General features: G+C 44.3%; 3 protein-coding genes and 2 long non-coding RNA genes across 5 annotated transcripts in view; 2 read left to right on the top strand and 3 right to left on the bottom strand.

Moving 5' to 3' along the window:
- Positions 1–13765, top strand: part of ecpas (Ecm29 proteasome adaptor and scaffold) — a 20428-nt gene extending 6663 nt beyond the window's left edge. The window contains exons 19-49 of the mRNA XM_077018532.1: positions 56–147; positions 257–391; positions 569–734; positions 838–1010; positions 1192–1293; positions 1537–1660; positions 1828–1973; positions 2298–2352; positions 2602–2716; positions 2956–3024; positions 3134–3251; positions 3360–3527; positions 3648–3727; positions 3810–3915; positions 4066–4113; positions 4320–4438; positions 7271–7421; positions 8241–8306; positions 8603–8692; positions 9012–9078; positions 9190–9281; positions 9389–9455; positions 9562–9756; positions 9925–10136; positions 10372–10415; positions 10606–10798; positions 11067–11211; positions 11351–11456; positions 11699–11787; positions 11878–11949; positions 13447–13765. Of these exons, the coding sequence (XP_076874647.1) occupies positions 56–147; positions 257–391; positions 569–734; positions 838–1010; positions 1192–1293; positions 1537–1660; positions 1828–1973; positions 2298–2352; positions 2602–2716; positions 2956–3024; positions 3134–3251; positions 3360–3527; positions 3648–3727; positions 3810–3915; positions 4066–4113; positions 4320–4438; positions 7271–7421; positions 8241–8306; positions 8603–8692; positions 9012–9078; positions 9190–9281; positions 9389–9455; positions 9562–9756; positions 9925–10136; positions 10372–10415; positions 10606–10798; positions 11067–11211; positions 11351–11456; positions 11699–11787; positions 11878–11949; positions 13447–13586 (3545 nt within the window). The 3' untranslated portion in view covers positions 13587–13765. The remainder of the gene's footprint in view (positions 1–55; positions 148–256; positions 392–568; positions 735–837; positions 1011–1191; positions 1294–1536; positions 1661–1827; positions 1974–2297; positions 2353–2601; positions 2717–2955; positions 3025–3133; positions 3252–3359; positions 3528–3647; positions 3728–3809; positions 3916–4065; positions 4114–4319; positions 4439–7270; positions 7422–8240; positions 8307–8602; positions 8693–9011; positions 9079–9189; positions 9282–9388; positions 9456–9561; positions 9757–9924; positions 10137–10371; positions 10416–10605; positions 10799–11066; positions 11212–11350; positions 11457–11698; positions 11788–11877; positions 11950–13446) is intronic.
- A 762-nt stretch (positions 13766–14527) lies between these two features.
- On the bottom strand, positions 14528–24218 carry smc2 (structural maintenance of chromosomes 2). Its single transcript, XM_077018518.1, has 24 exons — positions 23884–24218; positions 23560–23709; positions 23357–23479; positions 23171–23209; positions 22890–23000; positions 22680–22724; positions 22305–22538; positions 21723–21872; positions 21313–21546; positions 21012–21171; positions 20774–20891; positions 20508–20646; positions 20188–20307; positions 19897–20101; positions 19671–19806; positions 19167–19291; positions 18868–19061; positions 18622–18765; positions 18267–18461; positions 17981–18181; positions 17712–17828; positions 17473–17633; positions 17237–17384; positions 14528–17108 (listed from the first exon to the last, which is right to left on the bottom strand). Exons 1-24 carry the CDS (start codon positions 24049–24051, stop codon positions 16923–16925), a joined length of 3603 nt encoding a protein of 1200 aa, XP_076874633.1. The 5' UTR covers positions 24052–24218; the 3' UTR covers positions 14528–16922.
- Positions 24219–24940: 722 nt separating this feature from the next.
- Positions 24941–35197, bottom strand: exoc1l (exocyst complex component 1 like). The gene is made up of 4 exons (XM_077018505.1): positions 35049–35197; positions 27297–27417; positions 26406–26569; positions 24941–25994 (listed from the first exon to the last, which is right to left on the bottom strand). Exons 2-4 carry the CDS (start codon positions 27415–27417, stop codon positions 25731–25733), a joined length of 549 nt encoding a protein of 182 aa, XP_076874620.1. The 5' UTR covers positions 35049–35197; the 3' UTR covers positions 24941–25730.
- Positions 35198–46179: 10982 nt separating this feature from the next.
- On the bottom strand, positions 46180–56055 carry LOC143525031 (uncharacterized). Its single transcript, XR_013133551.1, has 3 exons — positions 55882–56055; positions 49263–49322; positions 46180–48837 (listed from the first exon to the last, which is right to left on the bottom strand). It is a non-coding gene; the product is annotated as an uncharacterized LOC143525031 (long non-coding RNA).
- Positions 56056–60896: 4841 nt separating this feature from the next.
- Positions 60897–64541, top strand: LOC143527784 (uncharacterized). Its single transcript, XR_013134260.1, has 4 exons — positions 60897–61220; positions 63293–63435; positions 63509–63615; positions 63864–64541. It is a non-coding gene; the product is annotated as an uncharacterized LOC143527784 (long non-coding RNA).
- The last annotated feature ends 5680 nt before the right edge of the window (positions 64542–70221 follow it).

Raw genomic sequence — 70221 nt, 5'->3', positions numbered from 1 at the left:
TCTTAATTAATCTTAATTAATTTTAAATGTTATTCTGGGAATGCTTTGGCTGCAGCGGTTCCTGTGATGTACTGCCTGCTGGAGGTGGTGTCTGTTTCCCCTCACAAACTGGCTCCCAGATTTGCCACCAAAATCGACTGGATAAAAGTAAGTAGTCCTGTATTACGATTCACTATTTCCTCTGACGACTGAGTAGTTGATAATATTGAGAATGTTTTCGTGTGTGTGTGTGTGTGTGTGTGTGTGTGTGTGTCAGGGTCTTATGAACACCAGTAAAGAAGACATGCGAGAACTAGCAGCTCAGCTCTACGCTGTGGTGGTCTCCACCATGTCTGGCAATGAACTGAGGACTGCCGTACAAAACCTGATCAAGATTACCAAAGACAATCATGTATGTGTCAGAGTCGGCAGTCTGTCTTCATGAGCCTTTTACCCAAGTACTGTTGCGAGATGCTTTTTTAGCCTCATATGTTTGCTCATTTGACATGTCGGGAAGACGTGGTATTAAGTGTAGTGCTTCTACGGAAGAATGAAGAATGTGAAAACAGCTGTTCTCTCTGACACACAGAGTCCTGAGACCCAGCATGGCGCCATTTTGGCTCTAGGCTACATGGTGGGCAGGTACATGAGTCAGAGGCGGTGCTCGAGCTCTAGCCACACCCCCACCCTCCAGCCAATGAGTTCCATTCCCAAGGATGAGGAAGAGCTGATCACCGTGGCAACTAAAACGATCGGTAAGGCCACCGATGCTTTCTAGGCGTGGTAAATATGACATTCGTCCTCTCATTGGCCATCAAGTTTACCAAGGTCACTGAGAGTCACCCCGTCTCTCCGCAGGGTCGTTTTTGGAAAGCGGGACTCCGATGCTGTCGGTCGCCGCGGTGACCGCCCTGGGCGAGATCGGCCGCAACGGTAAGCTGCTGATGGAGGACGAGGGGGACGGCCTGACCAAACTCAGCCTGGTGGACAACCTGCTCGCCAGGATACCGTCAGGAAAAGAGACCAGCAAGGTAACACACGCACCATCATCACCAATGCAAATATTGTATCCTGGTACACATGCAGTGTGGTGAATAGTGTCCATTAAGCAGCAGAGCCCCATTGTGCCGTGTGTAAATAAAGTGTCTTCCTGTGGCTTTGCTGGTAGAAGTTCTTGAGGAGCTCACCAGGCTCTGATTTCTCCCTGCTCAGATGAAGGAACATGCCATTCAGACACTGGGATTCCTCCCCGTGGGAGACGAGGAGTTCCCACACCAGAAGAAACTCCTGCAAGGTCTCATGGATTCAGTAGAGGTAGAGTTCCAACTTCTTATTACTCTTAGATTACACGAGTAATAACACCATTACACACATAGTATAACACGATTAGATCATATGTACATGAATTATAGTGTCCTTTGTTTTATGTAATTCAGTATTATGTAATATGCTTTTCCTCATCCCTCCGTCTCTCTCTCTCTCTCTCTCTCTCTCTCTCTCTCTCTCTCTCTCTCTCTCTCTCTCTCTCTCTCTCTCTCTCTCTCTCTCCCCCCCCAGGCTAGGCAGGTGGAGTTGCAGTTTACAGTAGGAGAGGCCATAACTAGCGCCTCTGTGGGAACCTGCTCTGGAGCAGCCAGAGATGCCTGGACCTGCACTGAAGACCAATACTGCCCTCCCGAGAGTGAGTGTGTGTGTGAGAGTGTGAGAGACAGTGTGTGTGAGAGAGTGTGAGTGTGTAACATAAGTGCACACTTTCTAAATGGAGATGTTTTGCAGTTTCTTTAATGCATGATGTAATCACTATGCCCCCCCCCCCCCCCTTCCCCCCTCTCTCTCTTCCTCTCTTAGATGTGAAGAATAATGACGCAGTGCCCTGGACTCTGAACTCCATCTTGGCAAAGTACATCTGCAGTCCCAATCCTCATGTGCGTCAGGCTGCTTGTATTTGGCTGCTGTCGCTGGTGAAGAAACTGAGCCATCACAAAGAGATTCGGGTAAACGGCCATGCACACACACGCTTACACATGCACGCACCCCTATACACTGACACTCATGACACACCCATACACACACACGCCCACCGCACCACGATCTGCGTACTAGACTTCCAATTACAAATGAACTTTGATGTTATTAAAGACAAAAATGGTAAATGATCATATCCACATTTGTCTGTGCAATGTAATTGTGAGACTAACTGTCCTTACGTGATGTCTGACAGTATTGGGTCCATCTCAGATACACACATTGACCCTTGGCGTGTAGCACATGTGACACAGACATGTCCTTGTGTGTCCCTTTGTCTGTCTTTGCTGCAGTCCCATCTGAAGGAGATCCAGACAGCTTTCATTTCCATCCTGTCTGACCCAGATGGTGAGTCACTAATTCATCAGTGCTGCCGTTCCTCTTGTGGTAACCTCCGTCTGGCCCGCTGGAGATAAGACCTGACGTTCAATTGAAGCGATTCACCGAACACCTTTGGAGATGTGGGCTTGCTTCTTTTTGTTATGATAGTGTTGCTGTATGACTTGTAACCAAAAACTGGAATGATCATATTAGTTATTGTGTGTGTGTGTGTGTGTGTGTGTGTGTGTGTGTGTGTGTGTGTGTGTGTGTGTGTAGAGCTGAGTCAGGACGTGGCGTCTAAAGGCCTGGGTTTGGTGTATGAACTGGGAGGAGAGCAGGATCAGCAGGAACTGGTGTCAACTTTAGTGGAGACTCTTATGACTGGGAAAAGGTATTTAATAAGCGCATGTGTTCCTTCATGAATTATTCATGCGTGGTCATTACATATTCAGGATTATAGATCTAGTATGGTGAATGAGCATGTCCATCAGGTTAAATGTATGCATGATTTATTGATAATTCCATTAATACCGCTCTGCATTGCCATTTGGTAATGGGCAATATGAAACAGGATTAAATATTTAAAAGGATGGCTTTTAAATGTTGCGTGTGTGTGTGATTTGATTGTAGAATCAAACACACTGTATCAGAAGACACTGAGGTCTTTCAGGGTGAAACTCTTGGTAAAGCACCTGATGGGTAAGTCTTCACCAAGTTTAGCCCCTAATATGGCTTCAGTTTTTTGAGTTTTTAATGTGGAATTCATACCTTATCGCTTGCTAAGATTCACATTTGTCTGATTTTACAGACAGGGCCTTTCTACATACAAAGAGCTGTGCTCATTGGCTAGTGATCTGAACCAACCAGATCTTGTTTATAAATTTATGAACTTGGCCAACCACCATGCCATGTGGAACTCCAGGAAGGTAAGATCCACCAATCAGATCCTTGATCGATATAAGTGAATAGCGATTTCATATATTTTACTTCATAGATGTGTGATGCGGTATATTGAAACATCTCCTGTGCTGTAGGGGGCAGCGTTTGGCTTTAACATCATTGCAGCCAAGGCAGGAGAGCAACTGGCTCCATTTCTGCCCCAGCTGGTGCCTCGCCTGTACCGGTACCAGTTCGACCCAAACCTGGCCATCCGACAGGCCATGACCAGCATCTGGGACGCCCTCGTCACTGACAAAACCATTGTGAGATGTCACTAGATCCTGCCGATAGCCCTACACAGTGGCTTAGCTCGTAGAGCGTTTTTCTTTCGACTGCTTTGCTGCTATGACGATCACAGAACTTCATTTTGTGCCTTTATCTAGGTTGATAAATACTTGAAAGAGATTCTTCAGGATGTCATATCCAACCTGACCAGTAACATGTGGCGGGTACGAGAGTCCAGGTAAGCGATTCGGAGGATTAGTTAACTGATGGTGTTTTAGCTACTTCAGCCGATATCAGGTACTTTTATTTATTCTCTGTAGCTGTTTGGCGTTGAACGACCTGATTCGTGGAAAACAGGCTGATGATATCATTGACCATCTAACGGAAATGTGGGAGACGCTGTTCCGAGTTCTAGACGACATCAAGGTGAGTCGCTTGGCATTTATTAAAACGGATTGCAACGGTCCTGTGACGGGCCCATAATTAGCCCGTGTCTGGCTGTCTCTTTGTATCCGTGTAACATTCAGCTGTGATAATTAAGCACTTTTGTTGGTCTGTGGGACTTTTGTGCTTCAGGAATCTGTTCGGAAGGCAGCAGATTTAACGCTGAAGACCCTCAGCAAGGTAAAAGCCCTTACTGGTATTTCAGTTTTACCAGTAAATACTGCTGGAGCTACTGGTGAATGACAAAGCTGCTGTATACGAGTCATGGTCTGTGCGACCTTCTAGCGGTGTGTAGTAGTGCTGCTCCCCTTTCTCCGGGGTTCAGTGGAGCCTTCAGGTGTGTGTGTGTGTGTGTGTGTGTGTGCGCCTGCTGGCTTGTCCCGCAGGTCTGCGTGCGGATGTGCGAGTCGACGGGTGCGTCTGCTCAGAAGACTGTCGGGGTGCTTCTGCCCATCCTGCTGGACAAAGGCATCGTCAGTAATGTGGCAGAGGTGCGCTCTCTCAGGTATGTTGAGGATCAAGGATATTGAGTGTGTGGTGTGACTCAAGGATATTGAGTGTGTGGTTATATAATAAGGGTAATGATCATGTGGTATAATAAGGGTGTTGATCGGTGTGGTTGTATAATAAGGGTGTTGATTGGTGTGGTTGTATAATAAGCAGGGATGCACCGAAAATTCGGCCACCAAAATACTTTCATCACCGAAACAACACGGCCGAAACAATGTGTTGTGATGACGCAAGCAGAAATTGCCACCTGCACGCGCTTATTTGGATAAAGCTAGCAAAAAAGTTTTCCAGTGATGGCGCCAAGGCAAAGGACATGACACCAAAAATTATGGAACTCGTTGCCTTAGACGATCAGCCGTTCTCTGTCGTAGAGGATGTGGGATTTCGTAGGCTAATGGAGCACATTGAGCCCCGTTATGTTTTGCCAAGCAGACGACATTTCTCAGAAGTGTGTTTACCTGAGCTGTTTAATGTTGTTGCAACTCACGTCACGTTTTTATGAGAGAATTTATATTTATCTTTTAGGCCAGTCAGTTATAATTATATATTTATCCTCTCAGATAAAAACGGTCTGCAAGCGAGTTAAATTTAATTAGTGGTCGACCATTGTCAGCGTTATCACCGTTAACGGCCCACCACTAATTTTATTTTATAATATGCATTACTGTAATGTCATTGCTAAATAAATATTTTCAAATCAAATTTTGTAGTGCCTTTGCAATGCCTTGATTTTAGTGAGGTTAGCCATAAATCCAATGTTACTAATAATTGGCATAATGTAGGCTATTTCGGTGTTTCGGTTTTCGGCTTTCGACCTTGGTTTCCTCATTTTCGGTTTTTGGTTTCGGCTAAGAATTTTCATTTCGGTGCATCCCTAATAATAAGGGTGTGGATTGGTGTGGTTGTATAATAAGGGTATTAATTGGTGTGGTTGTATAAAAAGGGTATTGATCGTTGTGGTTGTGTAATAAGGGTATTGATCGGTGTGGTTGTGTAATAAGGGTATTGATCGGTGTGGTTGTGTAATAAGGGTATTGATCGGTGTTGTTGTGTAATAGGGTATTGATCGGTGTGGTTGTGTAATAAGGGTATTGATCGGTGTGGTTGTGTAATAAGGGTATTGATCGGTGTGGTTGTGTAATAAGGGTGTGGATTGGTGTGGTTGTGTAATAAGGGTGTGGATTGGTGTGGTTGTATAATAAGGGTGTTGATTGGTGTGGTTGTATAAAAAGGGTATTGATTGGTGTGGTTGTATAAAAAGGGTATTGATTGGTGTGGTTGTATAAAAAGGGTATTGATTGGTGTGGTTGTATAAAAAGGGTATTGATTGGTGTGGTTGTATAAAAAGGGTATTGATCGGTGTGGTTGTATAAAAAGGGTGTTGATCGGTGTGGTTGTATAATAAGGGTGTTGATCAGTGTGGTTGTATAATAAGGGTGTTGATCGTTGTGGTTGTGTAATAGGGTATTGATCGTGTGGTTGTATAATAAGGGTATTGATCGTGTGGTTGTATAATAAGGGTATTGATCGTTGTGGTTGTATAATAAGGGTGTTTATCGGTGTGGTTGTATAATAAGGGTGTTGATGTGGTTGTATAATAAGGGTGTTGATGTGGTTGTATAATAAGGGTATTGATCGTTGTGGTTATGTAATAGGGTATTGATCGCGTGGTTGTATAATAAGGGTGTTTATCGGTGTGGTTGTATAATAAGGGTGTTGATGTGGTTGTATAATAAGGGTGTTGATGTGGTTGTATAATAAGGGTGTTGATGTGGTTGTATAATAAGGGTATTGATGTGGTTGTATAATAAGGGTATTGATCGTTGTGGTTGTGTAATAGGGTATTGATCGTGTGGTTGTATAATAAGGGTGTTTATCGGTGTGGTTGTATAATAAGGGTATTGATTGGTGTGGTTGTATAATAAGGGTATTGATCGGTGTGGTTGTGTAATAGGGTATTGATCGGTGTGGTTGTGTAATAAGGGTATTGATCGGTGTGGTTGTGTAATAAGGGTATTGATCGGTGTGGTTGTGTAATAAGGGTATTGATCGGTGTGGTTGTGTAATAAGGGTATTGATCGGTGTGGTTGTGTAATAAGGGTATTGATCGGTGTGGTTGTGTAATAAGGGTGTTGATTGGTGTGGTTGTGTAATAAGGGTATTGATTGGTGTGGTTGTATAATAAGGGTATTGATTGGTGTGGTTGTATAAAAAGGGTATTGATCGTTGTGGTTGTATAATAAGGGTGTTGATCGGTGTGGTTGTATAATAAGGGTGTTGATCGGTGTGGTTGTGTAATAGGGTATTGATCGTGTGGTTGTATAATAAGGGTATTGATCGTGTGGTTGTATAATAAGGGTATTGATCGTTGTGGTTGTGTAATAGGGTATTGATCGCGTGGTTGTATAATAAGGGTATTGATCGGTGTGGTTGTATAATAAGGGTGTTTATCGGTGTGGTTGTATAATAAAGTTATTGATCGGTGTGGTTGTATAATAAGGGTATTGATCGGTGTGGTTGTATAATAAGGGTATTGATCGGTGTGGTTGTATAATAAGGGTGTTTATCGGTGTGGTTGTATAATAAGGGTATTGATCGGTGTGGTTGTATAATAAGGGTATTGATCGTGTGGTTGTGTAATAAGGGTATTGATCGTGTGGTTGTGTAATAAGGATATTAATCGTGTGGTTGTGTAATAAGGGTATTGATCGGTGTGGGTGTGTAATAAGGGTATTGATCGGTGTGGTTGTATAATAAGGGTATTGATTGGTGTGGTTGTGTAATAAGGATATTGATTGGTGTGGTTGTGTATCCTGGGCGGGAGCAGCATCGAGACACTGGTGAAGATCAGCAAGGCAGCAGGCAGCCGTCTGAAGAGCCACGCCCCTCGCCTCATTCCCGCACTGCTGGAGGCACTGAGCATGCTCGAACCGCCCGTGCGCAACTACCTCAGCCTGAGAGCCACGGAGCAGGAGAAGGTGAGTGGCGGCTCTGCTATCGGCTAGTCTTGCCTGACCCATGCGTCATACACAGAGAACACGGATTTTTTTACTTGTGTGTTATCTTGTTTATGGAGAGCAGTATGTTAAAGAGAACCAACATGGTCCTAACTTAAGGTAGCAAAGAGTTAAGCTAAGCAGACATGTAATGGGTTAGAAAACATCTAAATCAGGGGTCGGCAACCTATGGCACGCGTGCCACTGTTGGCACGCCGAGGCATAATCACTGGCATGCAGCACGCTGGACCAGCATCAGCAAAAAATAATAATAATAAAAAATCTCAGACAGAGAGCACGATCCTCCAATCGAAATCGCTTCGCAACGTTCTGCTCAGTGGAAGCGTTTATACTTGGCGATCGATCGCTATATAATATAATATAATTGTGTTCATTTACACCCCCGCTTACATCCCCCCCCCCCCCCCTGCTCAACAACTTACGTTCGCTACTCGGCACACTCATTGACTAGACATGTTAAAGTTGGCACTCCGTGTCTCAAAGGTTGCCGACCCCTGATCTAAATTATATTAAAATAAAATTAAATCAAACCAGTGCTCTTGTTAAGCAGTATACATAACCTTCCTACACGGCATGCCTTTACTTAAAAGCTAGTATTTCTAGATCATGGTTACTGTTGTAGCGTGCTGTAGTGTAATGGTATCCCAGATTTGATTAGAGCAACAGCTCAACAGATGTTTTTGACAAATAAGGCGAGAAGGGGTGAAATCTGAAATGCATCACTGCTGTGTGTAAACGAGGACCAGTAAGAACGCTCCTTCCTCCCCCGTCTGTTCCCAGAGTGCTTTGGACAGTGCCAGACTGAGCATGGTCAAGTCCTCACCCATGATGGAGACCATCAACATGGTAGGAGTCCTCACCTGCGTCCTGGAAACACCGCACACGGCTCGGTGCTGCTCAGTGACACCAGCTCCTCCGTCTTTTACCGTCCACATTTTATAAACGAATAAATTTTATGCATCACTAATGTAAGAGCAGCTGCAAAAAGGTCCTGGCGTTCCCTTTCATATCTGTACTGAGATTTGAATATACTGTCGCCTTTTCTTAGATGAGTGTTTTTATTGAGCTTCCACAGCTTCCTTTCCTACAGGAAATGTTAGGGTCATGATTGTGTGTGTGTGTGTGTGTGTGTGTGTGTGTAGTGTCTTCAGCATTTGGACGGGTCTGTGTTGGGAGAACTGGTGCCCAAACTCTGTGATCTGCTGAAAAGTGGAGTGGGTCTTGGAACCAAGGTAAACATCTAGATGCATGTTCTTCTGTTCCTGTGACATGTATTACTGTAGCTCAGTATGTTATGGTTTACTTTTGAACATTACTATAAGCTTCAGCTAAGTAATCAAAACTTTGTGTTTGGTTGAAAAACGTTTTTCAACCAGAAGCTTCAAAAGAGGCATTTTCTCCAGCAAAATGTCCTGAGTAGGTCTATTTTGTAATCTTTCCATCTCCTATGATTATTTGGTTTCTGCAATTAGCTAAAACAGCACCGTGCACACACACACACACACACACACACACACACACACACACGGGTAACTGCTATATGGTTTCCAGGGAGGCTGTGCCAGTGTGATCGTCTCCCTCACAGTGCATTGTCCTCAAGACCTCACACCTTACTCAGGTATTGCCCCTCCCCCACCCCCATCTGCATATTAACACGGACACACCCACAGTATGCAAGCAGCCCCTTCACTGGCCCACTCGTGCCTGTATGCTCCGCCTCCGTCCACAGGTAGACTCATGAGCGCCCTCCTCAGCGGGATACACGACCGCAGCGTTGTGGTCCAGAAGTCTTTCGCCTTCGCCATGGGTCACCTGGTCAGGGTGAGCGCACACCACGTCCCTGGACCATACCAATCAACGGGGCGCCCGAACCCCGGGCCATGTGATTAGAGCCGTGACTTAAACCGTGCTGCTCCTTTACCCTGCAGACAGCCAAGGACAGCAGCGTGGAGAAGCTTCTGCAGAAACTCAGCTCCTGGTACCTGGAGAAAGAAGGCAAGACGCAAAGGGGATGCTGTAGTGGTTTTTGCTCTTTGTCGCCCGCCCCAATCGTAACGATCCTTCTCTTTTCCCATGTCCTCCGCCTTCTCCCCCTGCACAGAGGCGGTGTACAAGTCGTCGTGCTGCCTCACCGTGCACGCCATCAGCCACTACAGCCCGGACGTGCTGAAGGCCCACGCCAGCTCCGCGCTTCCGCTGGCCTTCCTGGGCATGCACCAGCAGCCCGAGGGGCAGGAGCACGGAGACGCGGCCGACGCCAACCTGTGGGCCGAGGTGTGGCAGGAGCACGTTCCTGGTACGATGCACGCCGCCTTCATCTCCACCCCGGAGCAGACGCCGTTAAACGGTGTACAGCTTGGATTTAAGCAACTGAAAATCGTCCAAAGAAATCGTTTTATTAAAATGGAAAAAAGCCAAAGATTTCTGATCATTCTCTGCATGTCCCTTTTACTTGGGTCTTCAGGCAGTTTTGGCGGGATCAGGCTGTACATGACCGAGCTCATAGCTATTACCCAGAGGGCTTTGCAGTCTCAGTCATGGAAGATGAAGGCGCAGGGCGGGGCCGCCATGGCGACCATCGCTAAGCAGCAGACAGGCTCCCTGGTGGCCCCTCACCTGGGTATGGTGCTGAGTGCCCTGTTGCAGGGACTCGGAGGACGCACCTGGGCTGGGAAGGTGAGCACGCCCCAACGCAGGCACGCACCAATCAGCACGCACCAAATCAGCACGCACCAATCAGCACGCACGAAGACGCATGCACGAATATCTCCAATCAGCAGGCTGTGGGAATTTCGTCACACGTTGGGATTTATTTATTATTGTTTTTATTTATTAAAGTGGCATAGTCCGTCATCTTGGTGACCCCCTGGATTCTGTGGTCACTCATTGTAGTGCCTTCATCTGCTTTCAGGAGGAGCTCTTGAAGGCTGTTGGTTCTGTGGTGTCAAAATGCAGGTTGGATGCACCTTCATTCTCTTCTCCAGGTGTTTCTCATGTACATTCTGCACAAGACTAGAGAAGCTGTGTGTGTGTGTTTGTGTTTGTGTTTGTGTGTGTTTGTGTTTGTGTGTGTGTGTTTGTGTTTGTGTGTGTGTGTGTGTGTGTGTGTGTGTGTGTGTGTGTGTGTGTGTGTGTGTGTGTGTAGCGAGGAGCTAAAGAAGTCCGTTCCAGGCCAGCCCAGCGTGTCCCAGGTGTTGGACCTGGTGCTGAAGGAGTGTAGGAAGGACAACCTCGTCTACAAAATGGCCGCCCTGCGAAGTGCAGCAGACATCCTGGAGGCCACGCACGAGGACCGCTTTGAGGACATGGCAGACATCCTGTTCCCTCTCATCAGAAAGGTACAGTAGTGCTCCTGGCCCAGTGGGAGGCGGACCTCGTCCGCACGGGCCCGGTGCACCGGCAGGTTCCCGGCAGGAGCGACCCGTGGCACAACAAGGCCGAGATTTATTGCTTAAATACATTCAGTTGGGTCACAAACCATAGCTGCTCCGGGGCCTTTGCAGACGATGGCATTCCCCTCGATCGCATCCTGGGTCGTGCAGCCTGTGTGTTTATATAAGTGTATTCATCTCATTCATGACTTTTATTTTTGTGGCGGGGCATCAGTACGAACCTACGAGTGTCGCTTCGCCGAAGCGTGACGATGATGACGATGACGAAGACACGAAAGACCGGCAGCTGCGGGCCGAGGCTCTCCTGTGTGCGTTTGAGACTCTGGGGAAATCCTGGCCGTCAAACCCACAAACCCAAAGTACGACTGCTATAGGCATACAAAAATAATGCAAAAATACTCACTGAAGACATTGTAAAAATACATCCATCAACAATGTAGATTAATGTAGTTATTAATGGATGAGGTGTGTGTGTGTGTGTGTGTGTGTGTGTGGCAGGTCGTTATCAAGCAGAAGTGTGTGGGCTGATGTGTGACAGGCTTAAACTGAGCACATGGAGGGTTCAGCTGTGTGTTCTCCAGTGTATGAAGGCATTCTACCAGCGGTGAGACACACAACCAGTACAAGAACCAGACAACACACACAATCTGGACTACAAACCAAACATGCTTAATATGGACTATAATCAAATTTGTGATTTGTAAACATTTGACACTAGATTTCATTACAAAAGTATATTGTATATACTATGTACTGATTTAAACACTAAACATCTCCCTATATGAAGACTTGTATGAAGGCCAAAACGTTTTGGTGTTTTTTTTTTTTTTCGGTTTTGTGGTGTAGATTGTTGTTGTTGGAGAAGGACCATCAGAACGCCGCAATCCTGACCGACCTTCTAACTGAAACCTGCACCGGCCTTGCATCACCACTAGGTGGGGCGTGACATCTGTGTATGTAGTGGTCAGCCCAAAGGTCCTTTATTCAGAGGGAATGTTTACCGTTTTTCTCTTGCATATCTGCAGAAAACAGAAGTTATTCCTCTGTAAGAACAGAGGCCTTGTCCATCCTGGAACTCCTCTTGAAAAAGATCGAAGGTAATTGACCACGGTTAGCCAAGGGATATTGAAACGTAGGTAAAAAGGGCTGATGACCATGTTTATTCTGTTAGATCTAACGGCTGCGTTTGACATTGTCAATCATGGCCGGCTATTGTCCTGTCTCAGCAATTTGGTTGGCATCACTGGGACTGCTCTTGCTTGGTTTCAGTCCTATCTTGCTGACAGACAACAGTTTGTGTCCATGGGAGGCTTTAGCCATGTACCGTGACCAGTGGTGTCCCGCAGGGTTCCGCCCTTGGCCCCTTGCTGTTTATATTTTATTTACTTCCCCTTGGTGAAATCATTAGGATGCATGGATTGCAATTTCACTGTTATGCTGATGATGTTCAGATTTATTTATGTACTAAATCAACTCTTAGTCCCTCACCATCTATTTTGAGTGACTGCTTGACTGATGTTCAGGTATGGATGAAGGAGAATTTCCTTAGCGTGAACATGAGCAAGTCAGAGGTTATGTTAATATCTACACAAGCAATTATAAAAAAAAAATGCTGGTGCTGTCTTCTCTGTCCCAAATCTTTCTGTCTCGTTATCAAGTCAGATCAGAAACTTGGGTGTTATTTTTGACTCTGCCATGTCTTTTGAACCTCATATTAAATATCTATGCAAGACAGCTTTTTTTCCATCTAAGGGGCATTGCGAAGATTCACCCTTTCCTCTCTACTACAGCTGCTGAAAAAGTTATTTACTCCCCACCCTATAGGGAGTTTTTCCTTGCCACTGTCGCCATTGGCTTGCTCATTAGGGATCTGGACCCATACGATTGTAAAGCTGCTTTGTGACAACGTGTGTTGTGAAAAGCGCTATATAAATAAATTTGACTTTGACTTCATTTGTAACATCCAGAATTGATTATTGCAATGCTATTTTGTATGGTCTCTCAGCTCGAGTACTGAATCGCTTGCAAGCTGTGCAAAATTCAGCTGCGAGGGTCTTGACGCACTTGAAATCTTGGGCTCATATTACTCCTATATTGAAATACCTACACTGGCTTCCTGTGCGGTATCGAATACAGTACAAGTTGTTGATACTGGTATATAAATCCATACATGGCACTGCTCCTCTTTATTTAAGTAGTTTACTCCATGCTTACTCTCCAGTTCGTACTCTATGCTCCTCGGAAGACCTCCTCCCGTTTTCTAAGATGCGTACTGTTGGGGATGGGGCTTTCAGTGTTGCTGGTCCCAAGCTGTGGAATGGCCTTCCACCTGAGCTCCGTGCCTGCGCGTCGTTGTCCATGTTCAAAATTGGCCTTAAGACTCACTTATTTCAATTAGCATATCCTACTTGAGCTTCTGTACCATGATTTATTTTTGCTGATGTTTATTTAATTTTTTTGTATGGTTTTGTGTTCTTGCTTTATGTACAGTGACCTTGGGTGGCTTGAAAGGCACTTTTAAATAAAATCTTTATTATTTATTATTAAAAAGTTTGTTTACCATCAGTTTAACATTTTCTTCTGTGTGTACGCAGAGAGTGACCAGTGGGAGTCCCTGTCCGAGAAGTGTCGGCAACAGCTTCAGCGTTCTCTCGCTACCATGGAAACGGACAACCGTCCCGAGCTGAAGGCCAAGGCCCAGACGCTGAGGCGGAAAGTACAGGGTTTGCCTTAAGCAGGCCTGCCCACGCCACACTGCAGCCATTCCGCACCAAACGCACATCTCATCTATCAAACACAAAAAATAACACACCTGGACAGTCTCGCTTCAAATAAACCAATAAGGTGATTATTGCCAAGACAAACTAAAAAAAAAAAAAAGCTCCTCCGGGTGACTTGGTTGGTTTTTCCAAAGATTCTGTGCTTGAGCCGGAAGTGGCCTCCTGAGCGGACCATTTTCTGAGCGTCGCCCTGAGCGGGTTCTGTCGCTTTTCTCACGTCACTCTTTGCGCCTCATCTGTGCCGACTGGAGCGCCCCCTTCTGGTTGACATTCGTCTGCTTGCGGTGTGGCTCTGACCGAAGTCTAGCCATCTCACCTAGCCACGTGCGCCTGTGGTTAACGTGCTTTTGTTTAGTTTTAACCAAGCGGCCACTGCCACTTTTAAACCGGTTCGTCTATCCTCTTACTCAAGGGAGTGGTGTTACGATGTCTCCCCCCTCGGTTCTGATCTCCTGACGACTTTGAGTAAGACTTACGTGGCTGATTTTGGTTCCCTCTCCTTCCCTCTTTCTCCTTTTTGCTGTTCGTGTTCAGAGGCGACATGATGCCAAACAAGCGCCTGAACACAAAATTAGAAAAGGATCTGGCTAAAGGCTATACGTGTGTATTTATAAACATCATGTAAATCAGACTGAAATAATGCCTTTACCGTTTGCATGTTACAAGGTGTGGTGTGTTAAATAAAATATTTTCAGAAAACCCTAAGCCAAGGTCTTTTTTTTTTTTAATGAGTCATGTTCATTTGAATTCTACAGAAGCAATGCCTTAAAACCCTCAAATTATTTTTGGTAGGCTAATGTTCCACTGAAATGTGTTAAACATTTGCACACAAGTATTAAACCACCTCTGTAGTGTTAAGACTGCATTATCTCCCTTTGAGATACAGTTCAATCAATCAATCAATCAAAGTTTATTTGTATAGCGCTTTTCACAACACATGTTGTCACAAAGCGCCTTACAGGATTTAAAAGGTTAACAATACTACGGGTCCAGAACCCTAATGAGCAAGCCAAGGGCGACAGTGGCGAGGAAAAACTCCCTAAGATAGTGGGGAATAGGAAGAAACCTCGGGAGAACCAAGACTCAAAAGGGAACCCATCCTCCATTGGGCGGCCCGTTAACACACAGATTACACAAAATACAGACAAATACACAAGTCACACACAAATCACACAATCAGACTAAGTAAAGGTAAAAATGAAAGTTCTGGGTTATGATATTGTCACTGTAAATGTCTGTTGATGAACGCCAGGCTTTCATTCCGTGTCGGAGCAGCGATGCTGGTATTGTAGGCTCCGACTGCAATGTTACTCTCCAGGTGAACCTCGGAGAAAAGATACGAGATGTAGTAAATATGTAACAGATTAATCAAAGGCCAAACTAAACAGATGAGTCTTTAATCGAGTTTTAAACATTGAGACTGTGTCTGAGTCCCGAATAGAGGCAGGAAGATTATTCCACAATTGTGGAGCTTTAAAAGAAAAGGCTCTTCCACCTGCTGTGATCTTTTTGATCCTAGGAACAGTTAATAACCCTGCGTCCTGCGAGCGAAGTGAACGCGCTGGGTTATATTGTTCAATAAGTTCACTAAGATAGTCTGGAGCTAAGCCATGCAGCGTTTTATATGTTAATAAAAGTATTTTATAGTCAATACGGAATCTAATTGGCAGCCAGTGTAATGACGATAGTACGGGACTAATGTGATCAAACTTTTTAGTTTTTGTTAAAACTCGTGCTGCTGCGTTCTGAACCAGCTGGAGTTTGTTTATCGATTTACCAGAACATCCAGCTAGGAGACTGTTGCAATAATCTAAACGAGAGGATATGAATGCATGGATTAGTTTTTCTGCATCACTAATATTTAATATGTTTCTAATTTTGGCAATGTTGCGCAAGTGAAAGAACGCTACCCTAGTTATATTATTAATATGTGTATCGAACGAGAGATCTGGGTCTATTGTGACGCCCAAGTTCTTTACCTCTGCGCTGGGGGTTATAGTAAAAGAATGTAGATTCAATGCTGCATTATGTATCTTGTCTCTCGCAGCCCTAGACCCAACTATTATCAATTCTGTTTTATCGGCATTTAGTGCTAGAAAGTTACATGCCATCCAATGTTTTATCTCTTCTACACATTTCTCAATCTTACTGTTTGCGCCTAAATCATCGGGTTTTGCCGATAAATATAGCTGAGTGTCGTCTGCGTAGGAATGGAAACTGATGTCATGCTTATGCATAATTTCGCCTAAGGGTAACATGTACAGTGTGAATACAAGTGGTCCTAGGACTGTCCCTTGTGGGACACCATATTTAACCTGCACAGATTTAGAGGTTTTATTATTAACACTTACACATTGGAAGCGGTCAGTTAAATATGATCTAAACCAGGAGAGTGCGACTCCTTTAATACCTACTGTGTTTTCTAGTCTATCCAGCAAAATGTTGTGGTCTACAGTATCAAAAGCTGCACTAAGATCCAACAGTATAAGGAACGAGACGAGCCCATTATCGGCCGATATTAGTAGATCAGTTGCACATTGGGAATGCCAAGCACCTCTACAATTCCCATCCTGCAGACCTCCTCCAAGTGATTTATTAAAGTCACCTTCATTAGTCCCAATGAGAGTAGGATGGCTGGGAAAGCTTGAGGTTATTTAATGTAACTGGGACTCACCAGAAGGGGGTCTGGACAGCAAACCATAGCTTTACTTCCAGCTTTATCACAACTGATCAGAGATGCTACTGGAGTCCAGACCAGTTCACTGCAATTTTGTTGATCAGAAATGACAATATATTTTCCCCTAGAGCAGGCCTTAAGATCATATGAACAAAAAAAAATGCAACTTAAGCACAATTTCTAGTTAGAGGTTTATTGAAATTAGCTTGACACAAATAAAAGAAAAGGTTTCAGAGGAAATAATGGAAACAGAGCAGAAAGGTTGACGGGACAGAAAATATGAACATGTGCGGAACGGAGGCAGGATCTCAGCAGCGACCTCCCCAGACGCCCGTCTGCTCTTCTGTACTGGACAAATCACTCCGCTAGCGCATGATTATTTGCTATTGCTGCGATACGATAAACCTTCGGTTTCAATATACAAGGATATAACCACAGACATAAACCACAATAGTTCAGAAGCAAAAAGATGAAACCTTACAATAAAACCTTTATAGCAATACGTGTATATATGCATATTTGAATAAGGAAGCCATGTGGACTCACTTCATTGTGGGCAAGTGCATCGGTATGCTTTGTCAGCTTGTGTGTGTGTGTGTGTGTTTATGTGTGTTTATGTGGTGAGGATCTGCCGCTGTCGTTTCTCTTTCATCTTGGCTTTGTCCGGGCGCTGGGCCAGAACTTTGCCCTCGTGCATCTGCGCCATGCGCGTCACCGCGGAGATGCCGTCCACGAACTTGGTCTTGAAGAGCACGTTGGCGTTGGTGAACATGCCGTCCTTGAGCGACACCACCACAAACTGCAAAAGAGGAAGTGATGTCAAAACGACGTACAAAATGTCGTAGTACAAGGAAATTGAACCTTGTGCACTAAACGGTTCTGTACACCAGCACACACACACGTTAAATTTACGCTCGAGGTTCACACCTGGGAGTGTGTGAAGTGTGTGCGTAGCATCTGTCCGATGTTCTGTGTGTGTGAAAGGTCGAGCGCGGCATCCACCTCATCCAGGATGTAGATGGGAGCTGGTTTAAACAGCAACATGGCCAAGATCAACGAGAGTGCTACCAGAGACCTGAAACACACACACACTTGAATCACATCACCATGGCCACAGTGCACCCAGGACAACAGCAGGTGGTTTTCCAGATTTGCTGGCTGACCTTTGACCTCCGCTGAGTTCAGTCAGGTTCTCCTTCCAGGTGTTGCCAAGAGCCACCTTGAATTCCAGCCCATCGAGGACACCACACCCCTCGGGCGGGGCCAGTCGAGCATCCGCCCCCGGCAGTAAAGTGGAGAATATGGAACCAAAGTCCTTATTCACCTATACACACACATACACACGATCATTTGATTGTCCATGGCACAGTTTATGGCTGCATTATGATGGTCTAAGTTTTACCTTTTGCCAAGCCACATTGAGCGCCTCATTTTTTTTCTGATCCAACTCTTTGATGGTCTCCAGGATCTTAGCTTTATCATTCTCAACAATGCGCTTCTTCTTCTTGAGATCGTTGTACTGCAATAGATAAACCGGGTCAATAGAATAGAAGCTAAACAGAGGTCAGGTGTGAGCATTAACTCTGCTAAAGCATCAGTGAAAACTCTATTTGGATAAACGGGCCCCTGGGTTCGATCAGAGCGGGGAGCGGTGCAGGTAGGAGGCCGTACCCTCTCCTCAGCCTCACTCAGCATGTTCATGGCCCTGCGGTTGACGTTCCTCTCCAGCTTCTCCTTGCTCTCCTCCAGTCTCTTCAACCTCTGGCCAGCTTCCTTAGGGCTGTTCGCCTTGAAGTCGTAGGCGGAGTTGGGCTGCCCGAACAGGTGGCGCTCCGTCGAGATCCAGTCGTTCTCGGACAGCATACGCGTCACCTACGCACAAGGGCACGCGCGATCACTCAACCCACCCTCACGTGCACGCTCCTGCTCGTGCGCGCTCACGTGCACGCTCACCCACCCTGGCGGCGGCGTCTGCACTGTCCTTCTTGTGCTTGCTGATGTTGTGCTCCAGCTCCTTGATCTTGAGCTGGGCCTCGTTGTTCCGTTCCTGCAGACGATTGGTCTCTTCGCTCTTCCCTTTGATCTCCCTCTCCTGACCTAAAATCACCTCCTTCTGCTGCGTCAACTGCTCGTGGGCCCGCCGCACTGCATCCTGCACACACACACACACGATAACTACACCCTGATTAAATCCAACTTAGCGGACCTTCACGCCTTCTGAATTCCCTCTCTGGATCATGGTGCAAGCGCCGTGCACGTTTCGTCAACGAGCCTATTGGTTAAGCTCTGACTGATGATTTGCATACTCTCACCTTATTGGCCGCGACCTCGACAGACATGGCGGCGATCTGTTCCTGTATGGCCTTCGTGGCCTCGTCTACGGCCTCGATCTGCTGCTTGTAGCCGGCCTGCTCCCGCTTCAGCTCCTCCAGCTCCAGAGCCACGGCGTCAGCCTCCTGCGCACACACACAGATGGAGCTCGTGTGTGTGTGAGCTCGTGTGTGTGTGTGTGTGTGTGTGAGGGGCTGAAACACAGTCATTCCCACACGGCCGTGTACCTGCTGGGCCTCCTTCAGTCTCTTGTGGAAGGCGTCCGCCCTGCTCTTCGCCTCGTTGAGTCTGGACTGCGCTGCCTTCAGCTCCTTCTCTCGCTCCGCCGCCGCGTTCTTCATCTTGTTCTCCAGCACCTTGTACTTCTCCTCCGCCTTCTTCTGCACGTCCTTCGTGGTCTTCAGCGTCTCCTCGCTCTCCTCTAGACCCGGGTGCACGTACACACACACAAACACGCGACACTCAACAGACTGATGACGGCACGTGGGGAGGTGTTATGGTTACTGTATACGGTGTGTGTGTGTACCGATGGTCTTGCGGAGGTTTTCTAGCTCCTCCTGCTGTTTGTGGAAGGAGCTCTGCTGTAATTTGGTCTCCAGGATTTGAGCCTCCTCGGTCTTCAGGTCTAGTTGCTGCTTCAGCTGACGATACCTACAAGAGCCAAACGACAGTTAACTATAAACCCAGACACAGACACACAGATTTGTGTGCATGCAGTCACATGCTCTGTGGTTATATTGGCCTACTGGAGAGCTCAACATTAACCATGACTAGCATGAAAATCTATGTGGGGAAGTAGACTGGGGTTTCTCACGACAGACAAGAGAACAAAAGCTAAGAAGGCATCCAGAATCTGGGGCGCACACAGAATGTATTAGATTAACATCGGCTCTCTCTCGTCCATCTTTTCCACTGAGTGACTGCAAAGAACAGGAACTTCATCACATTCCTCTTCCATGTCCTGTCTCACTCCCACAGGGTCCTGCTCTCGCACTCTCAGGAGATTCTTTGCCTGTTTTTGGCCCCTTACTTTTCAGCGGTTCCCTTGAGGCCGCCCAGCTCCGTTTCGACGGCAACAAGCTCCGCCTCTTTGGCCCTCAGCTTGTCCTGAACGTCTTTCACCTCAGCCAGCTTGGAGAGCACAGAGGCTGTCTGAGCACGAGCCCCTATAAACAAACACACACACACACACACTCAAAGCGAGCCCTTCGTTTACATCAGCACATGTGCTCTGGCTCCTGCTGTCTCTCTCCTACCTCCGGTCAGTGTTCCCTGAGGATCAAACACGTCGCCTCCCAGTGTGACCGTTTTTGTGCTGACGCGTTTATCGAAAGCGACATGCTTGGCGTTGTCCAAAGTATCGCAGACCAGCGTGGTCCCGAACACGTACTCCATGGCCTTACGCAGCTCGGACTCGTATCCCACCAGCGATAGAGCCGTGTGCACGTTATCCTCACCTACCTGAAAATGCGAGCAGGAAACCAAACGTTCCATCAATGAATCAAACTCAACCTACGAAGCAACCTATGAACTTAATCACTCATTACCAGTTTTTTAGCCGCACACACTACTCCGTCGTTGAGGGTTCGAGCAGAGATCTTGTTCAGAGGGATGATTGTGTATCTTCGTTTCAGTTGACCTTTTTCTAGAATCTTTTTTCCAGTTACCTGGAAATAATTTAGAAGAAAAACACCAAAGTGCTGCATCAACATAAAACCCGAATCCAGTATGGCGACATTTGCAATAAAGTACACGAGGAAGGCAGGTTGAGATTTTTTCCCCCCCAAGAAAAATAAAGAGAATAAGCCAGAGTGATGAACTTTTGGTGCTGAGCTCTTTCAAACCCACACAGACTAGGAAACCTCACCTCTGTATCCACCACCACGTTGTAGAGTCGCCCGCCAGCCACCACTTCCAGGGCGGTGGCGTTGGATACGTCAGTCACCGTGAAGAGGTTTGCCACCAGGCCCTTCACTTTCGTACGGTCCCAGGCACGCTCAGGATCCCTGCAGGGGCACAGCACGTTAGCGCCCCCGTCTGGGTGTGTATGCCAGCACAGACAATCTTCTCCCCCAGGGGCGTGAACCCAAACCAACAACCATGGTGCTCAAGGGCGAGCGCAGACGCACTTACGTATATTCGAAGCGGAGATTGGGGAACTGGCCCATGAAGGTCTCGTATGTTTCTCTGAGCTGGTTGACCTCCTGAGACAGCTGCCTCCTCTGCTCAATCAGATGCTCCTCTCTGCCGTCTAAACGAACGAAGAGACAGACAAAAATCACCCGGAAAGCCGATGTTTTTCAGTCCGGCTCCGAGTCGTCTGCAAAGCATCGGGACACATGAGGCGTGGTGTCGATGGCGGGGGCAGGACCTTGGTAGTTGAGGTTCTGCAGCTGGTTCTGGAGCTTGGCTGCACACTGCTGCACGGCCTCCAGGGCGTCCTGGTCTCGCTTGTAGCCGCTGTCCATCTTCTTCACTTGGGCCTGTTTGGTCTTCAGCTCCTGCTGGGCGTGCTTGAGCTTCATCTGAGCCTGAGAGGGAGAGAGAGAGAGAGAGAGAGAGAGAGAGAGAGAGAGAGAGAGAGAGAGAGAGAGAGAGCACCATGTGAGAACCCATGCTCAGAACATTTCCGACACGCCTCCACCATTCCTCAGACGATGGCGTGGCTCCACCTGCTTGGCCTCAGTATCCGCCTTGCTCATGTCATTCTTGCAGGCCATCATCTGGCCGGCTAGCGTGGCCTCCTCTCCGTCCTCGTTGGCGGAGAGGCCGGCCGATATGGCCTCGAAGCACTTCCTGGCTGCATCCAGCCTCTCCGCGTCCTCACGCCCCTCCTCCTGCACGGTCTTCAACCGCACCGTCGCCTTGGACACCTCGCCTTCCTTCGCCGACATCATCTTCTTGTCCTATGAAAGAAAATTAAAAGCAAAACAAACAAATAAACAAACAAATGGTCTGGGTATTAACAACTTAAATGATAATTCTCTCTAAATCCAAATATTTTTATAAAATAAAGCACATACATCTAAACTCATGCATGTCTACAACAAAACAACACTGGTGTTTTCGCCGTTCTCCGCACCTCCTCCATGTTCTTAATAAGCTCTTTCCTTTTCTTGGTCTCATCTTTAAGGTTTTGTTTCTTCAAGTCAAGAGCACTCTGAGCTTTGGTGTCCACTCTCTGAGCCTCAGCCAGAGTCTCCTCGAGAGTCTTCAACACACCTGCCACCTCCTACACACACACACACACACAAAATAAAGTAACTTACTACCAATTCATTTCATATTGCTATCGATTAAGTTTCAAGTGTCGTGGTATTGATTAGGTGGAGGGAGATGTGCCCACACTGCAGTTCTGTAGCCGCATTCTCGGCCTTCCACTCACATCCCTTTGTGACACGCTCGCACAAGCTCACGTATAGCGCTCTCTTCTTTGTGACACGCTCGCACAAGCTCACGTATAGCGCTCTCTTCTTTGTGACACGCTCGCACAAGCTCACGTATAGCGCTCTCTTCTTTGTGACACGCTCGCACAAGCTCACGTATAGCGCTCTCTTCTTTGTGACACGCTCGCACAAGCTCTTCCCCTACACATCCACCAAAATGTACTACATCTCTCCGGGAAGCACGTGAGAGTTGGGGTGGGACGACGGGGGTGGCTCACCTCATCCCGGCTGTGCTCGAGCGCCTTGATCTCCTCGCCGAGCTGGCGCACGCGGGCTTCGTTCTGCCCCATGGCCTCCTGAAGCTGCCCCACCGAGCTCTGCATGCGCTCCAGGTCCTCCGAGGACTTCAGCTTGGTTTCCTCGGCGCACACAAACTGCCACGCCACGTACAGGCGGCTGAGGTGCTCGATCTCCCGCATCAGCTTCTGGTACTCCAGGTAGGACGAGCGCTCCTGCAGGAGGGCGTTGGCCAGACGCGGATTAAACTCAGGGCTGAGACACAAGTGTAGGCGTTGACTTTACAATTTAGACTAATCTGGGACTGGTAAGCCTGAATCAAGTCACTGCATAAGGAAGACATTGAGTTTATTGACCTCTTTGAGTTTTTCCATAGCAGGTGTGATCTCCTCATCCAGGATCTACGGTGAGAGAACAAATACACAACAGTGTAAACTGCAGGAAAGCAGAGAGACCGAGATGCGCACACACACACACGCAGAGAGAGAGAGAGAGAGAGAGACCGAGACGCACACATTCACACGCGTAGAGAGAGAGAGAGAGACCGAGAGAGAGAGAGAGAGTACCGTCTGAATCTCTTTCAGTTTAGCATCTTTCTTCTCAATGGTTTTCTGAGCGCTGATCTTCTTGCACTCGTACATCCTGGTACCCGCAGCCTCTTCTATCATGGCCAGAATCTGCAGCACAGTATGGGAATGGTGAGAAAAGTAAAGAAGCAATGGCAAGTTATGAATGACATTCAGAATACAAATGACAAGCTAGACTGTGTGTGTTAATGCAAATAAAATGAACACATGACAGCAATCATTAAGCATTTGAAGGACACGGTTAGTTATCATCACCCTACCTCAGGGGGTTTCATATTCAATACTTTGGTGATTCTTCCCTGAAAGTGAACACACAGTTACTGCAAAAAAACCAAAACAAAACAACTGAACACAAGCTCTTAACTCCACAAAAGAAAATCTTTTGTTGAGTTAAGAGCATGTGTTAAATTAATTTGTATAATTTTTGTGAATATTAGATATACAACCTGCATAATAAGAAAATGAGGGTTGTTGACGTTGAGCCCAACTGAGCAGAAGAGATCCTGGACCCGCATGTTATTCGCGTTGACTCCATTTATCAGGTACTTATTGCGGCCCCCAATAACAACCTGGACGGAAAAGAAAAACGTGTCTTCACGAAGACCCCGAAAGACACCGGACAAGAGGAGGCGGCTGCTGTCCGGCAAACCTGTCTGGTGACGGTGATCTCGTCGTGCGTCTCGAAGCCCAGCGGACTCTGTTTCTTGTTGGAGTTGTCGAAGGTGATGGACACCGTGGCTTTGGTGATGCCGGCGAGGCCGTTCTTGTACACCAGATCTTGGAGATTAGACGCTCGCACCTGCACCACAGCAATGTAGACGAGACAGGACACACAAACAAAACAGACTCGTTTAGAAATACAGGGTCATTTAGGCACATTACGACGGGTGGATTAGGGCTAAATATATATATATATATATATATATATATATATATATATATATATATATATCCAGGCGGCGGTGCTACTCACCTGTGATAAATTGGAAATGCCGAGCAGGAAGCAGATGGAGTCGAGTATGTTGGACTTGCCGCTGCCGTTCAGGCCGGTGATGGCGTTGAAGAGCGGGTCGAACCCGCTGATCTCGGTCCGCTCCGCGTACGACTTGAACCCCTCCAGCACCACCGACTTTATGTACATTTTTACAATAGATTCCTTGGGGAAAATGTAAAAAAAAACTTAGGGCGGTCCCAGTGAAACGCGCATGAAGCTTGTCAAGGTAAGGAAGCGGTAAACAAACGGGGACGTTTCTCCGGTGGAGACAGATCGGTTATCGACTCTGAGCGGAAACTGATGCGAAAGTTGAAATTTGGCGCCTGTTTCCGTCCCACGGTTCTTCTTCTTCTTCTACGGTAGTTTTAGGAGCATAGGTACATACTGCCACCTATCGATCGAATGGCGCATGTGGGAATTCCTCCTTTGAATACTACTACTACTACTACTACTACTACAATAATAATAATAATAATAATAATAATAATAATAATAATAATAATAATAATAATAATAATAAATATTATATACTAATAATAATAGCAAATAGAGTAAAGTTTAGTGTCAGTTAGGGGAACCACGGAAGTAAATGGTCAGCAGTAAATGGGTGCAGTCACGGTCCTGTGGTAGGGAACTGGTCTTGTGACAGGAGAGTCGTGGGTTCGATTCCCAGACCTGAAGCTATGACTGAAGTGCCCTTGAGCAAGGCACCTAACCCCAACTGCTCCCCGGGTGCTGGGCTAGGGCTGCCCACTGCTCTGGGCATGTGTGATCCACAGCCCCCTAGTAATCACTAGTGTGTGTGTGTGTGTGTGTGTGTGTGTGTGTGTGTGTGTGTGTGTGTGTGTGTGTGTGTGTGTGTGTGTGTGTGTTCTAACTGCACAGATGGGTTAAAAGCGGAGGACAAATTTCGATTGTGGTGTAAAAAATCACGATTGAAAAAATATGGCACATTTAAAGAACAGCATAAATTTCAGAGCAAAACGTTGACATTTATTTATATATAAGGAACACATATATATCATAGGTCATTCAATCTGTGCAGGACTGAGACGGATCAAACTGCTGCAACTTGTTTTTCATATGACTTTGTCACTATTTCAACAGCACTGAACACACTACAGTACAGGTGCAACACTCCATAGATGGCACCAGAAATGTAAATTCAGCGAGTGTACAGCATATAAACTAGGCTTCAGTTTGCAGAAGATGTTTATTTAGGCACAGGCAGCTTCATCCTCGAGTGCTACGACAGCATGGTTGTTTATCATTATAGCACTCCTGCTTCACATTATTATAGTTGGAGAAGAATCACACTTAAATGTTGCAGAGGGATACAGATACAGTGTTGGGACACAGAGACACATTCTCAGGAGCCCAAAGGTCTCCACCTAGCCAATGACATCATGGGAAGTGACATCACTGAACATGTCACCAGTGATGTAATTGATAATGCAGTTTTTCAATAATCAATCCAATGAGCAGAATTAGTGTGCATTATTAAAGAGGTTCTGTGAGACTTCTGTACTAGATACGAACTGTAACTGGGACATTCTAAAGAACCACATATAGTATCAGTCTCTTATAATAAATGTCAGCGTATTCACTTTACTGATCTCGACAGTGCTGTGAGAGTGTCTAGGTTGGTAGACTGTGTTTGCATGGGAATCTACACCAAAGTGAAGTTCTACTCTGAGTGAACATATGAAACAGATGGATGTGACATGACATGGGATGTCATGAATTATGTACCTGAGTTTTGAGATTTAACAGTGGGGAATGTGCCTATCAGGACAGATTCGACCCGTCCCAAAGTCTAACTCCCCTTACCTAGTCACAGGGCACAAGGACAGACATACTAGGTTGAAAGCATAGAAGCAGATTCGCATCAGGACCATGCAGTCGCCTCTGCTCGAGTATATGGACGTGGGCTGAACGTACGTCCAGTCAAAATTCTGGAGACGCAGCTCCGTGTGCTTATGTCTGTCGCCGAGGGCGACCAGGCAGCGGGCCATCGTGTACTTGGCGGCACAGCTCACGGCCGTCACGGGACGCACGGTGCCGAAGTGCATCACGAAACAGGGATCGTCCTGTTGGGGCAGAGACATTAAGGCAGGGTGGGTGATTGGTGAAGTATATCCCAAAACAACAGCAGTCAGCAATAAATAAAGAGCTTATCGCACATTCCAACACAGCAACAAAACGGACATTCCAAGCAGTTACAGGAATCTCCTACTATACATAAGTCATAAGTACAGTTTACTGTTGACAAAGGCCTCCATTTATTGATCACAGAGACACACAATCTGCATACACCTGCATATTTAATGGAAAGGTGCTTGGTGTGGGAGAACAATACCACTGTGAAGTTCAGCGTTTTCTCCTCTACAACATATGGAAGAACTGTGATGATGTAATAAGATGATGTAATAAAGTATGCTTCATAAAGTATGATGTAATAAAGTAACGCCTCGTGAGGTGAACGGGGAAGGACTGCTCACTGTGTCAGCGTCCCTCCCATCCAAAAGCATGAGCTCTTGCAGGGCCCAGACTTCTGTCTTCACATAACTGTCCTCCAGGCCAATACGCCGGGATTTCTTACAACCGCTATGTCGAGCTTTCTGGCACCGCACCACTGAGATCTGGACCTCTTTGCTCTTAGAAACTGCATGCGCACGAGCACACACACACACACACACACACACACACACACACACACACACACACACACACATAAGCGATGAGCAGTGTTAGGTAACAGTTGCACTGATGATGTCATTAGTGTTATAAGTACTGCAGTAGAAAGGTTTCCTTCTCTTTTTTGTATTTAATTGTCATTTTAAGTAAGTTGTATGATCAAGGTGTTTTATCCCCCACAAAATGAAAGTGTATTCTTACATGCAGATTCAAATTTTTTAAATTTTACTCCTAAAATCTTTAAGAAAGTACACTCAGATTTTACCAGTCATTTTTCTCTGATAAGAAAGTAACACTTCGCACCTTAATGGGTAAATACTATAGTGCTCAGACATATATATATATATACACACACCCACCCACACACACACACACACATATAAAACCCAAAAAACAAGATGTGCAATTTATGCTTAAAAAACTGCTGTAAAATAATATGCTGCATAAAATAAATAATATATAAAATGTTATATAAAAAATCTCTATTTCAGTAAAAATATCAACAAGTTTTAACACCCAAGCAGATACTGTTCTTATATGTCATTATCATGCTGTTTTGGTGGGTTGAGGACGCAGGACAGCAGGTCTAGCAGTGCAGCTGCATCATCACTAGTGTCGCAGTCCTGTAAAAGTCCCGAATGCAAGCATGCCCAGTTTAAGACAAACAGATTTTTGGTAGCGTACGCTCATCTTACCAGACACACAAAGGAAATGTCGTCCTCTTGCTTCTTCCTCAATTTCTATGAACTCCACCAGTCTGTGTTTCTCTGGCCTGAACAGAACTCTCTGCATCTCCTCCCTCAGCAGAGACGACATCTCACAGGGAGCAAAAACGCAAGAAAGGAGAAATGAAATAGATGTTTGTCAATCGGGAAATGGGACTCCCAGCTGCTTGCAATGATTGATCTCTATCTGGCCGTGCGTTTCTCTAATACATTTTCTTCTCTCCTCTTCTCTCCCTTTCTCTGAGCATTATTAGTTATCAAATTCCATTTTCCCTTTAAAATGCCTTTGTAAAAGCACCAATTAAAGACCAGTTGCTTTGAGACCACTCAGAATTTCTTGTGGACCTATCAACCATAAAGATTCAATCTGTATTCGTTTTAGAAATGAATAATTTATGTGCATGAAATTCATTCACACAAATGCACCACAGCCCCTCCTCTCCATCTCTTAGAAGCATAGACACACACACGCCCACAGACTGAGCCATTTATTGTTGTTGGGAAAAGATAATCGATATTTTCCTGTGTTCAGCTGTCATTAGATGAGAATGAACTGACGCCATATAACTGGGTTTCAGTTGGGAAAAAAAAAGACACTGTATTAGATTGGTTCTGTTTACACAAGGAAGGACTGATGCTAAAGTGCTGTGGGAAATCCTGTGAGATCTGGCTAAAGTGGTTTCAATTTATTTAAAATGGAAAGAGGCGAGCTTTCCTAAGCTCGCCACAAGCCCCCAAACAAAATTGCATAATCCAGACAGGAGTCACAAGTTTGCAACCTGTAAGATACAAAGCAATCTTGAATCTCTGGGGTGCAAATCTAAGTTAAGTCTTGAGTCTCTGGATGAGAGTCTGAGTCGAGCCTTGAGGCTCTGGATGAGAGTCTGAGTCGAGTCTTACGTGATTGTTACTGCTTAAAAATATTTGGCGATTACTAAAAATAAGTATTCATTATCTATTTCAATCTGACTTGATATTTACTAAGGTAGCGAATGTTTATATAGAGTTTATAAAAATATAAAAAATATAATATTTTAATTTCATTTCATTTTTTATTTAATTTTAATTTGGATGTAATTCTTTTTGAATGTAAATCTTTTTTCTTTTATTTTACAAGGTGATATTTATTTTTATTTACAATATTCATATTTTAAAATTCCCCAAACTGTCCACTTTAATCTGGCTGCAGCTGTTATAGAGAGCGCCACTGTTTCAGACAGATGTGTCTTATCAGTGATATTACGAGAGGATCTACCTATACAAAAGTAATATTCAAACATGTAAATACATTGTGCATTCTGTTATTTTATACAGTTGAACCATGACTTTGATACCAGATTGTTATATTCTACATTACAATATGTCAGCATGTGATTTGTCAGTCAAATAAAGCAGCTGTCAACATTATACTGATGAGAAGATTGAACTTCCATTATAACCTGAAGACATCCTGTAATATTAACATGCCATTTATTCTAAAACAACATTTAAATTAGTTTAAAACCAGGAAGCTATAAAAAATGTATTTAAAATAAAAGCAGCCTAACTCGATATTAGCAAACTACATTAAACATTAAAATGTTTGTAAAACTAAAATCTACCAATTGCTGACCTCTGCTGGAATCAATGGACTTTGCTAATGTTCTATTTCTACACTTACATGATTTAATGTGACAGAGTGTGGGCCTTAAAATTACATAGCAGTTCTTTTATAAAGGCTAAAATAAGACAGCAAATCCATTAGCACACAGAAATAGTAGCCTAGAGGTACAGATATCTAAGACAGAGCAAAGCGATCACATCAGGAATGAATGAACTCAGAGGTGCTCTTCTGTCTCAGAACTCCAAGGTAGAGATAAGGCAATGTGCAGGAACCAGGCACTATCTATCCAGACTGACACCTGATACCTGAACAAGAGAAACACAAACTGATGAATCTGAAGGAATTGAAGGACTTTGGCGTGCACACACACACACACACACACACACACACACACACACACACCCGCACGCACGCATGCACACACACACCAGCAATGGTAGGGTAACAAGGGAATATGGGGGGAAGCCTAATTAATCACTAATTCATTGATGTAACCCTCTTAAAAGAGTGGCTAGAGGTTTCTGAATACTCACTAAGCTTGCAATACTGGTGCCTCATCACAAAGATTATGTATATCACACCTCATATAGGGGCCTTGTGGGGGGGGGTCCAAGAATCCAAGAATGTTGTAACATTGCAGATTTCCAACCCTATTGAACTTTTTTCCCCAATTACATCTAAACAAATTCTAGTACCAACATTGAAAATGGTCCCATTTCAATTCAGCTGGTTTGACCTTTTTGTTTTTACTATTTAATGTCACCATAGTAGTGGTGGGCCGTTATCGCCGCTCGATAATTTGATACTCTTATCGGGCGATGTAAAAAATATCGCCATTAATCTATTCTTAAAGTTGGGTTGGGAACTATGATGACTTTCACCTTGATAGTTTAGCTCGGCTGTATTCCTAACCAAATTGCACAGTAGGGGCGAGAACAAGTTTTCAAACCTGTGAATTACCACCCACAACAAATTGCACGTGTGCTTACATGGATGCAGCCATGAAGCCGCCAGGTTTGCTTCATGGAAAATTCATTTTTAGGAAGCTTCCTAATGGAGACATTGACAAGACTAAAGTTGTTTGCACCTTATGCAACGTGGAATTAGTTTATTGTAGGAGTTCTACCAGTCTGAAGTACCATTTAAACACAAAGCACCCGTTTGCTAATGCTGCTGACGCTGGTCAAACACTGATGCAGCCCAGGGGAAGAGTCACCGCCGCCGAAAACAGGTTAAATGTACTAAATGTTGGCTTACATTTCAAATCTCATGTTTAGCTGAATAAACATGTTATCAACCCCTTTTAATGTACAGTATGTAGGCTTACAAATTCATGTTTGACTGAATATGCCTTCTTAAAGTATGTAAGCTTACAGTACTATTTTCATGTTTAACTGAATAAACCATTGAACACGAGTAGCCTACATTTTTATTGAGCATGTTTTTTTTCTTCAAGTATCAAAGTAGAACAGCTTTCTCAAGCAGATGCATTGATGCATTTTGGAAACAGGAGATGAACCCCTGGTCTAATGCACCCTCTGTATTTAGAAACCCTATCTCAAAGACTAACTTTTAGTCATTACTTGGGTAGCACGCATATTCTGAATGAGCCATTTTAATCTAGATTAATTTCAAGATTTCCGTGAGATTAATCTAGATAAAAATTAAAAAAATCTATGCCCACCCCTACACCATAGTAATTCTCTGATGTATTTCAGACACAACCATCTTATAAGGTTTATCAGGACAGAACACAACAATGAAATGTAACAATAGTTTATATACATCTGTAAGGTGGCATTTCCTGGAGAGACCACCAAAACGTAACTTCGTACCACAGCCGTTTTGACAACACCATGGTGACCTGTGTATAACTCTTCCAACACCCTTAGTCACAGTTTAGGTGATGCAACGTGGTTACCCCACATTAAACAACCTTGTAAGATAGTCAGCCCATCCCTTCTGGTTAGATTCCATGTCCAGGTACTGTCAGAGCCTTTTGTGATAGGAAAACATCCAGTTGACACCATTTCCATGACCTGAGAAAGAAAAAGATCAGGCCGAGTTTCCTACAGATGTCTGAGCTGCTGCACTCTGTACATCGTTTGCACATAATGTAGCCCTTGTAGCACTTGGTCCATCACTCTTTGGAAGAAGAAAGGTAACGATGTAATCCCAAAGGGTAGTCTGTTATAAACAAACAGGCCTTTATGAGTGCTAATTGTGAGGTATTTGTAGGACTTTTCACTGACTGGCACCTACAGGTAAGTGTACCAAAGATCCACTCTTCCTCAACTGGACTGGTGAAATCACTTCTTGCTTTTGTAGACGCACTAGCTCAGCATCCATTTGAGATCGGAGTACATATGGAACTATGCGGGCTTGAAGAAATTTAGGCTGGTGGTGTGGTTTCAGAGCCATTAAGTACCAAGGTACCAAGGTCTTCTCTAAAGACATTAGCATGTCTATTGAGCAGCATAGCCAATGTTTCCACATCAGACTGATGCACAGACCTTTCTGTTTAATGTCTCTCCAGTCAAGCCTTATTTTGCTGAGCCACTCTCGGCCCGAAAAGTGAAGGATAATTTCCCTTGACTGCAGAGAGAGAGATAGTCGTACGACACAAACGTGTTTGAGCTCATTTGTTTCTGTACAACTCCTCTGAGGTCAGACATGCTGCAGCACCTGTATGAAGTTCCATGTCCATTGGCCGTCCTTCCACGTCTGGCGTTATCATCATCACTGCTGACCTCGGGAGAGTGTCCTTTACTACTTTGACCCTTGTTGAGTCACCCTGGACAGCTGTTACTTTATGCAGTGCCAATTCTGAATCAATGTCTGTGGCTGAATACTTTTCATTTGTCTTAGTTGCATCCTTGTGTATTTGTCCTTTCTTAAGTTTGTCCTTTTTAGCATCCACTTTCTGGCTTCACTGATTATTACTTCTGCACATGCAGGCAATACAGCTTTTCTTGTTACAATTATGGCAATGCTGATCCTTATAAAAGCGCTCACTTTCATTATGGACATGGACAACTGTCTGTTGTTTTTTGCATTAAGTCATGTTTTTCAAAATGTGCTGTACGGATTGTCTGTTGAATTGTCTTACCCTCCAAAACATTTACTCTTTAGGTCATCGCCTAGGTCATTTTAGTAATTTATCCTAATTTGATAAAATTGTTTGCACATGAACATTCAGTTACAGTAAGAGAGGGAATTTGTGAAGGTTTAGATCACCCAGTGGTCTCAACCATAGGTCAGAGGTGCATCTCATGAACCTTTACTGTAATTGGCAAACATTTATAGACGCTAAACACTGCAGTATCACAAAGTCTCATAATGGAAAGACAAGGCCATGTATAGGGTGAACAGCCAATAAGAGGAGTAAAGGCTAAGATATACTTGCTGTTAACTACGCGTTCGCGTACGCATCATGGCTGCTTCGCGTATCCTGCGTCGGTTTGGCGCGTAGGTTTTGCACGTCCTCCAATAGTTAACGCGACGCGTACGCGAATGTTGTCTACGCGAACGCATGGGCAAACAGCAAGTATGTTTCCAGCCTAAGACTGTGTGGTGTAGAGGAGTAAGACTGTGTGGTGTAGAGAGGTAATACTGTGGTGTAGAGGAGTAAGACTGTGTGGTGTAGAGGAGTAAGACTGTGTGGTGTAGAGGAGTAAGACTGTGTGGTGTAGAGGGGTAATACTGTGGTGTAGAGGGGTGTGTGGTGTAAGGCTGAGGGGACAAAACAGTGAAATAAGGGCAACATTTGTGGACCATATTTTACATGTAAGTCATGGTCTTACAATGGCTGAAGCTGGTCGCTGGGTGCAGCTGAATATTGGAAGAACAACTATGTCTTCAGTCGTTTTCAACATTTCATAGAGAAAATATGTATTTAATTCAGAAATGTGCTCTCTGCTCTAATGCTGCACACTGACAAATTCTGACGTTATTAAATTTTTTGTTTTGTATTTTTGCATTCTTACACCATATAAGGCATGAAGACTAGCTCATAGGAGTAGCAGAGGTTCCATTTTCACACATCAACAAGAGAAGGCTGTGTCACAACCCGAGGGAGGAGGCACGACGAGCATTGATGGTGCAACACAGAACGTTTATTTGAACAGAACAGATGTGTAAGCTCAGAGCGGAGAGTGAGCACAACACACAGACACTCACACTGGCACGAAACTTTAGACAAAGACGAGCACAAGACACTGCGCGAACGCACATTAAATAGGTGATCAACACGTACCCTCATGATCTCGAGACAAGGCACAGGTGAGACTACGAACACGCTCACGGACAACCCACACCCACGGAAGTACATACATAGACATAACGACACGCAGACAATGTAGCTGCACGCTCACAGGGAAGGGTCCGGAGCTGTCACCGTAACAGGCTGTATGTGCTCAGGTTCTTTTGAATGTGTAGAGTAAGTTTCTAATTTTGCAGTTTGACTAAGTATTTTTGACAATATGACTAAGTATTCTGACTGCCTTGTTCATAGTCAATGGCACACAGACTAGATACTCTGATGGCACTGACAAATTGACTGACCTAAATATTTGCTTTTGAGGCAAAAACAAAAAATTTTGAGTGAAGTATGTGCTTTTGCAGGTATTTTGCTGTTTGTACTGTTTTGAGAAATGCACTTGTTGTGATGCCAATATAAACCATGATGTGAGAAATATACCAAATCGACTGAGAAAAACTGTAAAAAAAACAACAATAAAACCACCAGGCACCTCAAAATTGTTTTTCCCCATTATCATATATGATTCTTGTGAAATCATATATATATATATATATATATATATATATATATATATATATATATATATATATATATATATATATTAGGGATGCACCGAAATGAAAATTCTTAACCGAAACCGAAAACCGAAAATTAGGAAACCAAGGCCGAAAGCCGAAAACCGAAACACCGAAATAGCCTACATTATGCCAATTATTAGTAACATTGGATTTATGGCTAACCTCACTAAAATCAAGACATTGCTATTCAAAGAATAAATCAACTACAAAATTATTTATTTAGCACTGACATTACAGTAATGCATATTATAAAATAAAATTAGTGGTGGGCCGATAACGCTGACAACGGCCGACCACTAATTAAATTTAACTCGCTTGCAGACCGTTTTTATCTGAGAGGATAAATATATGTATTTTATACGAGTTAAATTGAATTATAACTGACTGGCCTGAAAGATAAATATAAATTCTCTCATAAAAACGTGACGTGAGTTGCAACAACATTAAACAGCTCAGGTAAACACGCTTCTGAGAAATGTCGTCTGCTCGGCAAAACATAACGGGGCTCAATGTGCTCTATTAGCCTACGAAATCCCTACGACGGAGAACGGCTGATCGTCTAAGGCAGCGAGTTCCATAATGTTTGGTGTAATGTCCTTTGCCTTGGCGCCATCACTGGAAAACTTTTTTGCTAGCTTTATCCAAATAAGCGCGTGCAGGTGGCGATTTTTGCTTGCGTCATCACAGCACATTGTTTCGGCCGTGTTGTTTCGGTGATGAAAGTATTTCGGCCGAAAACCGAAAATGCAAATTTAAGCCATTTCGGCCGAAAATTTTCGGTGGCCGAATTTTCGGTGCATCCCAAATATATATATATATATATATATATATATATATATATATATATATATATATATTATTTGCCATTTGCAGTTTCCATGTTTATCCCTAAAGTCCCAGACACATACACTGTGATTTACATTAGCATTCTCTATTCCAGATCTGATATTAATGTCAACAGCTATGTGTTCTTACTCGTGAGATACTCTGTTGTGCAGTTTCAAGCATGCCAAAGAAACTGATACTGAAGACCAATTGCAGAGTGAATCCTTCTCCTGCCTAGGTTGCATTGTTTTTTGATTATTGTTTTGTATATCTTATTGTTGATACGTGTCCCTTGACCTGCACTCTTGTAGCTTATCTTGTAGCTTATTACTGTCACCTGCTATATTGTGCTAAATGTTGCATCATGGTTCTTAAGAAACCATTTTATGTTATTGACTCAACATTTTGCATCAATGCGAATGGAAGATGATAAAGACGGACTTGCTTTGACATACCTTGAGATGCGCAGATGTAAGTCACCCTACACACCCACAGACTCCAGCAAGTTTGAGTGCGCAGCGACCTTTCTGTTCTGGTGGTTCACTTTGGTCAATGGGGCGAGCTCCGAGACATCAGAGCTCCGAGACACCTTCATCTGCTCAGGTCCGTGCTTCACTTGGCAAAGGCAGATGAGAAGGTAAGAGGCAGGGCAGAGAGAGAGAGAGAGAGAGAGAGAGAGAGAGAGAGAGAGAGAGTCAGTCAGACAGAGAGAGAGAGAGAGAGCCAGTCAGCCAGAGAGAGAGAGAGAGAGAGAGAGAGACAGACAGAGAAAGAGGGAGAGGGAGAGAGAGAGAGAGAGGGAGGGAGAGAGTCAGTCAGAGAGAGAGAGAGACACAGAGAGAGAGAGAGAGAGACAGAGAGACGAAGGAAAAGAAGACATGAGGACTGGCCAATGACCTTGGTGGTGCACCAGTAGAGACAGTCTACCACCTTCATGGATGCAAATGTACTTGACCTGACTTTACAGCTGAATGTGATTTCATTAAAGTATATGCACAAAAAAATAAACAGAACATTAAATGAAGAAAATCACAAACAGCATTAAATGGATGGGATTCTTAGTTTCTCTTCAGCAGTTGTCAGATGAAGTACTTGAAATGGCTTCAACGGCAGGTTGCCCTATCATGGCAGTATTAGAGTGTTCCAAACACTTGAGAAATATTATATGGATCACAGATAAGTAAATGTCAGCATCATTGTTGCCTCAGCATTGCCTGATTGATAATTTTACATGTGTATAAACTCTTAATAACTAAGAGATATTTGCAAGCTTCCTCTGACTCTCACACTACTCAACACAGTCTCTAGTTGTTTGTAGTAATAAAAAAGCTTTCTCACACATCACTTAACAGCCTGGGCAGGCTGCTACATGACCAAATTGACCTTATCTATTTATCTGCACATCTGTCTTTAAAATATATTGAAAGCGATACTGCATTATTATTACTGGCTGAAACACCCAGTCAACAGTATCGTCTCTCTACATAGCCTTCAGATAAAACAAAGTTCACTTCACATTGCAAGTAAATGTCTTTTTACATTACATCTTTTTACAACACTTCACTTCATTCGACACTCTGAAATAACAGAATCTAGCATTAAAAATATGTTTATTTATTTATTGGGAAAGTGTCAGAAAAATGCTAACATGGAAGAACTCGCTAACTATTGAACTGTAATTTTAATGATCGATTTAATGATTCATTTAAGCATTTCATGAAGTAGATTGTAGCACATTGTTACATCAAGCACTTAACATGTTCGCCAGTCCCAGATGCTTATTGCACACATAGTAAATAATTAAAGAACTAATGGAATCTGTGCTTGTGGTCTAGGGATGAGATGAGTGTGAAAGAATTCTTCGGCCATTTCAAAGATGTAGAGTAATATTTCCCCCAGACCACAAATGGGGGTAAAGATAATTCATACTTTCTCTCAGTATTCCCATGTGGGCAGTGCTGAACCACCACTTAACCCAGCCCACGTCCATATTTCCTGACACTGTTTCCAAAGATCAAAGAAAGCCATTCTTTCCCTAACTTCCTACACCACTGTGTGCACATGGTGTATGTGTGTGAGAATATAGTGGCTAGCATCACTAGAGACAGTATGGAGGATAGATAAGGCAGGTAGGGTGAGACTGGTTTTACCAAACTTTCCACAAAAAAAAAAAACAAAACCCAAACTTAAATGTTCAATGACTTTGATGAAGCTGCCATCGTAGAAGCAAGCTATAACTTTTTAATATTTTTTTTCCTGCTGAATTTATGTTCATGTATATATATTTCAAACAAAATTACAGAATTAACCATTCATTAATTATACATTCTCTTACTTCTTAGAAGACTTTGGTGCTACAAGGCAGAACCTGTCAGGGTTGGACCCAGGCACGTGCCTCCTGCCGCCACTAGGCGGAGCCCGCGAGCTGGTACCAGGGGTAATCGAGCCCGATAGATTACACCTGTTGGGCTGCCTATTTAAAGCAGGCGACTTCAGCAACGCATTGCTGAAGTTGTCTGTAGTCACGCACTCTCACAGCCTAAGCCAAGTTCTCTCTTCTTCTCACTACGATCTCGTTGCTCTCTTTCTCTCGTTTTCCCCCTGAGTGTTCTCAGGTTGGTTTTGTTTCTTTTTTGTCTTCTCCCTCTGTTTCTTCGTCGGTTGTCCTCCAGTGTTCTGGTTGACAGTCTGACAGGTAACCTGGTAAGAAGCCGCTGGTCTTGTACCAAAGCTTCGTCTTTTGTTTTGTATATTTTTCTCCTCTCCTTCTGACACGTTGAGGTTTCTCCGTGTGTTTTTCGTTTTCCTGTTTTTCCCTTATTAGACGCGTTGTATTTCTTTCCGCGTGTTTTTTGTTTGTTTACTTACCTGTACACGTCGAGTTCCTCCGTGTTATCCTTCTGTTGTTTCCCTTGAGTTTTATTTTCGTTTTTTCCCGCATCTGCGGAGGTTTCAGTTGGCTGTCTTTTTGCCGTTTTATTTTTTGGTTAGCGTTTGGGTTCTCACCACGTTTAAACCAACGCGTCACCGCCGTGATCGGCGGCAACGCGTTACAGAACAACTTCAGCGTATTATGGACCCAGCTAACCCTGACGCCGACGACATGCGAAACGCCCTTGCCATACAAGGGCAGACTATTGGCAGGCATGAGCAGGCGTTGCAGGAAATTCACACTCAGCTCCAGGCTATCGCTCTCGCTGTCCAAAAGCCTGATCCGCCTGCTGCGGCTCCCAGCCCTCTGGTTTCCCCCGGGGCTGTTGGGCTGCCTGCTGACTCTCGTGCTGAGCCCGCATTGCCCGCTCCGGCGCGTTATAACGGGGATCCCAACGAGTGTAGGGGGTTTATGTTACAGTGTTCTCTTATCTTTGAACAACAACCGTCCCGTTTTCCCACCGAACGTGCTAAAGTGGCTTATGTTATGGCGTTACTCTCGGGGAAAGCATTACGGTGGGCTACACCGGTATGGGAGAACCAGCCGGAGCTCTGTTCCTCATACGAACGGTTTTCTCGGGCTATGCGGCAGGCGTTTTTTCATCCTGCTTCAGGGGGTATGGTCGCTTCTAGGCTGTTACGTTTGCGACAGGGCAGATCTACCGTGGCGGAATACTCTCTGGACTTCCGCACACTGGCGGCAGAAAGTGATTGGGGTTCGGAGGCGCTGGGGGCCGTTTACATAGAAGGCTTGAGCGAAGAGATCAAGGACGAACTGTCCCTCAGGGAGCCTCCTAGCGGTCTGGACGACGCTATAGACCTCACCATTAGAATAGATAATCGGTTGAGGGACCGTAAACAACACCGCCGTTTGTTCACTTCGCCCAGTGTTAAGGCAGTATCCCCTGTGCGTAAGACCACACACGAGGAGGGCGCGTCATCAGAACAGCCCATGCAATTAGGGCACACTCGTCTCTCACGTCAGGAAAGACAAAGCCGCATACGAGAGGGCAAGTGTCTTTATTGCGGCAGGGCTAACCACCGTATCGCCGAGTGTCCTGAGTTACAGGGAAAAGGGCAGACCCGGCGGTGAACGGGGTTGCACCGACGGGTCATGGCACTTATTTCCCCGCATGTGGACTGATGCCTCATGTAGTGGTGTCATGGAGAGGTTCTGAGGAACATCGGGTCCTGGCTCTCGTTGACTCAGGGGCCTCTGGTAATTTCATAGACACCGCTCTCGTAGCCTCACTCTCCATACCTCTGGTTCCTCTAGAAAAGCCCATCTCTGTGTCCGCTGTGGACGGTAGGCTGCTCACTTCCGGGGACATAACCCACCAAACCGTTCCTCTGAACATTTCTATAGGGAACCACCACGAAACACTCACCCCCTATGTCATCGCTGCACCCAAACTACAGCTGATCCTAGGGTTTCCCTGGCTCCAACGCCACAACCCCGACGTAGATTGGCTTAATCTGTCCATTAACCGTTGGAGTAAGGTCTGTGAACAGTCGTGCTTGGCGCCCCACCGCAGCAAAACCGGGGAGAGCCAAGAAAAGATAGCGTTCATAGAAAAGGTTCCTGCTGTCTACCACGACCTCAAAGACGTTTTTAGCAAACGCAAAGCAGGCTTCCTACCCCCGCATAGAGCCTGCGATATCGCTATCAACCTCCTGCCCGGTACTACTCCCCCTAGGGGGCGTTTGTTTTCCCTAGCTTTGCCTGAACGCAAGGCTATGGAGACCTACATACAGGAGGCGCTCGCGGCTGGTACTATTCGTCCCTCTACCTCTCCCGCCGGGGCTGGATTTTTCTTTGTGGGGAAAAAAGATGGGGGTCTCCGCCCTTGCATCGATTACAGGGGGCTTAACAAGATCACTATCAAAGACCGCCACCCCTTGCCTCTCATGTCCTCTGCCTTCGAGGCCCTTCAACGGGCGACGGTCTTCACTAAGCTAGATCTGAGAAGTGCGTACAACCTGTTGCGTGTCAGGGAGGGCGACGAGTGGAAAACCGCCTTCAACACGCCCTCCGGGCATTACGAGTACTTAGTCATGCCGTTTGGTCTCATGAACGCACCCGCCGCTTTTCAGCGGTTTGTTAACGGCGTCCTTAGGGAGGCTTTGGATAACTACGCCTACGTCTACCTAGACGACATTTTAATATATAGCCGTACCGTCCAAGAGCATCAGCAACACGTACGCCGCGTGCTCCAATTGCTACTCGAGAATCACCTCTATGTAAAATTAGAGAAGTCCCTGTTCCACGTTGCCGAAGTAGCCTTCTTGGGGTTCATCATTGTCAACGGTAAACTGGCAATGGAACCCGCCAAGATTAAAGCTGTGTCTCAATGGCCCGTGCCCACGTCCGTGCGTTTGGTCCAACGCTTCCTGGGGTTTGCCAATTTCTACAGGCGCTTTATTAGAAATTTTGGCTCCCTCGCGGCTCCGCTCTCTGCTCTCACTAGCAAAAAACTGGGGAAGTTCACATGGACTCCAGAAGCCCAGAAAGCATTCGAGACCCTTAAGGGCCTTTTTACTAGTGCTCCTGTACTGCGGGTTCCTGACCCTGAGCTTCCCTTCGTTGTTGAGACTGACGCTTCTGATCTGGGTGTTGGGGCTGTTCTCTCGCAGCGGGTCGGGGTTCCTCCTAAGCTGCATCCCTGTGCTTACTTTTCACACCGGTTCACCCCCACGGAAAGACGGTACGACGTAGGGGACAAAGAACTCCTGGCCGTTAAGATGGCCTTAGAGGAGTGGCGACACTGGCTGGAGGGGGCTCGCCATCCTTTCCTGGTCTGGTCGGACCACAAAAACCTGACCTATCTCCAGCAGGCCAAGCGCCTCAATGCCAGACAGGCCAGATGGGCCCTGTTTTTCAGTCGTTTCGACTTCACTCTGTCGTATCGTCCTGGCTCAAAAAACACCAAGCCTGACGCTTTGTCCCGACAGTGGGAGCCACCTCTCGTCGACAGTCCCCCTGAGACCGTGCTTCCCCCGGGAGTCGTTGTCGCACCTATCCGGTGGGGTATTGAGAAAGCAGTACAGGATGAACTCGCTAACGAACCCGGCCCTAGCGGTGTTCCTCCTGGCTGTCTCTACGTGCCCTCGACCGTCCGGCGTAAGGTCCTCTTATGGGGACACACCGAACGGTATGCGGCGCACCCCGGTGCTAGGCGGACCGCCGAGCTCATAAAAAGGAGGTTTTGGTGGCCTGCGATGGATCAGGAGATCCGTGACTTCGTGGCTTCCTGCGAGGTGTGCACCAGGAGTAAGGCCCCTCGTAACAAGCCCAGGGGGCTGTTGCGCCCTTTGCCTATTCCCTCCAGACCATGGTCCCATATCTCCCTAGACTTCATCACCGGTCTTCCATCCTCCAAAGGGCTGACCACCATTCTCGTGATTGTAGACAGGTTCTCTAAGTACAGCAAATTCATCGGCCTGCCTAAGCTACCCTCCGCCCGAGAAACTGCGTCTCTATTACTGGTTCATGTAGTCCGTAACTACGGATTTCCTCAGGACGTGGTGTCCGACAGAGGACCTCAGTTCGCCAGCAGCTTCTGGAAGGCCTTTTTGACCCTCCTCGGTGCCTCCGCCAGCCTCTCATCGGGTTTCCACCCCCAGTCTAACGGTCAGACCGAGCGAGTCAACCAGGACCTGGAGCAGACGCTCAGGTGCCTGGCGTCCTCTAACCCCGCGTCCTGGGCCGACCACCTGTTGTGGGCCGAGTACGCCCACAACACGCTATGGCATTCCGCTCTGGGTATGTCGCCCTTTGAATGTTTGTTTGGGTATGCGCCTCCCCTGTTCGCTGATCACGAGCAGGCCGTAGCTGTGCCTTCTGCTGTGGCTCAGTTTCGGCGCTGTCGCAAGGCTTGGTCGCGTGCTCGCTCGGCCCTGTTGAAGGTCTCCTCCGCCTATTGCCGCAGCGCCGACAAGCATCGTCTCCCTGCGCTGTCCTTCCGTCCTGGTCAGCGGGTGTGGTTGGCGGCGGGTAACTTACCGGTGCGGGGCGGCACCAAGAAGCTGGCTCCTCGCTTCCTGGGCCCGTTCAAAGTCGACCGTCGCATCAACCCGGTCACCTACCGTTTGGTTCTCCCTCCGTCCATGCGTGTCCACCCGGTGTTTCACGTGTCCCATCTCCGGCCTTACTTATGTGGTTCTTCTCCCGCCCCGGCTCCTCCTGCGCCGCGTATGGTTGGTGGTGGTCCTGTTTACACGGTGCGGCGTCTTTTGGACGTCCGTCGGGTCCGGGGGCGGGATCAATTCCTGGTGGACTGGGAGGGTTACGGTCCTGAGGAGCGGTCTTGGGTTCCCAGGGCACGCATCCTGGATCCTTCCCTGATCGCGGCCTTCTACCGCGACAGGGCTGTTGCCCTGGGCCCGCGGGGTCTCGGGCCTAGAGGGGGGGGTTCTGTCAGGGTTGGACCCAGGCACGTGCCTCCTGCCGCCACTAGGCGGAGCCCGCGAGCTGGTACCAGGGGTAATCGAGCCCGATAGATTACACCTGTTGGGCTGCCTATTTAAAGCAGGCGACTTCAGCAACGCATTGCTGAAGTTGTCTGTAGTCACGCACTCTCACAGCCTAAGCCAAGTTCTCTCTTCTTCTCACTACGATCTCGTTGCTCTCTTTCTCTCGTTTTCCCCCTGAGTGTTCTCAGGTTGGTTTTGTTTCTTTTTTGTCTTCTCCCTCTGTTTCTTCGTCGGTTGTCCTCCAGTGTTCTGGTTGACAGTCTGACAGGTAACCTGGTAAGAAGCCGCTGGTCTTGTACCAAAGCTTCGTCTTTTGTTTTGTATATTTTTCTCCTCTCCTTCTGACACGTTGAGGTTTCTCCGTGTGTTTTTCGTTTTCCTGTTTTTCCCTTATTAGACGCGTTGTATTTCTTTCTGCGTGTTTTTTGTTTGTTTACTTACCTGTACACGTCGAGTTCCTCCGTGTTATCCTTCTGTTGTTTCCCTTGAGTTTTATTTTCGTTTTTTCCCGCATCTGCGGAGGTTTCAGTTGGCTGTCTTTTTGCCGTTTTATTTTTTGGTTAGCGTTTGGGTTCTCACCACGTTTAAACCAACGCGTCACCGCCGTGATCGGCGGCAACGCGTTACAGAACCGATGCCAGTTGTCTGTGTCCTCTGCTTTAGCTCACTACCAGTGACTTATCGTCACTCTGCTGCATCGTCAGCTTTTTGCTTTTGGTTTGTCTTAATGGAGAACAAAGACTTTAAACCAAAGCTCTCACCTCTTGCTCCCTCCGCACTGCCCTTTGTACAATAAACCTGTTAAAATGTGACTAACTGGTTTGATTGCATTACAGTATTAAATACCTTCAATCTAATCCACAAGTACTACATGAATCACTGTTATTACTGTAATTATGAAAAAGAGCGGAGGTAACCGTTCACACCAGAGTGCATTTTAATTCATCATAACATGCTTTTATCATATTTCTAAAATTACTTTGTAAATGAAGGAATATTATGTCTTTTTATACTCATAATTAACTCAAGACCTTGTGAACATTGTGTCCTTTCTTGTGTTCTCTGTGACCCTTGTCACCTTATTTTACCCCCCTGTCACATTGTATGTGAAAGGTCCCTTCTCCCTGTATGTGAAAGGTCTTAATATGTCAAAGCAGGCTTATCATTTCCTCTCAGGTATTGTGCTTCCTGTCCACTATGCGACATGCAGAAGAATTATGCTCAGTCTGCACAATATGCTTGCTTGTGAGAAGAAGGTGTTATTTCCATATAGGGTAGATTTATTACCTATGTTAGAATAGCAATATTGAGCCCACCCTGCTGCTTGCGTGCAAAGGGATGGTCTGTGTATGTATAAATGAGAGGAGCGCCCTCTCATCTTTGAACATTTGAGATACAGCCTGCCTGTGTGAATAAACTCCTCCTGTTTACAAGAGAGTTGTTTGTTCCTCAATTGTTCCGGGAACTCCCTGCCACACACTTCTCTGCAGTGTTACACTCAATTGAAGATTAGTTTCAGGTGATCCTCCGTGACCCTCCGCTCATTGCTGAACACAAGAAGGTGCTTTCTACTGAGAAAGAAACATACCTTTACAGTAAATATGAATGTTTATTACCATTTATGTAACAGGACATCTTTCATACTACATTGGGGTATGATGCAGTACAATGCAGTTATTAATCAACAGATACTATATCGTACAAAATTTTGTAAAGTTTAAGGTTAAAGCAGTAAAGATAAACCAAAATAAAATAAGATGATTCTTGCATAGTTTCTTATGGTACTTGAATCTGGTCTGCATAACATAACAAATAAAACATTATAACATGCATATGTTACTGCTCTGCGTTGTTGTGTTGGAAAGGATGAGGACGCTCAATTGGGTGAAGCCATTTATTCCCTGCACATCGGTTGATAAAATGACATTGAAAGTGGGATTAAATGTGGAGTCCGCCTGCAGCAATGGAATTCTCTTCCCGCTGCCTCTTGCACAAAACATTTCTTCATCTATATATATATATATATATATATATATATGAACGAAAAGTACACCCAGTGGCCACCACCGGTACTTCACGTGGAATGCAGCCATAACGTTCCAGGCTAGTCACGCTCTAGATCGCACATGCTAGCAGAATCACAAGGTGTACATAGAAAATAAATGCAAACAACAGAAAATACAAACATAATCAATTACCTGCACATGGGTTGATAAAATGACATTGAAATTGGGATTAAATGTGGAGTCCGCCTAAACAAAACAAATGCCGCACTATAATTTGGACTTTACAATAAGAATACATTAAGGCCAAAAAAATAAAAAATACAAAACGAGAAAACATCACATAAATGCGATTTATAGATCACCTTACATATTATGTTAAATTGATGTTGAATCTAAGACACACAAAATAGTTCAAATATGGATTTTAATAACTTATCTCAGACCCACGATTATCCCACCTACCTGCAGCAATGGAATTCTCTTCCCGCTGCAGATATCCCACAATGCAAAACAGTATAGTCCGATTACAAAATAAAAGTCTATCGATAGCTTTCTATCCTTATTCTGTAGCCAGCGAACAAGGTGTAAACAACCTCCAAACCTCCTACAGCGACATCTCCTACTAGCTAGCTAGTGTGTAGTGATCTACATAGCAGTGATGAAGGTGGGTTGAAATCCTGAAAGGTTTGATGAAGAAGTATAAAAGATTGATGGCTAAATGAATGTTATTTCACAATATCGCTCACTATAATAGCAGACATACACAGATAGGTTCACGATGTGTTCTAGTAACTAGCTAACTAGCTGGCTAGCTAGAAGCTGCTTCTGTGCAAAATTCATGTCATTTATTCTTCATAAAATTATTATTTATTATTTTTTTATGATTTCTTTTTTGACTTTTGCCTAAATGTTTGCTTTGTAGATTGCTGAGTGTGAAAGTATAGTATAGAATAATATAGATGAATGGATATGTTTTGGCTATGCTGGTCACGGGTCTGTACAGTTTTTGTTTGTTTGTCTGATTTTTATAGTTGCTGTAATTTTTTTCCAGTTGCACACATTAAGTTTGACATTTTGATACTCCATGAAGCTCGACATGTAATAAAAAAATCATTGATCAGTCACATTTTATCTCAGACCACACCTTTATGCAATAAGTGATCATAAAAATATGATTTGTACATTTTTTGTACACATTTCTTTATACTTCTGTACTACTATATATATTACATGTTTCACTATTTTTGTGAAGTAGATGGATCACTTGAGCACATTGTCACAGTGAGGGGGCCGGGTCGCCACAGGAGGGCGCATGTCCCGGCCAGCAGCCGATCCCAGCACACACCCCCGAGCACAAAACCACTCCCACCATCACATTCACCCGAATACTAACACCTGTTCACAATTACATTGCTCTTTTTAAGCCCGCAGGTCATCCAGTCCGGTGCTGCACATTCCCATTACGAGCCGTACTGACCGTCAAGCGCTGCCTAAAGAGTCTTACTGCCTTTTGCTCATCCTGAGTCATTTTGTTTGCTTGGCTTTCTTTTGGTTGTTGTATCATGGAGAATAAACCGCCGTTCATTCCACCTGCGTCTCCGGCTGCCTCTGTCCCGATGCCTTCGGCGTCACACACATGTATTTCAAGCATCAATATAATTAATCTCTTTCAGTAAAGGTGTGGTTTCATATGAAATATAAAAATATTTTGAAAGGATGAATTCATATTTTCAGGTTTAGGACCATTATATTTATTTATGCAATACTCTTAAGTCAAATGTAACCTCATTAGGATGAGAGCTGAGATTGTTCTGAACATTTTCATATGAGATATGTGGGGAAAATGCTATAATTAAGTATGTTTAGAGACAAATTTATGAAAACAAGCCTAAACAGAAAAAAGGTCCTCAACCCAGGGAGGGTTTAAGTTGGCATCGATGAGGAAACTGTTTATTAAACTGTTTATTAAATCTGTGAAATTCTGTGAAAATCTTTTTTGAAAAATTTTAACATATAAAGTATGTATATGGGTAGTTTTATCATCTTGTATAAATTCAAATCTGATGTTATTCTGAGAATAATGAGCATCCTGGGATTTTGTGGTAAAAGGCAGGAGGGGTGTCAGATGGCCACGGCTTTGCGGGGGTGAGGAAGAATGCCAAACCGAGGCGTTGCGTCACACAAACAACGTTTATTGAAATAGTGTGGTAGCACTTAATGACAAAGAACATTTACTGACGAAAGCAAGAGGGCAAAAAGTTATCATTTACTGTTATTTAAAGTTTGTCATTTCAGTGGAGTGTTCATTTTAATTTAAGTGAGGAAGTGTTCTCTAAAAGAAATTGTTCATGTATTTATATAATGATGACTGAGGAGAACCCGACAAGATTTCCTTTGTAGGTGCGCGTTTCCTAAATATAGCTACGTGTTGTCATTTTGATGAATTTGCTTTGCGTATTTGCAGTACGTTTTTCGTTTGCATTGTGATAGGCTTTCAGGGCCACCATACTAAATTTCTGCGGTTAATAGTATATTTGATGTGGTCTGTAGTATAATTAGTCATCACTTAATTCTTTTCGTTGTTTGGCATATTTAGCAATTCCATACCAACGATATGGATCTGTTGCTTCTTGCTCAAGTCCATGCTCACCTAGAAAAAACTGCCAATGACAGTTGTGTGCATAAAGATATCTGCCAGGGTTTACCAAGTACCCATGTGTCTCTAGCTTAATAGTCCAAAAGGGCTCATCAACAAACATGAGATATTTTTGAGGAGGCTCATTGTGAAGAACACAAACCATCAGTTGTTGAAAGTTCAGGTACACTCTTTTTTCCCCTGGATCCAGGAAGGCTTGACTTAGGTTGTTAATTTCATCATCACATGTCATCCTTACATCAGGATTTTCTGGCTTAAGCTTTTCACTTTGCTCACATTTGGGTAAATACCATATAATGGTTTTACCTCTGAAATTCACATTTTCAATTGAACATTTCAACATTTCCAAGCAAGGGTCACTATAATCCAAGAAGCTTTCAACATTCAGAAACCACCCATCAAAGTTTAGTTGCTGGGCAATATCAACAAGCCTCTCTAGGTTTTCTAGTTTTGATAATTCTTTAATGTCCTGCTCACTGCCCCCAAAGATCCGTGGGGGCAAAAAAACAGTACCAAATATGGCTACTCCATTTCTGTGTGCCTGGTCAATCCAAGCTGGATCTGGTGCAAGAACTGTTCCTTCGTAGTGTGAACCACCAAAGAAGATGAACTCTTTGATATACTGCCAATAATCAAATCTTATTCTTTCCTCCTCTGAAATGGTCTGAGGAACAGAGAATAAGGTTGGCCTTGCTCTGTATATTAATGTGAATTCATGGTGGGTACTTTCATGTTCTTTTCTGGACCACTCATAATTAAAACCTTCTGTTCGAAGGGGTTCCGTTGAAGGACGAAGGTAATCGACAGTGAAAGTCTGACCCTCAGAATAATCTTTAAGCTCAGGGAAATCATTAACTGCATTGATTGGTTTGTTCAAAAACCAGGTGTATGTCTTAAGGGTAGGATCAGCTTTTCTTTTGTCTTTTGTCAGAAAAGGCATCTCGGTAAAAACCCCTGTCAGTGCCTCTTTATCTGTAACCTCCTTTTTGTTCTGTACCGACAAGTAGTTTAACTTGTGTACAAAAAGAGGCCAGAAGATTTGAGCTACTACGAAATACGGACGTGCAGGAGGTTTGCCATCTCTACTCCAGAGATATTCGTTACATTGCTGGAACTCGGAATCAACCAGCCCGTTTTCTTTTCCTGCCTGAAATCGTTTCAGAATTTCCACAGGATCAGATTTGTTAACACTGATAACATCCTTTATAGCAGTCAAGGTACCCCATGTTGTAAGAGTCTTTGTAAATTTCATGGCATAAAATCCCTTCTTACTGTGTTCATCTTGAGCACAAAAAATGTACCAACGGCAGGATTTTTGTCCCTGCTCATACCCCCACTGTGCTAATATGTAGTCATCACTCCTGCCTTTAAATATGCTTTCTCTGTCTCTATAAAGAAGTGAATCAACTTCTGAAAGCTGAAAAACCTCCCAGTGATACACATCACCCTTGTTTGATTTTGGAAGCTCTGAGTCTGACTTTATATTAGCCATGACACGCTTAGCAACACTAAAGCCAATTATGTCTATGCTTTCTTCTATGAAGTGCAGGTTCACACATTTGATAATTTCTGTAAGCTCCTTTTCCTTGCACTTTATGAACTCTGTTGATGTACGGAGCTCCCCTTTTTGGTACTGAAGGGCTTTCTGGAAGGACTGGACCACCCGCTCATCAGAAAAACCATAATGTCTGTTACGATACAGGAAGGTCTGAGCTGCTAGTACTTCCGCATCAGGAGGTAATGTTGAAACTTCAAAGTCATCACTTAACTCAGCAGCTTGTACAAAATCTATATTTCCTTCTAAAACTGCTTGTAACTCTTTTATGATTCTATTTGGGGATGTAGAAATAGGGTTTAAAAGGATTTTATATTTGTCCCTCATTGGTAGTGAGGAATGACTTTTCTGGTAGTCCACAACAGCCTGAATTTTGTCCTTTGCTGTGCCATGAGAACACAAACCATGATGAATTGCCTCCTCAGAGAACTGTAGCAGATTAACAGTTGTATGAGTCCACTCTATACTCGAACAGTCTATCACATGTTTAAGTTCTGAAGCCAGGATTTGAGCTTCTGCTAATTTAATGTCTGGGTGTCCATATTTTATGACAGTAGCCAAGCATCTGAAACTCACTGGTTCATTGTTGGCTGCCATTGTGTCTTCTTAAATGCAGCCTGTACCTAAAAACACAACAGAAAACATGCATTTTTAATTCGATATAGGGCATGCAGAATGATGTCCTAGAATATGATACAGAATAGTGCTAGGCGGTATACCGGTTCACACTGAAAACTGGTGTTTATATTTGTTATCATAAGAAATTTTCATATACCAGCCACACCGGTTTAAATCAAGTACCTGTCGCTGCAGAAGCAAAAGTCCAGGGGGTGGAGCTGGATCTAGATCCAACTCCTCCCATCGTCCATAGTTTCTTTTGGTCGGTCTAGGGGGTGGAACTGCATCTAATTCAACTCCTCCTACCATCCATATCTTCTTTTCATTGGTTTAAATTCATCACATTTCAATTGGTCGTTAAGCTAACACGTGTCGCTTACATTTTCTGACCAGGAAATATAAATCCAATAAATTCACCCTTAAGACTTACCGTTTAAAGATCAAAATGTTCTTTAAGCATCTGTCCTTTTTTCAAAACAGTGATATGCATCTATAGATGGATGTAAAAATATAAATAGCATTATATTAGTTGTTGTGAAGTTTTTCAGTGAACTGGTTAATGAGGATCATGGCTGTTACATGCACGCACTACTGAATAACAATACCCCTCGAAGTGTCCATGCGGTACCGAACAGCACAACCATTACAAATTATAAGTAACTACAGCAAACACTAATTAATTTAACAGTTCATGTCCAATATGAAGAACACAACATGCATAAGTATTTAATACATCTGTATTTTGTTTAGCTAACCGCTCGTCTTCTAACATCAGTTTTTACCGTCACTTACTTAGACACCTAGATTAGATCAACTTAACAGTGGTTGTTCGTGCAAACAGAAACAGTCACATAATCACCAAAGGAAATTAGTTACTTGCATTAGCAAGATGAAAATTGGTTTATTATGAACTTTCACATTTGTGATTGTTCACAAATGAACGGAAAGTGAGTAAATAAGAATAGCAATTTAGGACGGCAACAGTGATTTGGAATGGCTGATCTGATACAACTCCTCCTGCATAGTGGAATTAATTCAGACCAATGACCAATGCAACAGAACACAAATCTAGCTCGCTGAAAACGAGGGACATTCTGAACCACAAATTCTACCAAACATTGAAGTAAAAGATGATGCCCCAAAGGAACTTTTACCAAAGAAAGGAGCCGTGTCTGTTGTCAGGAAGTACATAGGGACATGGACAAAACAGCAAATGCTGTCAAGCAAAAGTTGTCGCGGCTGGTGGTAACAGGAGCAATCTGCTGCACCACCCATAAAGCTCGCTTATACTTGACGCATCAAGTCCACGCGACAAAAATGCAATCACCGTGTCACGAGGTCGTGCACCTCTGGATTTTTGTAACTTTGCGCGTTCCGCTCTTAAGTGCTGTGTTTTGCACTAAGTTATGTTTGCAGGGTTTATACACCTGAACAAGATGGAATTCAAGCACTTGCTCCATAAAATATAGTAAAATCCATAAAAAAATGGATTGACTGTCTTGTCAATGGATTCAATGTATGGAGCCAGATCCGTAAACGCTAGAAGCCGCTTTCGCCATTCCAGATGACTCAATCAAAACCATTACGTGTTAATGAACCAATAAATCCATCAGCGGCGAAAATGAGTGTAAAAAATACCAGGATTCACGTGTTTTTATTTTCTAACATGGGCTAAAGCACAGGGTAGACTCAAATGACAAGAGTTTACAACTTCACCTTCAACTTTTTCAGCCCTGGTGCGATTGTTATCATCACACATCCCTGGATTCACCAGTTACAACTACAGACACACTAGGAAAAATCTTGTTTCTTATTTGATGTCACCGTTAACTACACGGGGTTGACGCGAACTTAATAGGCTTATCTATCTACCTATTTATCACAAGAGCTTGTGGCTCTGACCGTGTTCAACGCTGTAGCGAACGGCAGTAACTTTGTTTTACCGCAAAATATGAAAACGATTGAAACCATTAATAACCCAGTTAAAATCCACTGGGAAATGTACGATCTGGTAAATGTACGCTCTGGTAAATGTACACTCTGGTAAATGTACGATCTGGTAAATGTAGTGGTAAATGTACGCTCTGGTAAATGTACGCTCTGGTAAATGTATGATCTGGTAAATGTACGCTCTGGTAAATGTACGATCTGGTAAATGTAGTGGTAAATGTACGCTCTGGTAAATGTACGCTCTGGTAAATGTACGATCTGGTAAATGTAGTGGTAAATGTACGCTCTGGTAAATGTATGATCTGGTAAATGTACGATCTGGTAAATGTATGACCTGGTAAATGTAGTGGTAAATGTACGACCTGGTAAATGTAGTGGTAAATGTATGACCTGGTAAATGTAGTGGTAAATGTACGATCTGGTAAATGTAGTGGTAAATGTACGATCTGGTAAATGTAGTGGTAAATGTACGATCTGGTAAATGTAGTGGTAAATGTACGATCTGGTAAATGTAGTGGTAAATGTACGATCTGGTAAATGTAGTGGTAAATGTACGCTCTTCTGCCTTGTCCCCGATGTAGCACTAGGTCCTGCTTCTCGTCCTGCTTAGCAGTAAATGAATAACATGAATGAAGAACGTTCGTATGATTGAAACGCTATTTGGCCTCTATGAAGGTTCTGGGCGGAAACTGCTGGCCACTGTGTCATTGAAATTGCCGATTTCGGAAGTGCTCTGTTTGCTTATTAAGTCAATATGATAATTAAAATATATACATATAATCTCTCCCCACCCCCAACAAAAAACTCTTCGGATCTACACGATTCACGTAGGTCACCCTTTTCAACTTCAAAACGGCGAATTTCGCCGAAAGGTGACAGATTATCATGTCTGCCTACAGTTTTGATGCTATCTGAAAAATGTTTTAAAGAAAAGGTTTTGCATTTTTACTGCAATTGTCATGCTATATGATTCATTCACTACTTTAGTGGTACCATTTGAAAACTGATCATGTGGGCAGGGGTGTAGCAGCAAATCTGTATTACATGTAATACAGTGTAATAGGATACTCAACCACTCTACTGCAGTAATTCTTTTCACAATTAATGCAGTTAACACATCATGCATGGGGGGAAAAACCATCAAATACTGTGAAACTGATATAATTTTGAAATATACCGTGATATAGAATTTTGGTCATACCGCCCAGCACTAATACAGAAGCCTCTACACTACACCAGGGTTGCCAACTCTCACGCATTGAGCGTGAGTGTAACGTTTGTGATGGGCAGGCATGACGCAAGTGCAGAAGATTCGGATATTTTAATAAGAGGGGTTAACAGGCACGATAAAGACACAGAAGACAGAGGGAGCTATGCAAACTACCGGGGAGAGGAACATTAACTTAAAGGGTACGCTACACAACTAGGAACATGCATACATGAGAATACACAACTAACAAACCATAAACACACAAGCAGTAAAGAGTATTGGGGCAACGAGACACAAGAAAACCTAAAGCACAACAGTACAACTTTAACTGAGTAACCAATGAAACATAAAACTACTAAAGATTACAAAAGACTAGGGATACATACAAGGAAGACATAGGCGCTAACATGGAATATCAAAACAAGCAAGGCTAAAACAAAACAGAGAGGGAGCAAGAACCATAACACGAACAGACCATCAGGCAAAACAGAGGAACAGCAAGGGACTCACGTACAGGGAATGACCGACAACGGAGAACAACACTAGGGGGTTTTTATATACAGAGACGTCGGAGCCGGAGGAGTGCCCAGGGAGCCGGAGGAGTGCCCAGGGGAGCCGGGGAAGGGTCCAGGGGTACCGGCAGGTCCGGCTGAGGAACAGCGGAGGCCGGCGGAGGGGCCGCAGGGACCGGTCGACAGGCAGCAGGAACAGGCGGGGCCGGTCGACAGGCAGCGGGAACAGGCGGGGCCCGCTGGCGGGCAGCGGAGACAGGCGGGGGCCGCTGGCGGGCAGCGGAGACAGGCGGGGGCCGCTGGCGGGGAGCGGAGACAGGCGGGGGCCGCTGGCGGGGAGCGGAGACAGGCGGGGGCCGCTGGCGGGGAGCGGGAAAAGGCGGAGCCCGCTGGCGGGGAGCGGGAAAAGGCGGAGCCCGCTGGCGGGGAGCGGGAAAAGGCGGAGCCCGCTGGCGGGGAGCGGGAACAGGCGGCGTCGCCGTGAAGACGTCATCGGAGGGCGAGGTCGCCGTGCAGTCGTCATCGGAGGGCGTGTCCACCGAGCCGACGTCATCGAGGGGCGTGTCCACCGAGCCGACGTCATCGGGGGGCATGTCCATCGAGCCGATGTCATCGGGGGGCGTGGCGGCCGGAGCGACGTCATCGGGGGGCGTGGCGGCCGGAGCGACGTCACCGGGGGGCGTGGCGGCTGGAGCGACGTCACCTGGGGGCGTGACCGCCGGGCCGACGTCACCTGGGGGCGTGACCGCCGGGAGGACGTCATCGGGGGGCGTGACCGCCGGGCCGACGTCATCGGGGGGCGTGACCGCCGGGCCGACGTCATCTGGGGGCGTGACCGCCGGGCCGACGTCATCTGGGGGCGTGACCGCCGGGCCGACGTCATCTGGGGGCGTGACCGCCGGGCTGACGTCATCACGGGCCCGAGCTGGCCACTCCTGGGGTGAGTGGCCACTGCGTCCCCCCAAAAAATTCTTGGGGGGCCGTTGGGGAGTGGCTTCCAGGGTGCGGTCATCGTAGGCTGGGAAGGCCGTGGCAGCGTCATCGTGAGGCCGGGCGGCTGTGCAGGCGTCGTCGGGAGGCCGGGCGGCTGTGCAGGCGTGGTCGGGAGGTGTGGAGGTCTCGATCCCACTACTGACCAACAGGTCAGCAGGTATCTCCCGTCGACACTGAGGGGCAGACTCATATACACCTCCACCAAACCTTTCACATAATGTCCGGCAAAATCCCTTCACAGTCCATGCATCCGTAACCCGGTGCGTTAGGACAATGTTAGCCCACTCTAGGGCTTTTCCCTTTAATAGTGACCGCATGAATACGACCTGTATGCTCTCGGGTGGTGTGGGTACTGTGAGGAATCGCATGTAACCCTCACATTGGAGGAGAAAGCTCCTGATTAATCCTTTCTCCCCGTCGTACACCTCAGGGACGAGACAGAGTGAGGGTAGCGCCACCGGTTTCCCCTCAGCGTCTTTTCCAAGCATAGCTTGGATAGAATCCAACCGCTCGTTGAAAGCGTCTCGGTCGAACGGTTGTGTTGACAGAACCACCGTGTTGTCGTTCTGCTGCGTCGCGTTAAACTGGTCGGTCATGACGCAAGTGCAGAAGATTCGGATATTTTAATAAGAGGGGTTAACAGACACGATAAAGACACAGAAGACAGAGGGAGCTATGCAAACTACCGGGGAGAGGAACATTAACTTAAAGGGTACGCTACACAACTAGGAACATGCATACATGAGAATACACAACTAACAAACCATAAACACACAAGCAGAAAAGAGTATTGGGGCAACGAGACACAAGAAAACCTAAAGCACAACAGTACAACTTTAACTGAGTAACCAATGAGACATAAAACTACTAAAGATTACAAAAGACTAGGGATACATACAAGGAAGACATAGGCGCTGAACATGGAATATCAAAACAAGCAAGGCTAAAACAAAACAGAGAGGGAGCAAGAACCATAACACGAACAGACCATCAGGCAGAACAGAGGAACAGCAAGGGACTCACGTACAGGGAATGACCGACAACGGAGAACAACACTAGGGGGGTTTTATATACAGAGACAAGACGGTGAAACAAGACTCAGGTGTGCAAGACTAACGACGAGGGCGTGACAGACAGACGGAGGGACGAATGGGAGCGGGAGCTAGGCGGGACCAGGGAGGAGGGAGGGGCTGGACGTGACAGTGAGACACACGCATTTGACTGTTTTCACACGCTCTCACGCCACACTTCCCCCCCCTCAACAACTTTCGTTCGCCACCCCCCCCGCTCAACAAAATACACTCGCCACCGGCTCCAGGTTAAAATCTCACTCCAAGCGAACGTCAAAAGTTGGCAACCCTGCTACACTCATGATTGCTCATTCTGCATTATACATTGTAACAGAAAACAAACCTCAGTTTTCTACTACTTTGTGCACCTTATTTACATTCCACAGCCACAGGCCTGTCTCAGCCACAGGTCCAGGACTCCTGTGCTGTGTGTTCCTCAGCTGCACTGAGCAGAGACGCCTGTGCCGGTGCTACTCCAGCCACGCCTACACCAAGCTGCTGTCTCAGCACTCTGAGCTGTGGTTTCTGCTTCGTCAGCTCTTTTCTTTTGATCTGCTAAACTTTCCTTTGCCTCTCGCTTCCTCTTTTCTTTTGAAGCTCGCGTCTTAAAATTTTTAATCCTAAAGGTATTGCTTTCACATTTAAAGCTAATAATATGTGAAAGGTGTTCAATTAGTAGTGCAATTTCTCACTGTTCCTTCAGTTCACGAGACACTGCTATCCTGCTGGTTAGGCAGGATTTCAAACTGGACATCTGAAGGACTTCTAAGTCTGTAAAGTTTAAAAAACAAATCAGAAATAAATAATTGACACTACTTATTTTGCTCTTTATCATGTTCATCTGCGCTCAACGGGCAATTCATTGAGCAATTTCATCTGTATAATACTCATTACTGATATTGTCTAAATAAGCCAGTTATGTTGCAGCATGACCTTGCAGAAAACCATGCATTTATGGTTCAGGTGCTTTGGTAGTTACTGAAAAGTAACTATATGCATGTCTATATTTGCCACAGAACATTTTTCAAAAGCCAACATTTTTTTCATTTTATGTTGAGCTTGTAAAAAATGTTATTTAGCTGCCTAAAAAAAATTCTGTACAGTAATAAGTGCCTGATAATTCTGCACACAAATTCTCCTGAGAAAATCTTAATTAAATTTCACTTTGTCTAACATTCAGGTTTGAGGTTCAATAACATATGGGCTTGACATGGAGCATTGTATTTTTTAACCAGTAAAGATTATTTCTGAGGAATATGGTTTGTATAATACTGCATACAGAGTAATTATAGAACTGGATAGTACAATACTTACCCAATAGTAGACTTTGCTGGTATATAAGGGGAATATATATACTTAAATATAATAATATGTATCACTGACAGTCAAACATTACAGTCTGTTCATGGAGCTCAGGAAAAAAGAAAACCCAAAACAAAGGGAAAGAGCTTTGTTATTTGACTCTAGCAAGAGATTAGTGGATGTGAGGGGGTGGTACTGGTTTCTTCCCTATCAACACATTCCTTCTCTTTATCTGCTTGCTTTGCAGTTTTGTTGCCAACCAAATTACTTTTTGCTTAATACCAGAAAATATGTTTCTCATAACATCCAAGGAGCATGTTAGCTTAAGCATAATATCAAGAATCAAAGGCTTTGTTGTAAGCAATGATACGCATGTTGACTTCTCTTTTTTGCAGTGAATGCTGGGATTAACATTAGATTTGTCCTGAAAATAAATTTGCATAGATTGAGATACAGTAGTGAATAAAATGTGGGAATTTGTTTTGATTGCTCAGCAACAACAGCAAAACAGATCACTTCATCTGTAGAATTGATTTGGAACACTGCAGAACCTCAGAAGAACAGAAAGAACAGTAAATGCCCGCCAATGTCCTTGTTTTTGGATCTCTGGTTTTCAGCTACCTTCGATAGCTCAGTTGGTAGAGCGGAGGACTGTAGGTCTTAAAGCAGCAATCCTTAGGTCAGTCGGTAGAGCATCAGGCTTTTAATCTGAGGGTCCAGGGTTCAAGTCCCTGTTCAGGCATAGAACTTTAGAACACAGTACTGTGTTCCTGTCACGTATGACCGTGTCCCCCTCCGTTAGCTGTCACTCCGAACCCCTTGTGTCTGTGTTCCGTACCTGTTTACCCCGCCCCGCTCGTTTGTCTCTGTGATTACCTCGTTTGTTCCCACGCCCCTTGTCATTACCGTCACCTGCCCCTTGTTTAATGTCATTGTATTTAAGCCCCTGAGTCTCCCTTGTCCTTTGTCTGGTATTTTGATTGATTTGGATGTTTGACTGTTTGCTGTTTCATCGTTATACCTGGCCGTAGTGTGTTCTTGTTTTTGATTCTTTTCTGTACTCGTGTTCCCCTGTCGCTGTTATGCCCGTGTTTGCGTGTTATACGGACTGCCCTCCTGTTATTGACCCTGCCTGGCTAAGCGACGACGATGATGGTAACTCCTTTAATAAATCTCGCTCTTCTCAGCGATTGTGTCCGTCTCCTCGCTCCGTGGCGCGAGCCACGTTACAGTTCCAGCTCTTGCAAACCCTTACCTGACCAGCTTTTATGCTTTTGGATTAAGCTGACCTTCTAGCTTTGCGTGTGACTGACTGACTTATCAATTCTTTGACAATGTCCTTGTCGTTAATGAGAAAAAAACACCAACAGTTCTAAACCAATCTACTCAGAGGTACTGAACTGGACCCTTCTGCCAGCAAGGTTGGTACAACAGGAGTACTTGTCGTGCTGTGTCAAAGGTTCATTTCTCTCTCTATGTGACACCACAATTGATTTAATCTAAAAGCACTGAATTTTCTTGTAACCATTTGTGGAACAATCCATGGCCTTTCTCCAGCAATGTGTGCAAAGCATAGTACGCATGCCAGTGTTGTGAAAAGACGTACGTGAGACTGGCAGATGGAGGTGGATTCTTCTCTGGGGGAGTGGGGGTGAAGTCCCACCAGTCCTGGACCACAGTGTGTGAGGCTGACTTTGACTGGCAGGATGCAGAGGTAGTCTGTAGGGAACTGGACTGCGGGACTCCAATAACTGTACAGGGCACGCTCATTGGAGAAGGGAAACATGCATTTGGGAGCAAAAAGTCCATTGAAATGGGACAGAGACCCACCTCCTTAACTGTAGCATGTTAGCCAGAGAAGAACAGACCTATAAACATGGCAGTGCTGAGGGACACACCTTTTCAGGTTAGAATGACAGGTAATTGTTACGTAGGAAGGACACAGAGAGGGATCCTTGTGCGAAAGCTCATGACTTTTATTTTGAAAGATCGGTACAAACGTAGCATACAAGAAAGCAATGGTGGTATGTTGGTTAGCTCATGCGGCTACGCAGAAGTGGTCAATCTGGTCTGAAGTCATGACGGGGAGGCAGAGTCCGAGAGGTACCAGCAGAGGTGCCAATTCCAGGTTCAGAAAGTAAAAGTCCTCACCATGATATTGCTCAGGCTTCCTGGATTGTGTTGATTCCACTAATTTTACCTGGATTGCACTAATTAGAAAATCTAGCAAACTTAAACAAAATCCTGGTGAGGACTTTTACTTTCTGAACCTGGAATTGACACATCTGGGTACCAGAGGGCTAGGCAGGAGACGAGGTCTAGGGAACAAGCAGAGGTCGGTACACAGGAATATCAACAATAGGGTATAACGCTCGGTACGCAATATTGTTGGCAATACTTCGCAACCAGGAAGTGAAGCGCAGGTGTGTAAGTATTACAGGGATTAGGGTGTGATAGGTAGAAGCAGGTGAATCCACTCAGACTATCAGGTGCTATTTCTGACAATAATCTTCTTGTAAGTGAGAAAGAAGAGATTTCACGAATGTCTTGTAAAATATTAATCAGTCTCATTAACAAAGGGTTAAGTTCTGATTCCGCGCAGTGACCTAATACCATCAATCAAAATATGTATTTACCACCGTGACCAGATTAATGAACAAATATCAAAATTTATTAAATGGTTAATATGACAATTGATATAAAGGATAGCATATGGAATGATTTGGCTCAAAGTGAAACTAAACCTATACGTGAATCTACTAAATCTAACCAGATATATAATGGCAAACAACAAAGAATAGAACATTAAACAACAACAGCAAATAATCAGCAATTATTGACGGTCATGGAACTTAAATGGATTATAGATGTTTTGGAAAGAAAGTAGGATAGTATGAAGAGAAGATCCGGGCATAGATTACTATAGTAACAGCTATTGCTAAATCGGACTGGCAGGTAGAGATATAATTGGTCGCTAACAGACGAACTGGCAACCCCAAACAGCACGTGAACTCTGGGTCTTACTGTGACGTAGCCCGGCACGTCCGTGCGTGAGTCCGGGGGGAGGAAGGCGTGTCGACCGTGTTCAATGTTCGTTCACTCCTGAGGTGGCTAGGTCAGCTGAGTCTGTCTTTCAAGACGGCTCGAATCGCTAAGACCTGGCGATGACGTCACAGTCGTGGCTGGAGGGTAGCAGTTCACTTGATGAGATGGACTTCGAAGTTAAACTAATGTTAATTTCTATCGGCCAAACAGAAATAACTCGAATTTAACTAAGAAAGGAAGATGAGGTTGACTTTAAAACAATGAAAACAAAAGTAAGTTTGACGAAGACACAGACTAAATAAAACACTTTCTCGAGAAATAAATTATAACGAAGATCTTCTAGAAGTTGGATAAAGTTCGAACTTAATTGCGGTCTCTTGGCATCACTCCAACTCTTCTGATTCACTTCTCGAAGGACACCTTTTAAGCAACATTTAGGGGCGTGACTGTAGTTCCCCATGAGTTGCTATTCTGGTGATCATTGGACTCTGATTCCTGAATATGCATAATCTCTGCCCGGACAGGAGGTAATCCGAGAAAGGAGAGATAGGGGAGAAGGGAGAGAAGGGGGGGGGGGGGGGGGTTTGTGACCCTGCCCGTCTCTCAGAGATTTAGTTAATGGGAGACAAAAGCAGACTATTACTATTTCAAGACAATTGGAATTCTCTGATTCCTAAATAAATTGATTTGTATGCTCTGCCTGAATAAGTATTAATTTGACTCTATCAGCCTATACCTTGAGCCATTCTTAATTTCCACTTCTGGACACTGAATGACACATAATGCACAGACAGGTATGAATATGAGGTCACAAAAGCACATATGAACATGGTTACATTTGGTAAGTGACACAACTTAATACATGTATATGTATATGCCTACTATAGCACATTACATGTTGATACTCGGATATATACATATAAATCTTAATTAGACATTACACTGGACTACAAGTGTATTGATAGATCTCAAATAATGTAGCACATGGATATGAGAATATGTAGGTCTCTGACCTTAACACACAGAACTTAATGAGCATGCATATCTAAACAGCAGAACACACAAAAATATGTATATGCATGCATGCCTTTAGGATACAATTCAAAGCTACAAAGATAGGTGTATCTAACCACTGAAATTATAGTAATACATGGATATGCATCAATGTGGTGTGATTATATAACCACAGAGATTCTGATAACATTACTTAATGCTGAATGCATGAAAGATCACGATTGGTTTCTTTATATCAACCACAGATCACATAATGTTCAATTCAGAGGTACTCTGTCCTGCTGCCTGAAGGCTGGGAAGCTGGATATTGGTTCCATGCATAATTGTCCTTTCCTTGGGTGAAAGATAGTCATGTTTGGTGTCTCTAGACTGCATCCGCCGAGCTGGTTCCTGTAGGCTGAATTCCAATTCCGTGTACAGTTCAGATTTGGAGTTACAAGGATTTCTAAAATATTGCACCTTTAGTTCTGGGTCTTAACACAAGAATTCAAGGTGTTATAAAATGGGGTCAAACCTTGGAGAATCAGATAGGCCTGTGATTTAGGTTTATGAGTGTAGACCCTTCCTGCTCTCTGTGCTCTGTGTCCTCCTGAGAAGGGTTGATCCTGGCCAGAGCACGTTAAAGATCTTTGTTTTACTCTCAGACAATCAGATAAGTTAAGTCTTCCTAAGCTTTTTGGAGAGGAGAGCCATTAGGAGTAGGGATTCCTTGGTGATTGTTACCGAGCGAAGGACCAGTGTTTATGTTTACATACACTTAAAGAGCTGTGGATGGGTTAGTCTCTTGCCTTCCAAGGTGAAAGTAATCCACTTTGTGATTTTGCAATGTCTTTGGCTGTCTCCGTTACAACACTGTTTGTGGTCTGAGATCCATGTGAAGTCTTGACCACTCCTACCAGTTCAACATGTGCAACACTGCAATGTGTTTATTAATAATAATAATGTATTAATGTATTAATGTATTAATAATGTATTTATCCAATATGTCTCATTGTGTACAGAAACCATCACTGCATGGAGCAGATGTTCCAGACTGACTGCAGTGTGTCTGGGGCTGCTGTGTGTTCTCCTGCTGACTGCCATCACAGTGATGTGGGTCAAGTTCACTGCAGAGAGAGACCAGTTACAGACCAGTAACCACAACCTGACTATAGAGAGGGACCAGATACAGATCAGTAACTATAACCTGTCATTGGAGAGAGACCAGTTACAGACCAGTAACAACAACCTAACATTAGAGAGAGACCAGCTAAAGAATGAGAGTGGCCTCCAAAGAAAGCTTTGTGAACTGGGTGAGTGAACATCCAGATTTAAATCATTATCGTGCTGAATGATAATAGTGTTTTCTCCCACAGTCCTTCTGCCATTACATCTGTTCCCTCTAGCTAAATCATTCATGAATTGATTCAGGAGAGGATTCATTAGACCAGGGGTGGGCAATTAATTTTTACAAGGGGCCACATGAGAAACCTGAATTGTGTCAGAGGGCCACACAAACGAAAATGACGTCATTACGGTGGCTCCGCTCACCTCGCACGAACTTCCGCAAACGGTGGAGGCGTTTATACTTGCCGCATCACATTCTGTGTAGTGTTCTCCGAAACAATGTTTGTTAGTATAAAGAAACACCCCTCAAAAACAATGGAAGGAACATTTACCTGACCAATTTTAATGTTGCTTTTTGTTTCAGATTTGAAAAGTGGTGGAATTTAGGCTGTTTGTTTGAAATTGTAACTACTTCGTTTCACAACAAATAGCCATCTGAATGAACAGTTTTATTGTATTACATTAACAAATACGAGCCTCTTGTAATTCCAGGAAGAAACATGGGAGAATGTGAAGACTTTAAACAACCATTAAATAATGTGATAAAAAAGTGAATTATTTTTTAATCATTTCGAGTGTCACGGTGAGGGGGCCGGGTCGCATCCAGGCAGGAGCCGATCCCAGCACACACCCCCGCGCACGCAACCACTCCCACAGTCACAATCACCAGTATACTGAACACCTGTTTCTTATTTACTTTGCTGTTCTTAAGCCCGCAGGTCGTCTGGTCCAGTGCTGCACATTGCCGCTACATGAGCGTCTCTGGTCTCTGCGTTCCCTACCTGCGTGTGCGCTACGAGCTTTACCTTGCATCACTTATAGTGTGTGCGCTAAGAGCTTTACTGGTGTGCGCTACGAGCTTTACCTTGCATCACTTGCAGTGTGTGCGTTAAGAGCTTTACTGGTTTGGTTGCCATGGACAATAAACATCCTTCTGTTCAACCCCCGTCTCCGGCTGCCTCTGTCCCGACGCCTCCAGCGTCACATCGAGTATATGTATAACTATTTAACTTAATTAAGTTTAACGTGCTGGGAAATATTGAAATGGATCTTGAAAGTGACGTACAAATGCTTTAATTCCACCTTGTAAAGGTGTATGAACCCTGCAAACATGACTTTGTCCATCGCGCTGATGCGCGGTGTGCGCGCAAAGTTACAAAATTCGAGAAGTGCACGACCTCGTGAATCAACAGCGCGCAAGGCCCTCGCGCACGGGCAGAGCCACCGCGATTACGTCATTTTTGCCGCGCGGACCCCCGCGCTGCTCGCGCCGCGTCAAGTATAAACCAGGCTTAAACCTAGCTTTAAAGCACTTCTATGGCACTTTCAAGGTCCATTTCAATATTTCCCAGCTGACTCAGGTTCTCTCTAAGCTCGGTTTCTGGAACGGAAAACCCTGAGTTTTCGTTAACTCTGTGTTTACTTACCCGGTTTCTTCACTGAATCCGCTTTCTGGAATACCCCCTGTTCAGTCAGCTATTTGTTGTGAATCGAAATACAGTTACAATTTCAAGCATTTTCAAGTACTTTAGCCAACATTCCAGCACTTTTCAAACCTGGAACACAATTCACAATTATAATTTGTCACGTAAATGTTCCGCCGTTCGCGGAGGTTCGTGCGAGGGGTGCAGAGTCGCGTGTTACGTTCACTCGTGAAAGTATAATTTTTGCCTTAACTTATCGCTGATCACCTACAGTGTTTCTTGCACAGCTCACACACAAGCACGTACATCCACATGGAATTAACACAAACGTAGCGCTTTCAAAATACAGTTTTTTTTCAAAATACAAAATACAGACGCAACTGTGAATAAAGCGTCACAGTTGTATTGCACGCACGACATAGATATTTGTTAAATTTATGATTGGCCTCTCGCGGGCCGGACAGGGACGCACAACGGGCCAGATGTGGCCTGCGGGCCGTGGTTTGCCCAGGTCTGCATTAGACTCTGTTGTACTAAGTGATGAAGCCAGCTGTTATTTCTAGTATATAATAATACATATAACCTAAAGTGTTATTGTCTTATTTTATAAACAGATGTCCATGTAAAACTGGGATGGAAGACACTCGACTCCAGCGTTTATTATTTCTCTGATGGAGAGAAGACTTGGATTGACAGCAGGAAGTATTGCCAAGACCAAGGTGCAGACCTGATTATTATAAACAGCAAAACGAAACAGGTGAGTGAATGTGAGAGAATTCAGAGTGACTAACTTTTCTTCAGCAGTCTGTTCATAATTTGCAAATGTACAGGATTTTGCAGTTAAAACACTGGCCGGCAAGCGTGCTTGGATTGGTCTGACTGATCAACAGACGGAGAATGTCTGGAAATGGGTGGACGGTTCAGCATTAACCACAGAGTAAGAGAGTGTAGAGTTGAGCGTCATCTATGTACACCACTACGAAAAAACTACACATTCAAGATGCTAGCTAATGCATTTTAATCTCCCTGTTGTGTTATATATTGTAATTTAAACTGAAAAAGAAATTTTAACTGGTTGTTTTATGTGGAAAGATATTTTGCACAGTTTGGGAAGACTCAGCTGAAGCTCTAGAATGAAAATGTAGCTGAAAACAGATCAGAAGACTTTGGTTCTCTGGCTTTCAGGTTCTGGGCTTCAGGGGAGCCAAATAATGCAGGTGAAGAGGACTGTGTAGAAGTATCAGGACAAAAAGGGGAATGGAATGACATGCCATGCTCATCCAAAAATAAGTGTATCTGTGAGAAACGTATTGCTTAGTGATCAGGAGTTTCTGGACCCTACAGGTAAAATGAACAAACACTCACACAAAAGTCTCACAGTGAGACTTCAGTCCTGGAAGACTGACTGCCCTGTAATGATCCAGGCCACGGTTTACTGTACCTTCTTTTTTTGACTTAGCTTCAACTGAAAATGCAGAGAAGATTCATATCAATATTATTCACGTCATTCATCTTGTGCTTTCTTGGAAACATCTTTTATTTCATATTTATTTTCTCTTCTTTTTTTGATGACTGAAATTATAGTGAAAAGCATATTTGTTCTATGTATTGAAAGTCTTCCACAAGTGAGAAATATTTTACATATATTTTCTAAGCAACTTATTTGGTTGTTTTTTCTGAAAGTTAAATTTTATTTGGTATCAAGTTTACTCGTGTGACGTTGGAAGCAGAATGAGAAAGGCCAAGGAAACTTGTCTGAAACATCAGACAATTTTCAAGAATTTGCAAATACTGTGTTTAAAAACTCAACTTTACACATCATTATTGTGGTGGAAATTTTAATATTTCCCTGATGCTATGCTTTGATAGATGTATAAGCTAGAGTTGTTACCTATATATGTGTTAATCATGTAAGTAGGACACTGAAGCTATTCAGTGTCTGGTATGATTTTGTAGGCCTTAGAATTGTATTGTCTTTCCCCTGGACATCCTCGGCCCATTCCGGGAATTCGATGTTCCTAAACTGACCTCGCTGGAGACGCCAGCTGGTCTCCTAGTCTCAACATGAAAGTGGCCACGTCGGCTCTCAGACCATCATGAGATCACCAAGCGTGAATGGGAAACGAGGGGAGGGGCCAATATACATTTGTCAAATTATGTGTGATTTATGTCATGTTCATCCAATCATATGCTTTAATCACCTCATGTTCACCTCATGAACACCTTGTGTGCTTATGAACTAAAGTTAAGAGATGAGAGTTCGGAGAGGGGAATTAGCTCTCTGTGGCAGATGCCTTGTGCGTTTGTAACAGGGGTCTCTGGAATTAATCCATACTTGCTTAATAAATTTATTTTACTTTATTATCTTACCCACCTGCTTCTGACTTTTATTGTATTTACCATTTAAGGGTTACAGAATTTCAACCACTATACACAGATATATAAATAAATAAAAGGAATACTCTGGGGGTGTAGCCACAATGTTTCTGAGAAATAGTTTACAGCATTTTCCCTCTTTGTGTAATGTCTGGTTGAAATGTCATCATCTCTTGTAAAACTGGGGGCTCTCCGTCTTATTTGCTGTATCAGACCAGGGGCCTCATGTACGAACGGTGCGTATTTACAAAAACATTGTGTACGCTGTGTTTCACGCAAACGGTCAGATGTACTAAATGTGATTTGAACGTGAGAAAGTGCGTACCCCCACGACACTTTCATTTCAGGCGTAGGTATGTTTCTAATGTGTTTTCGTCATTTAGCAACACTGAGAGGTGATGCAATGGAATTACAACTATTAAAATATCCTTTACACACACATTATATTAAGCCCTTACTCTGTAAAATAAAGTAAATTAATCAGACAATGAAACAGTAAATTAATCAGACAATTTCATTGCCTTACTGAAATAATCATTCAACGTGTTTTCACTTAGCCTAGATTATATAAACATGAATGAAATGTTCCTTTGCATTTGTAACAAGTGAATCCCATGCCTGCAGTACCGGTAATAACACGGAAAGGCATCGGCATCTTACGTAAAGGTTACACTGGCATATGCCATTGACATCGGGTGACATTGACATATATAGCCTAACGTACGGCTGAAAAACTGCGGTAAAGTTGTTTTCACGTTTGTACATTCAGAATTCTTTTGGAACATTAGTAGAAGTGCCAAAATATGTAAATTCTTATTTCTGGCAACCAAAACAAACACATACAACTTTGTTTAAGTCAGAAATAGACGCATTTTAAATGGTAGACAACACGTTTTGAATGCACTACTCTTGCTGCTGCAATGCCTTGGTGGCCTCCAGGCACCGTCTACAAATGACCTTAACACGGACGAAAGTGGTGGTCGTAAAGGCTCCAGAGCACTGCGCATTCTTTTTTTCTGCATTAATTTCAATAGCTTTTAAACTGTCCTTCATAAGACCACCAAACATGTTGAATTACATAAAGTGCATGATGTACGACAATCTCCAACTCTTAGCTGGGTATTTATACCTTGCACCTATTTGTGGTGGTCAGTTAATATCTATTTCAATAGCTTTTAAATGGTCCATCATAAGTCCACTAAAAAAATGTATTAGACTACATAAAGTGCATCTTAAACAACCTACAACCTACAAAGTATTTATACCTTATTTATACATTTCAGTAGCTTTGAATGTTTGTATTTTTATTGAACATATGGTAGTGATGTTGAGCTCATCCTTATTATAAAGGGGACTACTTTCCATAGGCAAGAATCTGTGTTGGGTAATTGAATCAATGGCAATGGAAATTTTTTAACAAAAACTGCCTACCACAAATTTGGTGGTCTTATGATAGACGGTTTAAAAGCTATTTAAAAAAAACAGCGTGCAGTGCTCTGGGGCCTTTACGACTGCCACTTTCATCCGTGTTAAGGTTTATGCGTAACGTAACGTTTATGCGTAACGTAAATCACAAATATCATCTGTAGTGTGCGTTCAAACGAGGGGAGTCAGACTCTGCAGAGGAGTATGAATTCGGCACAACACCGGCATCATCTAATAGGGTCCTGAGGTCTTTCCCAAGAGGAAAACAATATGGCAACTTACTTTCTACTGGCACATATAAATGACATAGGCATAGGCACATGCCAGTGTCTGAAAACAAAATGTCGTTGTCATATGCCACTGTCATCTGTACGTAAGATGCCGATAACAGTGGCATATGCCAGCGTAACCTTTACGTAAGATGCAGATGCCTTTCCGTATTAATACTGCCTCAACGTGCCTGGCTACGAGTGGGTTGTGAGTCTCGTCAGCAACCGTAGTCAAGGTAATGTGTTGCCCCCCTCCCCCTCCCCCCTCCCTCCACGTAAGCGCCAGGTGGATACAATTAAGAATGAGCGTTAGCTTTAGCATATATATATAGTTGTGGTTGGTTGTGACTGGGCTGACAACTCTGTTGTGGTTGGTTGTGACTGGGCTGACAACATGAGACAGGTCGTCTTAAAGGTGGTGTTACTTTGGGTTGCGGTTTAACACTAATGAGTAATGTCCCTGTGCAGGTGTGCAGGCGTGCTGGACTATGCAAGCTTATGCCCTCCACTCTGTGTCAACGGTGCATTAGCGCGGAGCTCTCTAAAACAGCTTACACATTGTAGCTGTTTGTTGTGGCTTCACTGCAGTTTATCACTTCTGTAACCCGGTTGTGCTGGAGCAGCACCTATCCGTAGGTAGGTACGCGGTATTCCGCATAGTTTGGGGGTTATCTGTGGTTTATGCAGCTAATGCCTGTTCATTGTAGGTGTAACGTGGATTGGTGCAACAGCTAACAGGGTGTGAGCTGTGTATAGCAGCGGCCGAAGGTCCTGTGTGAGCATTGCCAGTGACTAGTCCGGGTTGTGCCTGGCGATCGGAACGTCAATTCTTGTTTTAATAAGAAATATTTTAATACCTACATAGTGAAATTGGAGTCGCTGCTGTTTTGCTGCGTTTGATATGCCGTTGGTTGGGTTTCTTGCTTTTCAATTTGGTTTTCTACTTTAATTATTTTTATCTATCGTTTTGTGTAATTCGTTTCTTGGTTGTATTGTTTTAGTTGATGTGATTATATTTTGCATTTGATTATTAACTGATGATTTGAACCATTTGATGGTTGTCTTACTGTTTTATTTACTTTGGCAGCAGTTTTTGGTTTAGTGTGGGGTTGTTTTTAAAGCATTCTTTTTATTTGTTATTTTCTGGAAAATATTGTTGGCTGTGGGGTGTCCTGTGGGTCTAGTGGTCAGATCAATTGTAAATTCTTTTGTGTCTCTTCTTCTTGTAGGACATTTGGATGCCCCTTATCCCCTTTTTGTCCGTTCACTCATTGTTTGGTTGTTACTTGCTGTGGTGAGTTCACGTGCACTGCACTTTTGCTTGTGTGTGTGTAGGTGGGTGTATTGGAGACTTTAGAATATAGACAGGGCTAGAACACTTGTACTTGGACACCCACGGCCAGTAGGCCAGTTCGTTGGAGCTTTCGTATATTTCTTTTAGAGGTGTCAATTCCAGGTTCAGAAAGTAAAAGTCCTCACCAGGATTTTGCTCAGGCTTCCTGGATTGTGTTGATTCCACTAATTTTACCTGGATTGCTAATTAGAAAATCTAGCAAGCTTGAGCAAAATCCTGGTGAGGACTTTTAATCTCTAAACCTGGAATTGACACCACTAATTTCTTTACTATATTCTTTTATGTTTTTTTTCTGCATTGTGTTTTTGTTAACTTTGCTTTTAAATAATATTAATAAATGAAGTGATTTTATGGATGGGTTGTGAATAAACCTTTCTGATTACCTCTATTCACATCTCTGGATAGGCTATTTATTCAGATTTACCTGTGTGTCTAGATGCCTTTATTGGCTTAGATTAATAGATGTCCTGGGGTGAAATTCCCCAGGTGGCGTAGTCGGGTTTGCTATATTACTACGGGCCACACGTTATTAGGTTTTTTTTTTTTGGTAGTTTTCCTCTTTTCTCTGTGTCTGCCCCTCAAGACGTGGCTGATGACCCTTTGTAATCCACAGACTGACCGGGAGCGGAGATACAATTCTTTCCATTCTCGCACCCGGTCAGTCGTGGAGAGGGCGATTGGGCCGGTGGCGCTGGCTGGACAGGACCGGGGGAATGCTCGTGTATCGGCTAGAGAAGGTGCGTCGTATTGTGAGGGCATGTGGGGTCCTGCACAATGTTGCACACAGGTATGCAGTGCCATTGTTTGAGGTGGTGGAGCAACCAGCGGACCCAGAGCCTTGACAAAATATTGCGCAGACTAACCCAGGTGCAATACAAGCAAGACAACAAACCAGCAACACTGGTGAGGGCCGTGTCACCCATAATACCGGCAACTCTCTGGTCAAATGGAGTGAGTTCGATATCTCCTGCCCCACCGCCTGTTTGGGTCACAGTCTGGCGATGTGCAGTCAGCCTCCGCTTCACATCCACACTTAATGTCTGACCACTTTTTAAATTTCTGCCAGTGTGTGTTGTTCTGACTCAGACCTTTTGCGCTTTTCCGCAATGCCAGAGGACAGCGTGCCAAACAAACATTTTTTCCGCGCCTCTACCTCATTCAGGAGTGTTTCCCCTTCACATTCGTTCCTCTTCTTTCCCCGTTTAGACCTGGTTTGTGATAGATCAGAGAGGAAACTCCTCCGGTGCAGGGCAAATTTAAATGCATTTGCATATTTATTGGGGGGCGTGTCACAGGAGGAGTCAGCCACTCTCTCGTGTGCGCTCTATTCCACGTTGATTGGAATGTACAAAAGAAATGTGCATGGATTCCAGTGTAAGCACAGTTTGATACATCAAGATTTTTTTTTTGCTTTCGCCATTTGTCCATACACCAGGTTTCATTAAGAAATCCACGTCTTTGTACATGAGGCCCCAGGGCTCTAGTTTCCTGTTGAAGACATTTGCCAGGTTAAGACAGCCCTGGGGTTCCATCAGTAAGTGATCTAGTCCCTATCACCCTGAATCTCAAGAAACACTTGAGGGATATCACCAATCCATAAACTCTATGCCCCGCAAGTACTGTTTCGACCCTGGTAAAAACGTTGATAATGGAGCCTTTTTTGCTGTTTGGTGTGAGAGAAGCAGTTCAAGAATCATTGGATTTCAGTCTGGCACAGCCGGTGTGTGCGGACACTGTGCGTCGTTCCCTGAAGCTATTTTAAGATGCGTTTTTACCTGAGGATGGTCAGGAGCAAAACATCTTGGACTACGAGAGTAGAGAATGGAATGATTTCATGAAGCTAATGCTGTAGCCCGCAATGTGTCCCAACAGTGTATGAAAAAGCTCTTAGATGGAAAAGCCGTCTCTAGACATTTGAAAATGGGTGGTCAAGTACGGGCATTTTTGCATGAACATGTATCCTCCTTGTTATCTACGTCCATATGTTGTCAAGGAAACACTTTTTGAGATGGACTACATTATTTGTTCTCCCATTAGGAAACACAAGACTTGGGTGTGTCATGTTAATATGTTAAGGCACATTCCTCATCTGAATCAGTTAATAGTCCTGAGTAGAAAG

The sequence above is a fragment of the Brachyhypopomus gauderio genome, chromosome 1 (assembly GCF_052324685.1).
Source record: "Brachyhypopomus gauderio isolate BG-103 chromosome 1, BGAUD_0.2, whole genome shotgun sequence".
Taxonomy (NCBI): domain Eukaryota; kingdom Metazoa; phylum Chordata; class Actinopteri; order Gymnotiformes; family Hypopomidae; genus Brachyhypopomus; species Brachyhypopomus gauderio.
This window is presented reverse-complemented; position numbering and strand designations above follow the sequence as displayed.

Bases quoted from the DNA above. Each gene is read 5' to 3' on its own strand.
- smc2 (XM_077018518.1), bottom strand. From the start codon at position 24,051: ATGTACATAAAGTCGGTGGTGCTGGAGGGGTTCAAGTCGTACGCGGAG. The intron at 17,829-17,980 runs GTACGGCCTCCT...TATCTATTGCAG, and splicing joins TGAGTGAGGCTGAGGAGAGG to TACAACGATCTCAAGAAGAA. The intron at 17,385-17,472 runs GTCAGCCAGCAA...TGTGTGTTTCAG, and splicing joins GAACTCAGCGGAGGTCAAAG to GTCTCTGGTAGCACTCTCGT.
- exoc1l (XM_077018505.1), bottom strand. From the start codon at position 27,417: ATGTCGTCTCTGCTGAGGGAGGAGATGCAGAGAGTTCTGTTCAGGCCA. The intron at 26,570-27,296 runs GTAAGATGAGCG...GTGCGCATGCAG, and splicing joins ACATTTCCTTTGTGTGTCTG to TTTCTAAGAGCAAAGAGGTC. The intron at 25,995-26,405 runs GTGAGCAGTCCT...CTGCCCCAACAG, and splicing joins ATGGGAGGGACGCTGACACA to GACGATCCCTGTTTCGTGAT.